Source organism: Durio zibethinus, chromosome 11, assembly GCF_047325235.1.
Source record: "Durio zibethinus cultivar Kanyao isolate XHJ-2024 chromosome 11, ASM4732523v1, whole genome shotgun sequence".
NCBI classification, from domain to species: domain Eukaryota; kingdom Viridiplantae; phylum Streptophyta; class Magnoliopsida; order Malvales; family Malvaceae; genus Durio; species Durio zibethinus.
Genome location: NC_143172.1, coordinates 23463277 through 23525828, shown reverse-complemented (window position 1 = coordinate 23525828; position 62552 = coordinate 23463277). Strand labels below are relative to the sequence as shown.

The 62552-nt window shown below is 30.6% G+C and overlaps 5 protein-coding genes and 1 pseudogene across 6 annotated transcripts; 3 read left to right on the top strand and 3 right to left on the bottom strand.

The window, feature by feature from the left end:
- Positions 1 to 2721: 2721 nt before the first annotated feature.
- On the top strand, positions 2722 to 4869 carry LOC111290269 (protein NRT1/ PTR FAMILY 2.8-like). The gene is made up of 3 exons (XM_022881587.1): positions 2722 to 2815; positions 3027 to 3244; positions 3490 to 4869. The coding sequence occupies exons 1-3, from the start codon at positions 2722 to 2724 to the stop codon at positions 4867 to 4869; spliced, it is 1692 nt and encodes a 563-aa protein (XP_022737322.1).
- Positions 4870 to 11292: 6423 nt separating this feature from the next.
- On the top strand, positions 11293 to 16392 carry LOC111290267 (protein NRT1/ PTR FAMILY 2.9-like; annotated as a pseudogene). Its single transcript, XR_016346657.1, has 5 exons — positions 11293 to 11458; positions 11547 to 11764; positions 11856 to 12327; positions 14683 to 14720; positions 15144 to 16392. The product of XR_016346657.1 is annotated as a protein NRT1/ PTR FAMILY 2.9-like (transcript).
- A 1380-nt stretch (positions 16393 to 17772) lies between these two features.
- On the top strand, positions 17773 to 20312 carry LOC111291469 (protein NRT1/ PTR FAMILY 2.11-like). Its single transcript, XM_022883253.2, has 4 exons — positions 17773 to 18106; positions 18196 to 18413; positions 18716 to 19275; positions 19357 to 20312. The coding sequence occupies exons 1-4, from the start codon at positions 17998 to 18000 to the stop codon at positions 20264 to 20266; spliced, it is 1797 nt and encodes a 598-aa protein (XP_022738988.1). The 5' UTR covers positions 17773 to 17997; the 3' UTR covers positions 20267 to 20312.
- A 1638-nt stretch (positions 20313 to 21950) lies between these two features.
- Positions 21951 to 29475, bottom strand: LOC111291468 (ATPase 11, plasma membrane-type-like). The gene is made up of 22 exons (XM_022883252.2): positions 29352 to 29475; positions 29140 to 29243; positions 28901 to 29020; positions 28696 to 28794; positions 28463 to 28600; positions 28176 to 28310; positions 27905 to 28084; positions 27607 to 27813; positions 27402 to 27521; positions 27183 to 27302; positions 26953 to 27075; positions 26759 to 26863; positions 26484 to 26628; positions 25295 to 25459; positions 24940 to 25178; positions 24724 to 24756; positions 24509 to 24590; positions 24011 to 24171; positions 23284 to 23469; positions 23014 to 23196; positions 22726 to 22904; positions 21951 to 22377 (listed from the first exon to the last, which is right to left on the bottom strand). The coding sequence occupies exons 2-22, from the start codon at positions 29191 to 29193 to the stop codon at positions 22281 to 22283; spliced, it is 2871 nt and encodes a 956-aa protein (XP_022738987.2). The 5' UTR covers positions 29194 to 29243; positions 29352 to 29475; the 3' UTR covers positions 21951 to 22280.
- An 11933-nt stretch (positions 29476 to 41408) lies between these two features.
- Positions 41409 to 45474, bottom strand: LOC111290694 (uncharacterized). The gene is made up of 2 exons (XM_022882116.2): positions 44633 to 45474; positions 41409 to 42259 (listed from the first exon to the last, which is right to left on the bottom strand). Exons 1-2 carry the CDS (start codon positions 45283 to 45285, stop codon positions 41815 to 41817), a joined length of 1098 nt encoding a protein of 365 aa, XP_022737851.2. The 5' UTR covers positions 45286 to 45474; the 3' UTR covers positions 41409 to 41814.
- Positions 45475 to 48423: 2949 nt separating this feature from the next.
- LOC111289526 (calcium-dependent protein kinase 10-like) lies at positions 48424 to 54451 on the bottom strand. The gene is made up of 7 exons (XM_022880641.2): positions 53572 to 54451; positions 52933 to 53076; positions 52671 to 52823; positions 51145 to 51260; positions 50865 to 51032; positions 49376 to 49606; positions 48424 to 49044 (listed from the first exon to the last, which is right to left on the bottom strand). Exons 1-7 carry the CDS (start codon positions 54236 to 54238, stop codon positions 48871 to 48873), a joined length of 1653 nt encoding a protein of 550 aa, XP_022736376.1. The 5' UTR covers positions 54239 to 54451; the 3' UTR covers positions 48424 to 48870.
- Positions 54452 to 62552: the final 8101 nt, after the last annotated feature.

Sequence of the window (62552 nt, the reverse complement as noted above, 5' to 3'; positions counted from 1 at the left end):
ATTAACTTGTTTTCTTACAGTGTTAAGCTTTGAGGTACACTGAGTTATGAAATTAAAATTTCAGTATCAATGTAACAAAAATATAAAGTTAAAGAGCCGATTATGTATTTAACCTAACCAAAAAAAAGTTTGGATAAAGCCGAATCTAAATATCAATTAGGTAAACGTCTTGTAGTAAAAGGAGTAGTTATGAACTTTATAAACCATCTCTACGGGGGTGGTGAAGGGAGGGCTCCATTTGGTAAAAAAAAATCCACAACCCCTTGGAGTTATCTTGCACGTAAAAGAAAAAATAATAAATAAATAAATATAATGATAATTTGATTCTTCATTGAGAAAATTTATTTTCTCCTCTTTGCTAAAAAAATGACATGTTCACTAAATAAAGTTCTTTTGTGGCAAATTATTTATTAAAAAAAATGCTGTGGACAGAGGAGAAAATTGTCTTTCGACTTAAACTGGGAAGACAATTTCCAAGACTCATCGGCTTCGTATTCCCTTTTGAGAATTTAAGACAACAGTCTACAAACCACTGAAGCAATCCACAACAACCACTCTCTTTTTTCCTTCATTCTAACAACATAAAAAAAAAACACCAAAATACTCTGACTGCGAGTTTCTTCTTGCAGTCACAAAGAACACTTCGACTCCGCCAATTGAGTTCAATAACAGAATATAATGAATCTCAAAAAATAACAGAAAATAAATCAATCCTTGTTTTGAAGAATTTTGCTCGATTTGGATTTAAGATCATGATTTGGGTTAAGATTGGAGTTTGGGTTATGACACTGTACTAGTATTAGGGCGGCTTGCTACTTTCAATAAGAAAAGGAAAGCTGAGCAAGGGATAATCTTCATAGTAACGATGAGTAGTGCGATGAAGTAAGATTTTGGTATTTTGCAAGATATTGTTGAATGAGTGAAATCAAGAGGTACAAGAGAAGGTGATGCCGAGAAGAGTATGGAGAAATGAAAGTCCATGGTCGCCAAAGTTTGCAAGATGAAGCTAGAGTTTTCAGATAAAGCGGGATAGGTTGAAAGAGAAAGGAATAAAAAGGTTGTAACAATTAAACAAACACCTAAATTGATTTCTCTAAAATCATCCAAGCACCAAAAAACAATAATAATAATAATAATTTTTTTCTAAAATTATTTTCCGAAAGTTTTTTTTCAGGATACCAATCGAAGCCATAATCTTTGTTGATGTATTCTATTAAAATAAAATTTTAAAATTTATAAGAATATAATTTTTAAAAAAGAAAAAAAATAGATAATAGGACAAAAATACGATATGATAGGAATGAAAACAAAAATAGGACAACAATGGGTTTTAACATCATATAAAATTTTAACACATCATATGATATTAGATTATGCTGAAAGTCTATTCTTGTGCCAATTTTTTTTTTCTCAAAGCAATTGAATAGAAATTTAATTAAACCATAAAAAAGTTAGATATGTTATTATGATTGTGATTAAAAATATTGAAAAATATGAAAAATATAAGAATGCTATTGTTTTTTAAAAAGAAATATATATATATATATATACATTGTAGAATAATAAATTAGGTAGTAAAAGTAGTATTTACATACTTCATTTATGTGATTTTAAAGAAATTTTTTAAAAATATGAAGAGAAAATTTTAATACATGTGTGTTAAAACAAAAAGATAAATTGAGAATAAATTTTTTAATAAAACCAAAATCATAAAAATAACAGTAAAGTTTCGAATTGAACAAAAAACTGTGCACCTCATATAATTTATAGATGTTTAATAGATATGATTATCAAGAAATTTGTGAAGATAAAAGAAAAAAAAAAAAAAACCTTTTTGAGAAAATTTAATTAAAAAGGATTTCTCTAAATAGAAAAATCTGAATAAGAAAATTAAGAATAAAAGATTATAAAGAAATTTGTGAAGATAAGAAAATCTTTTTTGAGAAATTTAAATTAAAAAGGATATCTCTACATAGTAAAATCTAAATCAAATAAAATGAATTTAATTTTTGTAAAAATTAAAAATTATCGTATCACAATTCATATGCACATATGAAACACAAAACATATTTTTGATTTTTGTCAAATTCATATAATTTTTATTAAAATTTTAAATTGTATCACTTTTATATATTTTCATATTAATAGTGTATGATCATGTTGTATTTAAGCTAATTGTTTGATATCTTCGATGAACAGACCTGCTATCAGATTGTAACTTGCAAAGTTTTGGAAATTTTATAATTATTAAAAAAAAAGTAAAAAAAGAGGAAAATGTGAATTAGCTAGAGGAGATAGGATTGATCTATCTAGCTAGCAAGGATCAAGCCCAAAAACTCCTAAAAATCTCATAATATGCTAAAAACATCCCTACAAAAGCGGGTTGAAACTCAGTCGATGCTGGCTTTTTCCATGCAGAATCCGTTTTACCTAAAGCCTCTTGACATCTCAGTTTAATTGGCCGCTTGATGCCTACATAAATCACAAAAGTTATGCCTATAATCTTCACCCAAATCAATCACAACCTTTCATCAGGTATCAAATATAACCTATTTCACCCAATCTATCATCAGCCAAGGTCTGACTCTATACAGCAGCCTATATCGATCTCTCCCCGCATGGAATTTAAGTTGTTTTATGCACTAAGTAAAAGGATATATTCAAAGATATATAAAAGCAAATTTGGACTCAAGCGCAAGGAGAAGTAAGAGAGAGGTATATATGGAGAATTCAAGCCATTCTACTTCCATGGTGGAAGACCCAGCGTCTCCTCCTGCTAGAATGGGAGGATGGAGAGCCATAATGTTCATAATAGGTAATGGACGATGTGATTTGGATTAACGCTTTTGTTTGTGTGTTAAATGTCTTCGTATAGCCAACAACCACTTGATCTCATGGTAAAGTATTTTATTTTTACTTTCAGTGATCAGAAACGTATTCAATCTTTGACAACCTCAAATATAAAAAAATAAATAAATAAAAAGTTGTCTTCATATGACTTCATATTTGATTTTTGTCATTTGAAGGGAACGAATCTTTCGAGAAATTGGCTTCCATGAGTCTGATTGCCAATATTGCAGTGTATCTGAGAACGGAATACAATATGGGAGGTGTCACTGTTGTCAATGTGGTTAATATCTGGTCTGGCTCCTCCAACATTACTGGTATAGCTGGTGCCCTTCTTGCTGATTCTTATCTGGGCAAGTTTCTTACCCTCCTCTTCGGCTCCATGGCATCATTTCTGGTAATGTGTTATGCTGATTACTTGTTCGAACGTATTAGCAGATTAACCTAAAGGTTTTCCCTTTCTGCATATTTACTTGATTTTTGTGAACGTTAGAAATTAAAGATGATAAGTCTATTCAATTTCCTTCTGTTGTCTTGCAAGCTAGCAGCACTGCAGCAGTTATTCATATATAGTGACATTATTTAACCATAGATACCAAAAAATCAATGAAACATTTTGGAATCAACTTTTTTTTTTAACAGGGCATGGTTACAATGACACTGACTGCTGGTGTAGCTCGTTTTAGACCGTCAGCTTGTCAAGGTGAATCCTTTTGCCCTCAACCTCAAGGCTGGCAACTTGCTATCATTTTTGCAGGCCTTGGCATGTTATCAATAGGAGCAGGAGGCATAAGGCCCTGCAACATTTCCTTTGGTGCTGATCAATTCGACACTTCTACAGAGAAAGGAAGACAACAACTAGCGACTTTTTTCAATTGGTGGTACTTATCCTTTACTGTTGCCCTCGTTGTAGCCCTCACTGCAGTTGTCTACATTCAAACCAATGTCAGCTGGGTTATAGGCTTTGCGATCCCAACAGCTTGCCTTGCTTTGTCCATTACTATTTTCTTGATTGGCTACAAAACTTACGTTTTAGTGAAGCCTCAAGGAAGTATATTTGGGGACATACTCAAGGTGATTGTTGCTGCATGTAAGAAGCGTCGCTTTACCATTGCATCAGGTTGTGATTACCCTTTTTATGATCCTCCTCTGACAGGACCAAATCCTTCTGCAATGAAGCTCCCACACACTGATAGGTTCAAGTTCCTTGATAAGGCTTCTATAATCACCGATCCAAGTGAATTGGACAATCATGGTATGGCTAAGAATGCTTGGAGACTATGTAGTTTGCAAACAGTGGAGCAACTGAAATGCTTAGTGGCAATTTTGCCTGTTTGGGCATCAGGAATTGTTTATTCCATAATTATGGACCATTGTACTACATTTGGCATCCTTCAAGCACTTCAGACGAGCAACTCAATTGGTTCACATTTCAAAATTCCGCCAGGCTGGATTAACCTTGTGCCAATGCTTGCACTTGCGGTATGGATCTTGATATACGAGTGTATTTACATCCCTCTGGCACGGAAAATAACCAAAAAGGATAAAAGATTGACAATTAAACAAAGACTTGCAACTGGTTTAGTGATGTCAATTCTATGCATGCTGGTTTCTGGGATAGCAGAGAAAAAAAGGCGAGATTCAGCTTTGAAACATGGTTCATTTGCCTCACCCTATAGTCTTGCATTGCTGTTGCCGCAGTTTGTCATAGCAGGTTTGGCAGAAGCATTTGCTGCTGTGGCTCTATTGGAATTCTTGACCACGCGAATGCCGGAAAGCATGAGGACGGTTGCAGGTGCAATATTCTTCCTCGGCATATCCATAGCAGGCTACCTAAGTTCCCTCCTTGTCACAATTATTCACAGTATAACCGAGAAGACGGGCAAAACACCCTGGTTGGGTGGCCGTGATCTTAACAAAAACAAGCTTGATCTCTATTACTACGTCATAGCTGGTCTGGGAGTTGCAAACTTGTTCTACTTCTTTTTCTTTGCCTCCCATTATGTGATAAATACAGTGTGATAAATAACAGTGGTGACAAGAGAAGGAGAGAGGTGGAATTAGAGAACCCTGATGCTTGTACAGCTGATGAAGAAAAGCCGGTTGAAATTGCATGATAGTAACTGATTACCCATAGTACTCTACAATATATAATCGTCAAGATTTGATTTCCGTCACAGTTATCTCAAAATCTGATAGTGATAGTTGAATTTTCTTTATGAACTCTTTAACTTGTATCAAGTTAGTAATTGCAATGATACCATATTTTTAATTAATCCTCTATAAGTCAAAATAATCCCAAGTAATACTTAGGCAATTGCCTGCAACCTTGAGCATGAGTAAACTCGTATAATGGGGGATTAATAGGGATGGCGATGTTCATTTTGCATTGCTAGGTCTTATTTGGCATGGGAAAGCTTTTACAATTCATGACCAAATTTTGCCTCTTAGTCTGGTGCACTTGTCCAGCACAAGTGTTAATGATAGTATTTATATCTATCTATAATACATATAAAGGACCAATTTCAAAAGTGCAAATAAACATATATATACCCTTGATAATTTATTAAAGTAATTATAATTATTTATCTTTAATTAATATTTTTTATTAAATTAAAATTAAAATACTAATGTCATAAAAAATGTAAAATATTGGCAAATTTTTATTTATTTAAATCTTTATTAAAGTAAACTTTTTTTATTAATAATTTTTTATATTAATTAATTTTTTATTATTTATTTTAAATGATTATTACTCATAATTTCCTTATAAGATTTTTTTTTTTACCTTTTTCTTCCATTTTAGCAAGGAATGAAGGAATCCTTGGATGTATAATTGCGTGCAAAGTACACAAAGCAAAGAGTACTATACCAGATTTGTAATATTTTATGGATCGAGTAATTTTAAATATAGTATAAGATTTCAATTCACTAATTTAACAACACAAGCTTTCGAATCTCTTCATCATTCTTTTGTTCATTTTATACTTTGAAAATTCAAAATTTGTCCAATAGATGAAAACAAAAGGCAAATTTGAGCATGAAAGATGTATTAATTACTTGATTTTTCTTCCAAATTATCATAGTTATATATATGGATATGCCCAATGATCTCCATTAGTTAATAGAATATTCTGTCAAATAATGATATTTTACATTAAGATAATAATATGAGTATTTTTTATTGATGAATGGAGATTAGAAAAAAAAAAGTATAACTTAATGTATATGGTTTTTTAATATTTAAAAAATAGTTAAATGTTAACATCAATCTGATTTATTGATAAAATATTAAATTTTTAATTTCAATTATCAAAATTTAATAACTATGAAACTTTTTTAAAATAATAAAAAATTTTACCAATTTGATCTGATTATGATAACTATGAGTCAAATAGATCAAAAAACCAAATCAAATAATATCACATACCACATTTACTAATTTCTTTTTTCTGGCAGCATGTGTTTTTTCTAGTGTGTGTTTGATAAAGCTGTTTGGGGGCTGGATAGAACATGGTTTAACCATTTGGTGGATATGTTTACATCAGACTGATTTTTGGATGCATTTCCTAATATGGCTCATTCTCAAGGGGTACTTGACTATTATTTCTTCATATTTTGGCTGCTTTGGAGGAACAGAAACCACTGTCAGCATGAGCGGACATGTGTTTCCCAATCTACGATTTGTTTAATGGCAGCAAAGATAGTGGAGGAGTCCCATTGCTTACATGATAAGCAGGGATAAGTTTCTCGCAGCAAAACTTCTACTCAGCGATGGATTTGCCCGCCTGCAGGTTTGTTGAAAAATGAAAATCAATGTGGATGCAAGCTTTCGCGTGATTGTGTCCACGACAGGGTGGCCTCGTTGGGAGTTGTTGAGAAGAATACTGGACTGGTGGAAGTGTATGCTTCTGCGCCGTCACTAGAGTTGCCTCGGAGGAGAGTGCTGTCCATGCTGTGATGATATCCTTGTTAGTTGGCTAGCAACTGGCGAGGGGGAAAGGATTTAACTCGATAAAGCAATTGTCAGTTTGCACTCAATGAAATTTGGAGACAAGGTGGAACTTTTTGAGAGTGCAATACTCGTAAGTTTCTCTATGTTAGAAGATGTGCTAAAGGCTTTGCTTATAATTTAACTATGATTACCAGTGAGGTGGGGATCAGAAGTTATGGTGGAAATCTCTACCAGATTACTTTTGTAACTAATCCCCATATTCTACTTCAGAATGATAATGAAGTTGTTAATATTTCCATTAAAAAAATTAATGTCACTTCCAAGTCTCTTATTAAAAGCAAAAGAATAAAGAGATGCATAACATATTGTTAAAATGGTATTATCCCTTAGCATTGAGTATCTTGTAATTTCATATTTAAGTTGGACGTTTTCATTTATTATCAATTGATTTTAGGTTAAATACTCAACCCATGTTAATGCTTTTTTATTTGTCATTACAAGTATATGGTATTCCTCCGTTTATGATGGAGTATTTAATACTACGTTCAGAAGAATTTCATTCTTTTTTTATCTTAGCATAGCTTCTTATTGGAATTTGATTGGAATTTGATGAAAAGTCCCATGTTTTTCTTTATCCAAATCAAACCACATCATATGACAAAAACAAATTGTAGTAGCAATTCAACCTTATGACAAATTATGTTTCATAAACCAAAAATTTGTTTAAAGCATTGTCAATTTGTGAAGACATGATTCACAAACTTGATCGTTGCATTACTTATATTAACAAGTACACCAATCAAGTTACTTTTAATTATTTCTCAATTATAGATTTTTGTTTATAAAAGATTATTTTTTTCATCTTTGACATTTTTATTGTAGATATCATTGAATCAAGGAAAATATTATATGCAAGGATTGCGTATATGTTTCAAAAAAAAAACATAGACTTTTCAAACGTTGATTAAAATGCTCAACTTACCTGAACATACTTTATAGCACGCAATGATGGATGTAAGAATTTTTTTGTGTCCACTTATTGTAATGGATATCTATGGAATGTTGGATTTTTCTGGTTATGGGTTGTGGCTGATATTGGGTAATGATAGTGAGTGGAGTGATCAAATAATTAAGAAAGATGTATTCGGAGAAAAATTTTAGAAGTGTCCAAATAAAAATTTTGAAAGTGTTGAGATAATTTTTTTTTTTTTCAATTTTTAGGAATGTTCATGAACATCTTAACTAATCATTTACATATATCATGTAAGCAAATAAATTAAATTTGGTTTAATGTTTAATGTAATAATTATTTATAGAATATGTTGCGCTTTATTGACTATAATTTTATATTAAAATAAAATTATAATGTAAAATTTATTAAGTGTTAAATAATTTATGTAAAAAGTATGTCTTGTAAAAAACTAGTTATAATTAAAAAAAGATTAATTATATAAAAATTCAATAAAAATATGCTTTTAATTTTTAAAATATTATTTATTTTAATTCAAAATTTTTATAATTTTATCATATAAAGGATGCATGTATGTGTTTAAGATGAATTAATATTTGAATAGAAACTTATAAATCTTGTACAAATATACTTTCGACAACGACATTCTAACAAACGACAAAAACAGGAATGCCACTTTTCTATGCATAGTGGGAACCTGGCGGTGAAACTTATCGTGTCTAAAGGAAGGCGGGGCCCGACTCTTTCAGGCGTAGAAACAATCACTTACAAACAAAAACGAAATTGAAAATTGATCACACGCAAGTCTCCAACAACAATGCTGCAGTAAGTGAATGAAGTGGATGAGATGGTCTATGATTTAGAAAAAGCTTGGCCCGATGACGATGATGTAAGCAATAAGCTTGACTCTTCACAATTGCAATTTGGATACAAAACGACAAGCTAGGGACCCAGCACACGGTCATTCTGTCAGCCTCACAGTCCATTAGTAAATCCGTCGGTTCAAAAAGCTCATAATGTGTTGATTAGTGTTCTGACGTTGCCCCAAAATTTTGGCCAGGACTTTTCTTCGATAGTAACAACAATCACGATTATATGGTGTTGACTTGAAGAATCAATAAAGGAAAATATGTTCTTTCTCTATCCAAGCCAGGATTCTATCATGTGATTGGAATTCACCACGATGGAAGGTTATATATGGTGTAGCATCCTCCAAGCAGGATCATGTCAGTGCCACATCCAATATTTGCTGGATTCAAGAATTTGAGCTGCTATTTGCAGCCTCCAGAATCAGACAACTTATTGAAGAAGCTGAAATTTCAAAAATGAAATCGAAAGGGTAATTTATCCCCCAACATATAGAGATGTCTGCCCATCCTCTCCATGATTTTTTTGACGAAAAGTAAATGTTTTGCAGTTGAGTATTAAATCCTCATGAAGGCTTAGCTATCCTTAAATTAATATGGTTTTTTACTTGTGAAAAGTTCCAATCCAACAGTATTATTGAACGTACCTCAACTTTGATCTGTCTCTTTAATAAAATGGAAAGAAGTATCTAATTAGATAAAAGCAACATATATAGAAAACATTCAAAGGGTCAAAAAATAATTACTCAAATTTTATAATAAATTTATTTAAAATTAGTTAGATATTATTTTATAGATAAAAAATTTTATAAAAATTTTTTTAAAAAAATTTTAATAAGTAAATTTGACTTTAAAAAATTTAAAAAAATACATATTCTTAATAGATAAATTTATATCCTTATAAATCAGTAAAATTTTTATAAGATTAAATATGAAAAAAATATATAAAAAAATTATAAGATTTTATAATATAGATATCTTTTAAGATTACAGAAGATTAATATTCTTATTAGTGTATATATTTAAGTAGATTAAAAGAGAATGATATAATTTACATAAATATGGTGGTGTGTATGTTTGAGTAGATTAAAAGAAATTGATATGGTTTATGAACGTATGATACATGAGTGTATATGTGTATCTGTTTGTTTGAGTTAAAAATATTTTATAAGATTAAAAAAAATTAAGATGATCTATAAGTATTAATTATTTATATTTAATTTGATTAATTATTTTATTATACTTTTATTAACTTGATTAATTAGATATTTTTTACTTAATAAATAGTATCAAAGTTTTTGTAATTCTCAACACACAAAGTAGGATGAAATTTTCAATTCATAACAACTAAATTAATCAAATTTTTTAAAATAAAAAAAAGGCACTTGAAGATAAAATGAAAATTATGGATTTCAATTTTTTTTTAAGAAATTTATACAAAGAGAAGAAGGTAATTAGCTGAGTGAAAGAGTAATATGTAGACTTTCAAAACAAAAGTACTAGAGATGTGGATGACAGATTTCTCAACTTGATTTAATTTATAGGTGTGAAAATCCTATGTTCAAACTCTTACCAAAAGCAAAGTCTTCGGTTCATAATGTCAGCCATTATCATCATTATCATAATCACCCCTAAACATCTAATCAATGATATAGCAAATTTGTCGTATGCGGTGCTTGGCATTTAACCATTGCGAGCTGGTCAGCATTGACCACTATATTTAGTGGCCATAAAAAATTTTAAATTTTAAATTTATATTTGATAGCGTATTAATATATATAAATATTATATATTATTAATATATCATAAATTATTATATTATTTTTAAAAAAAATATCACATCATTTAATTATTAATTTAGTTAATATTTATGTATTATCAGTATATAAATTTTATAAATTATTAATAAATTAAATAATATTATTTTATTAATAAAATAAATAAATAATATTATCTCATTAATAAATAAATTTTTAAAAAATTAATTTTTTATATATTTATTTTAAAAATTAATATTTATTAATTAATAAGATGATAATATTAATTAATAAAATTTATATACTAATAGTATATCAAATATTTTTATAATTTTTTATTAATTTTAAATATTATACATTATTAGTATACGATAAATTATCACATCATTTAATAACAGATACAAAATTCTTAAAATTTTTTAAAATTATCTTTTAATTTATATTTTTTTATATTAGTTTTTAAGGTATTTAAGTTTTAATTTTACTTATTAATTAAGTGACAACTTATGATCATTAATAGTTTATAACATTTATGCATTGATAGCATATAAAATATAAATAAAAAAATTTAATATATTTAGACAAAAATATATATTAAATTTATATTTAATACATTCTATTATCTCTGAATCACAATAACATCTCATAAAAAATTAAAATCTTAAAAATAAATACACTTAAATCTTAAATATATATTTAAAATTAATTTTTTATAAAATATCATTATATAATTTACTTATAATATATAATATTTATACACCCATAATGCATCAAATATAAATCTAATATATAATTCCGTCGATTGGGACTACACAACTTATAAACGGCAAGCTTACGGGTCGCTTCCTACAAGTAAGGTTGCATACATATTCTACTTGACCCTGAGTAAGGTGACAATATTCCAAGGAACTGAAAAGAGAAAGACAGCGAACTGATTTCTTTGTGGGGAAAAAAAAAAAAAAAAAAAACACATGGAGAAAAAATGAGAAGCAGGGGAATGCTACTACTACCGATGAACCAAAGATTAACTATCGAGGAATTAAAGCCATGCCCTTTGTCATAGGTCTGAGAGCTTCATGTTGCTTTATGGTCTTTTTACTTTTCCTCCTTCATCTCTGATTAAACTTGTATTGATTTGATAAAAACTACAGGGAATGAAACTTTTGAGAAGTTGGGGACTACAGGCACCTCAAACAACCTTTTGGTCTATCTCACTACGGTCTTCAACGTGAAAAGTATCACTGCTACAAATCTTGTTAATGTTTTCAATGGTACATGCAACTTTGCCACCTTGATAGGTGCATTCCTCTCAGATACTTATTTCGGCCGATACAAGACGTTGGGATTTGCTTCCGTATCCTCTTTTCTGGTACTGATCTACTTACTATATTTAGACTTTCATGAACTCATACCAAAGACATCTATTTCTGAAATAATTTTTACTTTTTTCCTTGATGAAGGGAATGGTTCTACTTGCACTAACAGCAGCGGTCTCAAAGTTGCATCCTCCAGCCTGTGACTCCAGTGAAAGCGGAGCATGTCATGGGCCAACACCATGACAAATGGCTTCTCTGTTGAGCGGATTGGGACTTATGGTAGTTGGAGCTGGTGGTATTAGGCCATGTAACCTGGCCTTCGGAGCAGACCAATTCAATCCTGAACCGGAATCTGGAAAGAGGGGAATAAGTAGCTTCTTCAATTGGTACTACTTCACCTTCACCTTTGCCATGATGGTATCTTTGACGGTGATTGTCTACGTGCAATCCGATGTGAGCTGGGCTTGGGGTTTAGCCATTCCTGCGTTTATGATGTTCTTATCATGCTTGACGTTCTTCATTGGTACAAGAATTTATGTGAAAGTGAAGCAGAAGGCAGTCCGGTAACAAGTGTGATTCAAGTCATAGTGGCAGCAATTAGGAAAAGGCAATTGAAGTAGCTAAAGCAACCATGAATCTGCTGGGGAACATCACAGCTCTGATATCATTTATTGGGCTAAAAGTTTCTAATCCAATTACACCATCGAAAGCAAAATCAAACAATAAATCAAACACATAAGAGATAATAATTTAACGTAATTCGGTCCAACTGACCTACATCCATGGATGATAAACAAGATCCACTAGTTGTAGAGAATTACAAACTTACATCAAATCATCAACCTCACTCAACAATCAATACTCATAAGATACTTTCAATCTCCTCTAGTCCTATGAAGTATTCTTAATCCAAACAAACACAAACCCAAACCCTTGTACACCTTTTCAACATAACCAAACAAATATCTTATAAATCATACCTATGTGGACTCTTTCAGTCTCATCTAGTCCACTCACAAATAAACATACACATCCATAAGACGTAGAGCCCCAATACTTCTATGGGTTGTCTATCTCACAAAATCTTACAACTCTCTTACATCTTTTTCTCATATCTAACCATGTAGAGACTTCACCTATTTATAACCATACAAACTTGCCTATTAGGAATCTTTCTCCTCTTAGAATTCTTCTCCTGTAAGTCAAACTTGCCTATTAAGAATCCCTTTCCTTTTAGAATTCTTATCTTGTAAGTCAAACTTACCTATTAAGAATCATCTTTCTCTTAGAATTCTTCTTTTGCAAGTCTTCTTGTCCATCCAGTAATATCTAACAAATCTCAAACAAATCTCTAACAAATCTCAAACAAATCTCTTATGATATTTGAGTCAATATTCCCAACAATCTTCATCTTGACTCAAATTCCATCAAATCATCTGTCTTCATGCTAGACATGTTTGGCTCCACCTGTAATGGAAGTCTCACAATCATCTTTTCTTCTCTTGTGTCTTCACGTTTCATACAAACCGATCATCAATCTTCAAAACTTAAACTCGAACTCTTATCTTAAATCGAGCTATTCTGGACTTGCTTCTTCTCATGTCTCAAACCATGCACTTCTCACATCTTAAACCTTTAGCTCTTCCCACATCTCGAACTTTCAGCTCTTCCACGTCTCGAACCTTCGGCCCTTTCCACATCTTGAATCTTCAACTCTTCTCACGTTTCAAACATTCAGCTTTGATACCACTTGTTAGGGAATACCACAGCTCTGATACCATTTGTTAAGCTAAAAGCTTCCAATCCAATCACACCATCGGAAGCAAAATCAAACAATAAATCAAACACATAAGAGACAATAATTTAACGTGATTCGATCTAACTGACCTACATCTACGGATAAGAAACAAAATCCACTAGTTGTAGAGAATTACAAACTTACATCAAATCATCAACCTCACTCAACAATCAATACTCATAAGACATTTTCAATCTCCTCTAGTCCTATGAAGTATTCTTAACCCAAACAAACACAAACCCAAACCTTTGTGCACCCTTTCAACATAACCAAACACATATCATATACATCATACCTATGTGGACCATCTCAGTCTTCTCTAGTCCACTCATAAACTAACATACACATCATAAGACGTAAAGCCCCAATACTTCTATTGGTTGTCTATCTCACAAAATCTTACAAGTCTCTTACATCTTTTTCTCATACCTAACCATGTAGAGATTTCACCTATTTATAACCATACAAAATTACCTATTAAGAATCTTTCTCCTCTTAGAATTCTTCTCTTGTAAGTCAAACTTGCCTATTAAGAATCTTTTTCCTTTTAGAATTCTTCTCTTGCAAATCAAACTTACCTATTAAGAATTATCTTTCTCTTAGAATTCTTCTTTTGTAAGTTTTCTTGTCCATCCAGTAATATCTAACAAATCTCTAATAAATCTCAAACAAATCTCTTATGATATTTGAGTCAATATTCCCAACAGGATCTCCCTTTTTAACCATATTCCCATAAATTCTATCAACTCCAAGCTTTCTTACTCTGATCAATTCAAGTAATATTTCCCCTTCTTGCACTACCATTCAAATTTTGCAAACCCCATTTTCCTTCATAAAAATCGTGTGACATGTGATATTGCTCGGTCATGCTTTATTAAAATATTGACTCCCTGTCAACGTTAAAAATTGTCCCCTTTCTTCATAGTTTTCATTTAACGATGTTAAACTCAAGGGTCAACAGAATCACATTCACATACTTTGTCATACTAGATACTTTTCACTTCAATATGTTTTATTTGTATATTTTCCTTTCTTTCACATCCCCCATTTTAACCAATGCTCAAATCTTCCACATACAAGTCTTTATTTTGTCTATCTGAACATTATTGGCAGAACCTTCTTGTTTCTTCTTCAACCTATAAAATGATAATGCTCACTACTTTCTGTCACTAGCATGGAAGCAACACAGAACTTTGGCTCTACTGATTTCTGTTCTGTTTTCATATACTTTTCCTACCTGTCAATGAGACTTATCCATGGACGGGCCAGATTCGGATCAAATTTAGACAGAACGCTAATATGCTTTAAATTTGTCTAGACTGTTAAATTGGTTCGGACAAGTAATCAGGCCTTTGAACAGGTCTACTGTCGATATTCGATAAGATGACCGGTCCTCAGCAAAAAAATTGGGGATAACACGTGTACAATCAATTTTAAAACTATTACACAAATTTAGTACTCGGATTAAAATTGAGTCAAGCAACAACCTATGCTACAGCCATCTAACATTGGATTTTGCCATTAGCTGACCAAGAAAGAACCAAAAATTACTTTTGGCATCAAAATGCCGTTCATAATGACAAGTTTCTATTAGTTAACACAGCATATAATATCAGTAAGAGGCAAGATCTAAGTTCTCTGTTTATTTGTTTTTTTTTTTTTTTTTGTGTTAAACAAGTTTCTAAACAAAGCCGCAATATTGACCCCTGAGGATAAAATCAACTTAGATGGATCAGCAACCAATCCATGGAAACTTTGCAGTTTGCAGAAAGTAGAAGAAATAAAGTGCTTGATCAGAGTTGTTCCCATATGGGCAGCAGGAATCATATACAATGTGGCCTTGGTCCAACAGCAAACATATGTAGTCTTCCAAGCCCTTCAATCTAACAGACGTCTTGGCAATACAGGTTTCAACATTCCCGCCGCATCATTCGGTATCTTCAGCATGATTGGCATTACAATCTGGATGCCCATCTACGACCGTATAATAGTTCCATGGCTTCAAAGGTACACCAAAAAGGAAGGAGGAATCACACTTCTACAAAAGATGGGCATTGGCATGTTTCTTGCCATAGTCACCATGCTTATATCCGCCATAGTTGAAGACAGAAGAAGAGCCTTTGGTCTTAGTAACCCAATTGGCATAGACTCAAGGAGAGGAGCAATTTCTTCTCTCTCAACGATGTGGTTAATTCCTCAGCTAACTTTAACAGGATTTTCTGAAGCATTCACAATGATTGCCCTAGTCGAATTCTACTACAAACAGTTTCCTGAAAACATGAGAAGTATAGCCGGGTCTTTCACTTTTATTGGCCTTGCACTCTCTAATTATTTGAGCAGTTTCTTGATATCAGTAGTTCATAAGATCACGGAAATGGCTCCGACAGGGGACTGGCTGCCTGAAGACCTTAACAAGGGGAAGTTGGATTACTTTTATTACTTGGTTGCTGCATTGGAAGTCCTGAATTTAGGATATTTTATAATATGTGCAAATTGGTACAAGTACAAAGAAAGTGGTAGCATTATCAATACCCTTGAAGTTGGTATGGAGAAGTTGCAATCTGATGAAGTCCTGTAGTTTGAAACATCTACCTATTGCTGCACTAAATCCTTTGGAAAGGGAAGATCATTCGACTTTCCATCAGTTTATATCATTTTGGTATGCTAAAGCCTAAAGATGATATCAAAAGCTATATGTTTGTAGTTGATACTTTGATCATTCATATCTTTTCCAAGTCCATGAAAATTAATGAGTGACGTGAAAGGAAGAGAAATCAGTGTTTTCTTTGATGACCAGTCGTAGGCTTCATTCTTCAACAAAGGGACCACTTTTCCTTTAATGTTGAGCCTCATGTTCTAGTATTAAATCTTTTGTAGTTAGAAAACCTACCATCCGGATTTAATTAGTAATGACTCTGAAGTCATCTTCAATTTTTTTTAAAATCATATTCAATTATTATATTTATATATTCGTACGTAGCTAGATTTTTTTTTCTTTAAAAAAAAGGTAGTAAAGGAAGTAACGTTGGGTGTCACTTTCTCTCACGGGATATTTTTTCTGAAGCCTGCCATTGATTAGTTCTTTCAATATTAAGTTGCATGGGATTTGGATTCATGCATTGCAAAGTTATTATTCTTTATCCATGAACAAGGAAAAGGGAGAGAAAGAGTAGTAAAAACTAGCTTAATTGAATTAAAGTCAATGCTTCAATATTTTTCTTTTTTTTTTTTTTTGAAAAAAGAAACTTATTCTTCAAATGTAGCTTTTGTTAGATTGGCATTGACATTAGTTCAATGTTGGTCACTTTAATCACTTGGATGAAAAAAAGACCATGGAACCAAAGAAATTATTCAATTTATAAGAAGTTATCATAATCAAATAGAAAATATAAATAGTTTTGCATAGAGATTAAGAAATTAGATTAAGAGTTTAAGTTATATTATAATCAACTTAAAAAAATGAATTTTATAGATCAAAGACTAGTCATATAAGTTAAAACGTTAATTTAATATTTACGAAATTATTACTTTTTAATTAATTCCAAATCTTAATGTTATTTTTTCTTTCATGTTGAGTTGATTTTTTTAATCAAAATATATGGTTTATATTGGTTGTTAACTATAGTTTAAATAGGTAGTTAACTATAGTTAAACTGTTTATTTATTTGCTTACAGTGTTTTTGTGATTAAGCTACTTCGAAACCAATTTTAGCCCACCGTAATGGAGTAGGTCAACTAATTAGATCATTGAAAACAGAATAATATAGAAATTGCAGGAAAAGTAAACTTAAGTACTGAGTGATGCAACCATGGTGTAAATACTGATTCAGTGTCCGTGAAAAATTATTTAACCTCAACAATGGTGAAATGTCTTCTGGCAGTGGTTCCCCAGGATTCAATGTCAGCCCTGATTACTAGCACTGGCAATTGAAGACAAGTGGCATAAGGGAATTTCTATTTCCTTGTCTAGATAAAATAAAAATCTGTCTGTGTTGACTGATTAATAAATGCATATCAGATAAATGTGAAAACGATTTTAATTTCAAAGGAACTTTGAATATTTGTCCTTCATTCAATTAATTAACTTCGAAAGCATAACCACTGAAGAGAAAAACAATTTTGTTTAAACTTGTTGGTAGAAAAGACAATGGAAAGTATTGACGATGGAAACTGAACAGAGCTGTCTCATTCTGTCCAGGCCATGTGGACAACTGATAGTGGAAACGCTACTAAATTGTGGTCTAAGCTGGCCAAGGGCGATTTGACTAGCATGCCAATTAGAAGCAAGATTTATGTGAACGGAAAAGTTTTGAAGGACGCCACGATTTTTTTGCCTCTCAGGTCTCAATAATTTAGCTGTACCATGTTCACACTTCACTTTTACTGCAAGTAATGTCAGATAAGATTGTAGCCTTTCCCTCGAGGAACCAGAAAATGTAAGGTAATTCATAACTGGTGAGAGAAAAAATAATAAAAGAGGTCAGGGGAATGGAGAAGAATGAAAAAGAAACAATGGAGAAGCATGAGGAAACAGTCACAGCTGATCATGAGCCAGAAATCAACTACAGAGGATGGAAAGCCATGCCATTTATTATTGGTGACTTGGAGAAAACTTCTTGTTTGATTCAAGCTGTTCTATCTTTTTCCTTTATTTTCCTAACTTTTTTTAAGTTGTATTCGTGGCAGGAAATGAAACCTTTGAGAAGCTGGGAGCCATTGGTACCTTGGCCAATTTGTTGATCTACCTCACTACTGTCTTCAACTTGAAAAGCATTACAGCTGCAACCATGATCAATGTCTTCAATGGCACCGCAAACTTTGGAACCCTGGTCGGAGCTTTTCTCTGTGACACTTACTTTGGTCGCTACAAGACTTTGGGATTTGCGACAGTTGCCTCTTTCGTGGTAATAAGATGTCCCATTATTTTTCAATGCTGAGATCTTTATTACCAGTTGAGAACCCCAAGAAGGAAAGTAAAAAAATATATATGGATCCAGCTAAACAAAGAGCTAAACCATAGCAGGCTGTTGATCCAACTAAACTTACCAATTTTGTACTGCAGACTTGATCTGTAGGTTGGATCGATCCAAAAGATCATAACAAAAATAATTTCATAGCCGTACTTAAAATCTTGATTCACCCTGATGCATCTAAATGCATCTAATATTTTGGTTTTTTTTCCCATCCTTTTGTTGTTTGTATGAAGGGATTGCTAGCAATACAACTAACAGCAGCTATCCCAGAGTTGCATCCTCACCGCTGTGCAGCACAAGGAAGCGGTGAATGCAAAGGGCCAGCGGGAGGGCAACTGGCATTTCTGCTTACTGGGTTAGGACTAATGATTGTGGGAGCTGGTGGTATTCGCCCATGTAACTTGGCATTTGGGGTGGATCAATTCAATCCTAAAACAGAAGCTGGAAAGAGAGGAATCGACAGCTTCTTCAATTGGTACTTCTTCACCTTCACTTTTGCGCAGATGATATCCTTAACCCTCATTGTGTACGTTCAATCAAACGTGAGTTGGGCTATTGGGCTTGGAATTCCAGCAATTCTGATGCTTATAGCTTGTGTGGTCTATTTCGTTGGTTCAAAAATATATGTCAAAGTAAAAGCTACTGGTAGTCCAATCGCCAGTGTAGCACAAGTAATAGTTGTAGCAATCGAGAAAAGGAAATTAAAACCGGTGGAGCAACCTTGGCTCTCCCTTTTCAAGTATATTCCTCCCAAGTCCATCAACTCCAAGCTTCCCTATACCGATCAATTCAGGTAAGCAGCATTGACTATCATAAGAAAAATTCATGTTAAGAATTGGATTTTACTCTTAAACTACTAGGTTTTTTTTATCAGATTCCTGGACAAAGCAGCAATTGTCACACCCCAAGACCAAATAAACCCAGACGGATCACCAGCTAATCCATGGAGACTTTGCAGCATGCAGCAAGTAGAAGAAGTGAAATGCCTGTTTAGAGTGCTTCCAATATGGGCATCACAAATCTTCTATGGTGTTACCCTTGTTCAACTACATACCTATGCTGTCTTCCAAGCCATTCAATCTGATAGACGCCTTGGAAATAGCAACTTCAAGATCCCAGCTGCAAGCTATGTTGTATTCATGATGCTTAGTCTAACCTTTTTCATACCTGTTTATGATCGAGTTATTGTCCCATTTCTTCGAAGAATCAGGGGAAAAGAAGGGGGTATTACAATCCTCCAAAGGGTTGGCATTGGGATTTTTCTCTCCATAATCACCATGCTCGTATCGGGGATGGTTGAAGAACATCGAAGAACTACAGCTCTCACGAAACCAACTCTAGGAGTCGCACCGAGGAAAGGCGCCATTTCATCTATGTCAGCGTCATTGTTGATCCCTCAATTTACCCTTGGTGGACTGACAGAAGCAGTTGCGTCCATTGGCCTAGTTGAATTCTACTACAAGCAGTTCCCTGAGAACATGAAAAGCATTGGAGGGTCTCTATTCTACTGTGGCTTGGCAGGTTCAAGTTATTTCAGTAGCTTATTGATCTTAGTAGTTCACAGAACAACAAATGGGGCCGCCACTGGAAATTGGTTACCAGAGGATCTCAACAAGGGAAGATTGGATTACTTCTATTACATGATTGCTGGCTTAGGAGTCCTAAATCTTGCCTACTTTTTGTTATGCTCAAGATGGTATAAGTACAAAGGAAACAGTGACACCCTTGATCTTGAACTTGAAGTCAATGGAGAGAAAAAGCTATCTGATAATCCTTTAGTATGATGTTTAGTCGTCTTCATAAATACAAGATTTCATTCATCATAGCCAATATGAAAACCCTTTTCTGTAGCTTTACATTATACCATCCAGCAAAAATATGCAGTTGTAGGCCTCAGAGTATGATCAGGAAATAAGTTAATTACATTTTGATGTCGTATTTTGCGACAAGTAAAATACGATTTAACTCATGTTTTATTGAGTAGTAACTCCAAAATAAGCAAAAAAAAAATGTGTTAAGAGTTAGAATCCAGAATTAATGAACCTAATCCTAATCATGTTAAGATATTTAATGTGGTTGGAAAATAAAACAAGACAGATTCAAGATTAGACTCCTTTGATTGTTCAAATGAAAAGGAAAATCTATGAAACAAAAGACGAAAACAGCATGGAAGCATCATTAACCTTCATCTTGCCTTTCCATTTTGTTATATAGAAAGGATATTCTATAAAAGCAGATTCCTAAACTAAAAGTTTTAACTTTAAATCTGCTTCAGGAATACGTTTGGCTTACTCCAAACTGAGGCCTTTCTCTGAATGCATAAGGGAAGCATGTTGCATGGAACCATTTCGATTTCTTCACTTCGTTTATCCTTAAAAAAAATTTGGAAAAAGGAAAATGAAAGTTGGTTGGAGAAAGATAAATTTAGTGCTAATAAAATATCCATGCCAAGCATCATAAAGACCATTCAAAACACGATCTTACAAGTTAAAATGAGACGTTGGAGACTTATGAAATGGATTATTATTTTAGATTATACTATAACATAGAGTACAATCTTGAGTGATTAGAAATCTTTTGACCTTTAGGTATTGCATTTACTTTACACGAAAGAGGAAAACCAACTGGTTTGGAACTGGAGTTGTGATGTCAGGAATGACGACCAAATAAGCGAAATCCAACTGAGATTGAAAACCAATTGCCTCAGCACATGACCAGTAGTAGGTCAAGCGAATCAGCGTCAGGATCTTGGGTAGTTGGGCTTGACTGAACCCGATAAAGTGTATGAAAAAGATTCTTCAATAGCTTTTTGGGGCTTACGATGAAACAAATAGTGACATCGAAGTGTTGTGTTTCAATGGTGGGAGTAGAATTATGGATAGCCGAACAGTTTAATCTTTGCTTTGGCAAGACCCACATGTGAGATGTAATGTTGAGAAATGAAAACATAGCTGCAGATGTCATGAGACTCAGTTTGAAAAGGAAAGTGGAAGAAACCAACTCTGTTTTTTGGTTCAAATTGGTAACCAACGTTTCCATGCATTTCAAGGGCTCTACTGTCTCATGCATTATGTCAAGAGTCAGTTGCATTTCATCTATTCGTGTATTTGTGAAACATCCACAATTTCTGACATATTTTACATGAAAAAATTATGTAATAAATATTTTACACAAAAATTACGTATTCATGTGGATACGAAAAATAAAATAAATATTTTTAAACACATAATTTTTATTAAAATTTTAAATCATATTACTTTTATATTTCTCTATATTTTTTATATTTTTTCGTATAATGTCATCATAAATGTTTTAAATTGTCAATTTCATCTGTGAGCAAGAGCAACGTCACTACAACTCATGCTGAACCGTTTAACCCTTAAAGCAAGGTCCAAACTTGGTGAGAATACCGTATTATATCCACATCTCTATCACACACCATTGCATCTTAACAAGACCACTTGCAAATAAGTGCCGAAAAGTTCATTTTGGTTTTTGATTAATACTATCGGAGTTTGTTTTTAATACCACAGAAGAAAACACGAAAAGGCCACAAGGCTTTACTAATATAAACATACAATGCCATAAACAATAAGCTTTCTTATTGCAGGCATAAATTGGTGATTTAAGGGGAAACAGTAAAAAATACATAGATAAGGCTAACTGCAGCACTCTTTATCAGCCCGAAATATGATCTTTACGCCTCACAAGATGGGCAACCAAGAACATGCCGATTTTGCCTCTCAGTGCACGTATATGCTGTCATTACGTATATGAGTATGCCTTTGGATGATTTCCTTAGACTGTATAAGCTTGCTGAATTGTGTCTATGTCGAGATTCTTCAATCTCACCACTGATTCAACATGACCTTTGAGTGTGTGGAGTTCTCTCAGCCTGGAAGACGCAGAAAATTAAAACAAATCCATTTTTATGGTTGAGATAAAGAAGGCAATCGCAACAAGCACATGGAACATCCCAGGTTTGCAAGGCGAGGACATGGAATGTCTCTTAAACTAGTCTAGAAGTAGAATACTTCATGTGCACACATAGGATAGTTACTACATCAAAAGGAATGGAACTCAAGAAACATTTTGCAGCTAAATCTTCAATTTGGAGGAGATAACATAAATAAGGTCCCCAGTCCACTTATATTGTTCCAGAAAGAAAAAATGATGCTAAGAAACTCAATTAATAAACAAAGGAATATTGCAAGAAAAAAAGCTGAGATGAAGAATTGCTTACCTAGCAATTTCAGCTCTCCTTTTGGCTTCCTCGGCCATTTGATTGAGCTCTGTGAAATGGGTCCGCTCAGTAAACATCTTGGTATCAGGTGCCTGCAAACCATGCAATGTTCTCTGCGCGTGTGCCCATTGAAGCTCACGTTGCTCTTTTCCAAAATCTTTTTGCCTTGTGAATGCAATCTGCATCAAAAAGAAATCCATCAGAGGACCCAATATGACGAAGAAGATGATAATGACGATGGAGGGGGTAGAAAATGTCAAATATCCAACAAATCAGTGGCATACATACCCTCTGCTCAATAACAAGATCCCAGGCCCTGCCGCTCAATGCATAGCAAATGAAGAACTTGATGAAATCAAGTGGGATGTAGAAGATTATGTTATAGAGCCAGATCACACCAGCCCAACCCCAACCAATCCCTTCAATTGCAGCAAAACTCCAATTTGCATAGACCGCAATTAGAGTAGCAATCTATTCATAGTCAAAAAGAATGATAAGTTTTCCCTGCTACCTACAAGAAAGACCAGAGAAATTGAAGAACACGGACAATTGACTCACCAACTGAGCTACCACAAAAGCCACCACTAGTAGTAAACCTGGACGCTCAACGTAAGACCAACTTCTAGATCGTGTTACAAATATTAGGGCCTGACTTATTATGCTCACTTGCAAATACACAGCTGAGGCAAGCTTTCTGTAGTCATCATGAGCTGTTTTCTCAAGAGTTGGCACCCCAAATGTACGCTGGCAAGTTAAAACAATCAATCAACTGTGTAATTCATCACAATTTCATGACAACATGCAGTCCCCACTGCTCCCCACCCCAAAAGAATGGCAATATAAATACATATATACACAATAGACAAACACTAGGGAAAAAAATCAAATGATTATCCAAAGCAACAAACATGTTAAAAATGTATTTGCTACGTCTCAATTTCCAGCAAGCCACAAATAGAAAATTAAGAAATGAAAAAATGTCAATATCAGCCATCAAATATTGGCACTCACGTATGAAGTGCTGAACCAAAATGGGAGAATAAACAGCAACAACAACAAAATAAACAGCCAAAAATAAAATCATTACCACCATCACCAGAACTTCTATTATATTTCAGTCAACACCAAATAAACCTCCTATGCTTTGAACCATAGACAGGAACAGTGGGGTTACCAAATTAATAACATTATAGACCAGAGTGAATTTCTGAGATGGTTTTTACAAACAATTAAATGCATAGTTCAAACTATAGAAAATCTTCCAATCCTAAGGCAGGTCTCATACCGGAAAGAAGTCTGTTTTGTATGCAGCCCAAAAGAATATAACTGTCATCACTGCCAAGTAACTACCAAGAACAATTCCAGTGGTAAAAATTTCTGCCAGCTTCCAGCTGTCTGGTAGAGGTGATGGTTTGACCCTGTCCTTGGATATCGTCATAATGGTACCTGAAATTTGATGACAATAGTCAGTTAAGAAGAAGAGCCACAGTAAGCTGATACCAGTATAAAGCAACAAGAAAGAATATCAGCAACAACAATCAACATTAAGGTTTAGGAATGCTTGCAGGAAATATTGCATTTAATAAACCTATAACAACTTAAAAATGGAGCATAAATTAACAGCTGGAGGAATCATAGAACTCACTTTCCCAGGGGAGCTAAGATGAAAACTGATCATTGTTTTGTTAAGTTTTCGACTTGCCAAGGTTTTTGTACACATCCAATAAGACTTAGTAAACAAAAGAGACAAAAAAGAAGTTTTGGTTAGAATGGGAGAACTGACCATCATTGAGGATCGCAATGATAAGCACCATGAATGGTGGAAAGTCAAATTTCCAAATGAGGGCCAGCAGCATGAATCCCAGCTGTGATATAAGGATAGCATGCAGTAAATTTAGACATTTAATAATATCCATCTCAACAACCTTAACCTCAAAGAGAAAAACAAGAGATGGGAGAGACAAAACAATTAGAAAGAAATAAAAAGCTTCTAATTACCACAATACGGATTGTTATAGAAACTGCATAAATCTGCCAAAGAAAAAGACAAAAATAAGCACATTCAGAAGAAGTAACCACATCCTGCCTATAAAGCACTGGCAGACTACATGACAAATTTATGATATCACTGCCAATGCTATCACTAAGAGACAATAGGATTCATGATATCAAACTGAGGAAATTAAACAGACATCAGGGCCAATGAGAACTTACGGTGTAATTTTTCATCCTCTGGAAAATGGCACGACTGGTCAAGACAGCACTGATGATGACACTAAGTCCAGGTTCAGTAAGGACAATGTCAGAAGCACTACACGCTGCATCAGTTGCATCAGCAACAGCTATCCCAATGTCAGCCTTCTTAAGAGCAGGAGCATCGTTAACTCCATCACCAGTCATGCCACAGATGTGTTTCCTGGCTTGCAAGCGTTTTACTATTTCATATTTGTGTTCTGCGCCAACACACAAACTAGGGATATTAAAGAAAGCAAAGAACACTAAGAACAATATTGGGGAACACAGGAAACAATTTATAATGAGCAAACATCAAATCTCAAGCAATCTATACCAGGGAAAACACCAGCAAAGCCATCAGCTTTCTCTATTAGTTCATCAACTGGCAAGGCAGCTATAGATTCATCCTTGTCCTGTCCCAACAAAGCGGATGAAGGATACATGTTGGTTCCCATGCCCAAACGGCGCCCAGTCTCCTTTCCTATTGCCAGTTGATCTCCTGAGAGAAGTCACAAGACTCTATATCAGCAACACTAAGTACTAACAAGTAAGATTCAATATGCCTCAGAATAAGAGTCCTAAAAGCTTAAAACACTAAAGAACTACCATAAAATCCCAAGCAGGGAAGAGAAGAAAGCAGAATAATATACTCAAGTAAACAACAACAGTAAGATAAGTCAAAAAGCAGTACATGAAATCACCAAATAAAGTCTACAAACCCACTTTCATGCATAATTGAAATTAATAGGCTGCTGCTATACTTGACAACTATAAATATAAATATCACCTCCAAGGAATTACCGCTTCATTGCACAAAATCGAAGTCCATCCCAACATTCAGATATATGGCATGCTATATATATCTTTAGAAACTGATTTTTTTTAATTCACTTAGACAATTCCATTGCTTTGTTTCTCCTAAAGTACATATGACATCTTGGCATATATACAACATGTAAACACTAAGCAACCACCAAAATCATTCTGTCATTCCAACATGTACAATTACTTAATTACACCATATCCTATCCCAATTACATCATTAGGGAGGTTTGCCCCAACTCTTGCACCTTATTTGGATTATGTTAATGGGACCAACAGGTGAGCTCCAAGTTTGGACTTTCGACCTCTGCCAGAAAAGTTATGTTGAAACACTTAGGGCCCATTTGGTCTTTTAGAAAATGTTTTCTTTTCCATTTCCAATTATACTTTTAATATGATTAATACAATAAGATTAAAAACTAAATTTGGAAAACTATAAAACACAGGATTCCAATGTAGTTAAAAACTTGGAAAACCATTTTTAGTAGTTTTCAACTTTTATGGTAAATTGGAAAACAAGGCTTTCCAAATTTAGTTATTACCCTTATCCCATTGATCACTTAAACCTATAAATTGAGATAAAAAAAATTGGAAAACATTCTCTAAACAGGCAATTAACTTTTACACAGGCAATGGAAGTTTCAAGTTAATAATCACATTGGAAAGGTCAAGCTTGTGCTACACTGCAAAAAGAAAACCACCTGTAATCATTTTGACGTTTACTCCAAGGTTCAAAGCCCTCCTAATTGTCTCTGCACTGTCATGCCGAGGGGGATCAAAGAGAGGCATGAGACCAATGAACTGCCATGGGCTACCAGAACTCTCTTTCCTTCCATCTGGAACTTCCTGCATTGAATGACAGAACCGCCACATTTCAATTAGCAATAATTCAATTACAAAAGACTGAAAGAGAGACAGCAGTTAGAAGTAGAGACATAATGCTACTGGCATAATGTAAACAGACAACAAAAATTACCTGGCATGCCACTGCAAGAGATCGTAAACCCCGCTCAGCAAACTTATCAATGACAGCATGAACTCTTCGCTCAATATCTGACTTATTGTGTGCAAGATTTAAGATCTAGAAAGCATTTTGTATGAAGAATTAGGATGATATCCTGATAAAAAGAAGGGATAACTACAGGAATAAAGGTGGTAAGGACAAGCTACCTGCTCAGGTGCACCTTTACTGACTCTGTACATTTTACCATCACCGTCAATATAGGTTAGAGCTGTTCTCTTATCTGTAGGATTGAATGGAAGGAAGTGTACTTCCCGAATACCAGCACGTGCCTGTCAGAACAAAAAAGAAGATAAACAGTGCAGGAAAATATATTTCATGGAAAAATTAATAACCCGATGGATGACTGATAAGAACAACACAGGACTTGTCGAATTACCTCCTTTGGATCAGCCAGCATCCCAACTATTGCAGAATCTATTGCATCTTGGTTCTCTGTTCGAGAGGCTCGGGCTGCCATCAGGACTACAGTGTCTGCATCTACTCCTTTGGCAAAGACCTGATACATTAAGTCAGACACAATTACAAACAAGAAATTACCTTCTGCACAAGAAGGAAGCATGCAGTGACCATTAAACAACATCATTAGCCAACAGACCTCAATAAGATTTTTGTCAACTGTAAGTTTGTTCAGTGTCAAAGTTCCAGTCTTATCACTGCAAAGAACATCCATGCCTGCCATTTCCTCAATTGCAGTCATTCTCTTCGTGATAGCCCCCTGTAGCAATTATAAACAAATCTTCAATGGATACAAATACCTTGCACTGAGGTCGATTCAAAACATTCAAACTAATCCAACCAACCTGCAGGGATAGCCTATGAGAACCAATAGCCATAGTAACTGACAAAACTGTAGGCATGGCAATTGGGATTCCACCAATGAGAAGAACAAGAAGATTGTCAATTCCAGGACGGTACTTCCGGTCTTGAATTGGATACATGACAATTATCTCTATTATCATCCCTACAGCAATAGAGCATATGCAGAAGTTTCCTATTGCTGTCAAGACCTAAAAGATATGAAAGGAAAGAATTAAAACCATAGTCAAAAGACCAAAAGTTCCAACATAATACAAAAAAATAATGTATTAATCTACTTACCTTTTGGAAATGACCAACTTGGTTAGTAGTATCAACGAGGTGAGCAGCCTTCCCAAAGAAAGTATGGACACCTGTGGCAATAACCACTGCTTCAATCTCTCCTTGTTTGCAAGTAGAACCGGAGTAAACACCATCACCAGGTCCTTTTGTTACAGGGAGGGACTCTCCAGTTAGTGCAGACTGCAAATACCAAAAAATCACACTCAGTAAAGCAACTAACATTTCAATAAATCAACATGGTAAGCTAAGCAACGGTTTATATTAGACCTACCTGATCAATTTTAAGCGGATCACCCTCAAGTAATCGGGCATCAGCAGGAATAATATCACCTAGTTTGATACTTATTATGTCTCCAGGAACCAAAATATCAGCATCTTGCTCGCTCCACCTTCCATCTCGAAGAACCTTTAATTAAGATTTCATTAGTGATTAACACCAAAGAAGAAATTCTCAAAGAAATCATATGAAAACAGCAGTATATAGCATATAACACAGATACAAAGCTCATCTATAAGAACTTTAAATTACAAACTCCTAACAAGGAACCCAAACAATACCTTTGCTTTAGGAGCAAGACGAGCCATTAGAGCAGCTGCCGCATTACCAGCATTGTTTTCCTCAATAAAACTGATGGTGGAGTTGATGAGAAGCAGTGTAATGATACCAACAAAGTCTTGCCAATCTGGTGGCTTCCCCTGCAAGAGATAGAAGATAAAATTCATTAAAAAGCCTAGAAAGAAAAAGATCTTCTAATGAATTCGATATATAACCCATTAAAAGAAGCACTCACTCCTCCATTTGCAAGAGCAATGGCCATCATAGCAGCAGCTTCCATAACCCATGAGAGAGGATTCCACATAAAGCCCAAGAATTTCAAGAATTTGCTCTCCTGGATAAAACAATCAAGTGGATAAATTGTTAGACAGTAAAGAGGCCTAACTCAGAATTTAGAAAACAAGAGGAAAAAAAAAGAATTATAAAGATAAATAGAGTACTTTTTTCTCTTCAAGCTTGTTGTGTCCAAAAATGGTCAGCCTTCCCTCAGCAGCCTCAGTAGTAAGACCTTCTCTGCTACATCTCAGATTCTCAAAAACTTCCTCAATAGGTATATTTTCCTGCTCATAACAGATAATAGCTCAAAAAAAGGGACCAAAAATAAATCAAACCCAAGTAAACATGAAACATATCGTAGTTTACAAACAAAATGCTTCGAAGTTTGCTCAGATCTATTTACCAAATCCACAGTTTCCTTCAGAACAGCCTCCAAGACTTCATTTTTGTCCCCCATCTTTTCTTCCTCTAAAACTCAAAACTCCCAGAAAGAAAAAGTTTACGTTGCTGCAAAAAATCAAAACAGAAAAAAAGAAAAACACATTACACAAACGCCAAGAAAATAACTACCAAAACTGGAAGCAACCTCAAACAAACAAATGAAACAAGTGATACCCAGTTTCAAAGACTTCTTCTTGAACTTGGATTGTTGTTCAGGAACCAAAATGAGAACAACCCAACAACTTCAAAACTAAAACAAACAACAACAACAAAAAAATGACAGAGAAGAAGAACCGCTAAAAGAGTAGTGGCAGTTTTGTCGTTGATATATAATGTCCAGTAACAGTCAATTTTCTTGCTTTTCGTTTTTTTTTTTTTTAAGTAAAAATCCAAAGCCAACCTCCCATGCTTCCACATGTTGTACCCTGTAGGTTTTTCTGCATTTTTAAGCTTTTTCCAGGGATCGATTGGGAATTTCAGGGAATCCGCTTTTATAAGTTTTTAAGTTTTATTTTTTTTTATATAATTTTTTTCTGGCCGACGGGAAGATGATAATCAATACCAACCACAATGCTCATAAATAATAAATGCACATGCATGATGCACCTTAGGCCTACCCTTTTTTTTTTTAAGGAATAAAAATCAAATATATATTACTTTCTACAATTTCCTTTGCAGGTTGTTTTTTCATGTAAAGTAGTAAATTACCCTCACTATGTTTCGGGAAGTAAGAGAAAAGTAATTTTTTTTATTTTTATTTATTTTTAATTAATAAAAATTTAATTATTAAATTATTTAAAATTATCTAGTGAATAAATGCACCTCATTTTAAGATTTGAGTTCAAATTTTTAATAAAAATTAAATTGGTTTACAAAGTATTTATATTATCTAAAATTATTTTAATTATTTGAAATCTTACTTTTTTTTATAAAATTTATTATTATGTTTTGTAATTATTAAAAATTTGAAAAGGTCAAGAAAATTTGACAAGTTAAATTTTACTAAGATCTATTAGAGCATGACCGCTTGTTAATTAAAAATTCAGACCATAACTACAGATTTCATGATTATTGGTTATATATTAATAATTTAAGCGTAATAATGAATAAATTCATATATTATATCAGTTCATTTTGGATAAAATAATTGTGATTGACAAAATACATAGAATTTAAGTCAAAGATTAATAAAATGTTAAACATCTAACTTAAAATTAATTGATAGTAAATATAAGAACTCAATTTAAATATAAAATCATATAAAATTATATATTTGTTAAATATGAGATAATATTATTTTAATAACTTTTTATTTAATTTAAAATTAATTAATAATAAATATAAAGGTCTAATTTACTTAAAATTAATTAATAATAAGTGAAAAAATCTAATTTAAATATAAAATTTAAAAAAAAAATTAGATATTTTTAAGATATGTCATAATATCATTTTAACAATTCCTCATTAAAATAGTCATTATCACATGTAAGCGGATATGAAAGCTTTAATAAGTCCCCACTTCATGTAAGTGGGGTGACAAAAATTAACAATAAGTCCAATTTGAATATAAAATTAATTTAAATATAATATTATAAAAATTATATTTAGATATTTATTAAATTTAAAATAATATTATTTTAATAGACTCTCATTATATTTGAGATAACACTATTTTAACAAACTCTTATCATATATAAACGGAGATAAAAGAAATTGGTAAAAAATGAATGGGTCAAACTTCAGACTCCCAATCACATTAGGAGATAAAAAAAATTAATAATAAATAAAGATATCTAACTTAAATATACGATTATAAAAAATTATATATTTATTAGATATAAAATAATATTATTTTAATATGCCCCAATCACGTATAAGTAGATATAAAAAAAAACGATTGCATGATAGGTTTGGAAAAGATAATAAAAAAAATCTTAACTCTAATACCATATTAATTATCAAACTTAAAATTGACAATAAATGAAGAGTTTAATTTAAATATAAGGTTATAAAAATTAAATATTTATTAAATATAAAATAATAATATTTTAATTATCAATTTTAGAGATTTATACTTTATAGTGCTCTTCCAATACAGTGGATAAAAAATAAAAATATTTTTAAGAGGTCAAATGGTAACAGTAAAATCCATCAACCATGTATATTCTTATATGTAATATTTCATTTTTAAACGTGATTTTTTTGTAAAATATTTTAAATTTATCCATCCTATCGATCATCATTAAAAATTAACAAAATATATCTCATGAATATTGTATGGATGCTCAACAATCATTTAATCTATTAATAATGTATTAAAATTTTAATTATAATAATCAAGATTTAATCTTAAATAATTTTAACTATCCAAAAAAAAAAAAAAATTGTAGCCTCATGGTCACAAATTCCATTCCAAATGTCAAATGGGCCATTATTTTTTACTTGCGGATATCCACCTTACTTTGTCACATAAACACGTGGCATTAACGTGATAAATTTTGTCAACTTTTAAAAATTATTGATAAATTTAAAATATTTTAAAAAAATCATGAAACCAAAAATTAAATATTAAAATTTGTAAAACGAAAATAAAATGTTATTCAAAGAACAAGGATGGCTGGTGTAATTTAGTCAAATAATTAAATCTAAAATTTTATGCTTTTATTTTTCTAAGTTTTCTTGTGCAAAAAGCTTGAACTGGATATAGAAATCTTTTTATTGCATGGTATTACTCGAAAAGAATATTCGAATTTCAAATGAATTTTTTTTTATTATATATAATAAAGATTTAAAATCGAAATTCATTTCCAATAGCGTGCGATCTGGTAATAAACAGATGGATTCTTAATTTCAACAAAATTTGATAACTTTAATTATAAAAAAAAATTAAATTTCATTTTTGTTAATAAAATATCCAATAATATCGAAGTAAATAAATTGTTCAGTTTTTAGATCAAGATAAAATATATCGTACTTGATAATTTAAGACAGATGATTGTAAATCGTGCATTCAATATGATTTCAATAAATGATCACCGACAAAACTCAAACTCAATATATTTTCATCGAAAAAAATAACTTTAAACCAATAATTTATTAATATATCTAATAATATTTAGTATATATTATGGACCTCATGATGAAAAATGATCAACAAGCAGAACAATCTAAATGGGAGTATTTTAGTATAATTTTTTTTATTACAATTTCATAATCATTTAATTACATACAAAATTACGTAAAAAATTTTCAAAATTTAAATAAAATTTTGATAAATACTATACAATTTTAAATTATAATTAATTAATTATAATGCAATACTTGTAAAAGTATTTGCTCTTGGTCTAGACATCAATTAAGATTAAAGGTAAATTATACGTTTAGTCATTCAATTTTAAGTGATTTTGAATTTTGATCACTGAATTATTAAAAGTTACAATTTGATCACTAATATTTATAAAAAAAAAAAATTTCATCTAACCATTAAAAATTAATGACATTTTTCACGTCATATATTAAAAATTATGTGACATTACCACACATAAAACAAATGAAGCTTTAGTGATCAAATCATAATTTTTTAAAAATTTAATGATCAAAATAAATAAAAAAACACCAAAATGTGTATAGCTAATCATGAAATTTACCTGTTAAAATTTTTTTTATGAGGATCTATTTTAATACTTTGTAGTTTGTAGCTTGATGATAAAGTTAAGAATATTGCTACCACGTCCAATTAATCTATTTTTATTTTGATTTTGTAAACCTTAAAAGCTTTTTGCCTCGTGAATTTCGAAAGGGCAAACAGAAACATGCCTTGATGTAGTGGAAAGCCATGTTTTAAGGCACTCCCTTTAATTATACAACAAAAGAAAGAAAATGAGAAAAATAAAAAGGTCGTGCTTAGCAATTATTCATTCTTTTCCGCGTCAACGTCATTATCATTCATCATCTTCGTCTTATTATTATAAATTAAAAAATATATAATTATTTATTGTCAATGATATTTATATATTTTATAAATAAAATTAATAAAATTATATCTCTTAAAATATATTTAAAATAAAAAATAATTAAAAATTAAAATACATGTCAATTTTTTAATATGATTTATAAAATTAAAAATTTTCATCAATAATATATTTAAAAAAAAAAAAAACTCAAACTAAACATATTATTTAACCCATGAACTTGTTGCTAATGTTCTATTAAGGATGATACATGATAAATAAAGAATGAAGATTTTGTTTGATTTCCTCACTTATATAATGAAACACTCAATATCTCATTTGGACGAAAATTTTTTTTTCTTTTTGAGGAAAATCTTTGTCAATAGAAATAAAAGATGATTTCCATTTCCTTCTCCTTCTGCTCTGCATGTTCCTTAATTTGCTATCTTGAAAAGGAAAAGCTGCTTGACCAATCAAACATTGATCTACCACTTATGCTATCTCACATGACATGAGCTTCTTCCATTTCCCTTTTTGCTAGGTTTTATTTTTGGAATTTGTAGCACAATAACATTAAGCAATTCTTATTAGTATTATTGTTGTTAAAATGAATTGTATAATAAAATATATATTAATTAGATTATAATGGTTTTTTTTTTTTATAAAAGAGAATCTAATTTTAGAATTTGCTCTTTCCTTTTTGTTCTCAATTATAAAAATTTGTTGGTCTTTGGTAAAAAAAAAAAAAAGTTATCATATTTTTATTCTTTTACTGTTTAAGATAACAATAAATTTTTTTCTTTAATTTTTACTTAAAAAATCAGATGTTAATTTTACTTGGACATTGAGTGTGCATAACGTAAGTCTATACTATATGTAAAGTACCTAATTAAATTAATGTCACGAATATAATGATGCCTAACTTTATTAAATAAGTGACATTAAAACTTATATATTAAAGATAATAGATATAAAATTAAGGATATAATACTCTTTTTGTCTTTTTTTTTTTGTTCGTCTTTTCTTTTTGGATGTTTCAAAATTATATCATATTTTTTTCAAATATTTAAAATTATATTTTATGATTTTTTATTTTTTGAAATTAAAAAATATAAAACTTTAATTTTAATATAAAAAATTAAAATTAAAATTTTTTCTTAAATTTCATAAAAATCAATAAATGATAAATATTTTAAAATAAAAAATAATATTAAAAAAATTTTTTTTGACACCAAAGCAATGTTCATCATCTAAGATACTGTTAGACAAAAGTCTCCCAATTGGAATCAATTCTTACTTTAATAACGTTGGTCTAACAAAAACAAACCTCCTTCCAATCTCTGTTTTTTGTGATAAAATCTTGTCACAATTATTGGCTTTTTTCTAAAGGTGGATTCAAGTGGCAATTTGTCATGGATGTGACCTAACGATTGGCCCACATCCCATGTGTCACATGTATTATTGGTTGGACGTTACTGCTCTGTTTGGCTGCACTCCACCCAAAAACAAAAACTCATTTTCTTTTTGACGCAACCCAAAGGGCAAAGGCGCAAAGCCAGCTATTTTCGACGAAACAATCCAAATCTGTAAAGCGACAATGGACCTTAGATATTTGTCCCTCTTTTTTTTTTTTATTTAGCAAAGGTACAAACCCGTACGGCGACCGTAACACCTCACCCAATTACTTTTTTTCGTCAAAAGGCCAAAGATGAAAAAAAAAAAAAAAAACAATTGTGGAGGAAGATAATTACGAAGTAGTCAAAATATATTTTTTTTCATGATTGGATAATCGATTAATTGTAAATAAAAAGATTTAATTTGAATATAAATTTATAAATAATTTAATATTTAATAAATATGAGATATGATCACTTAAAAAATCTGGTCGCATAGAAATCAAAGATTAAAAAAAAATTTATTACATGTTAAATTTTAAAAAAGAAAACATACAAAAAAAAAACTTGATTTTTGATAATTTAAAATCAAAGAAAAATTAGTGAAGAAATTTAATTTGAATATATGACTAAAAATAATCTAAGATTTAATAGATGAGGAATAATATTATTTAAAAATTAAAATTTCAGATCTCAATTTAAAAATCTGAAATTCATATTTTGAGAGGAATAAAATAAAATTTATGAAAATTAAAAGGTTTATCTTCCTTTGAATCTAGAATCGTAGCTATCAAGAAAGAAATTTTGGCTTTTTTTCTTATCTTAGCTTAAAGAAACAAGAAGTTATGGAGCTTTATGACTAAGAACAGAAAGAAGAGGAAAAATGCGCTGAGTTTGACTGGTGGAATTAATGAAGCTTTAGAAAATTTGTGGCGTTGGATTGGTCATTGGTGTCGTTTACTATAAAAAGTAAGATCATGTTGACGTAGGAATTTAATATGGAGTTGGACCAATCCACCAACTTTGAAATGCTTTCTTTCTTTTCTTCTTTTGTTTGTTTCAATTTTCCACTTTCAGAGTCCATTTGCGAATCTTTTTTCTTGGAAATTAAAGTAACCGGTGACATTTGATCTATGTTTTTAATATTTATATGAATGAATTTTATTTTATTTTTTAATTATTTTTAAAAAATTACAAATAATAAATTTAAAATTTATTTTTCAGTACATATAACTCTTTCTCTTACCCTTAAATTATAACATTTTAAAAAAAATTACATGCCAAGAGAATATGCCTTCAATTTTTTAAACTTTGAATCAGAATCAATGTCAAATTTGTCATTGTACCATAAATTTTTTAAGTGTATTTTAATTTTATTGAATTTTGTCAATATATTTTTAAGTTTCACCATATGAACAACAAAATTAATTGCGGTAACATTAAAAATAATAATAATAATTATTACAATTGCAATTGAAATAAAAATTATTACAATTACGATTAAAAAAAATTTATTGAAAAATTTATACTGATTTGATCTCATTAGAGTTAACATTTGAATTCAACTGATAGTGCGATAAGCTTTCGATGTGATGAAATTTAAATAGAAACTTAGTTTTGTTGATTTTTTGACACATTATAATGGAATTGATAAAAATTGACTAAAATAATTTTAAAAATTCTTGAATTTTATCACTTTACTTAAATAAATTTTTATATTTTTATTATACTTAAATAAGATCTTAATTTTTAATTTGCATTCAAATAAAATTTTAACATTTAATTTGTATGCAAATAAATTCTTAATCTTTAATTTATACAAAATAAGCTCTTAACATAAATCAATCTTTTATTTGAAATAAAGATTTATTTAAATACAATTCAAATAATACGGATTTATTTTGGTACAATAAAAATATAAAAATTTATTTAAAAAAGTAAAATAGTTCATGGATTTTTTTAATATTTTAGCCATAAAAAATTGTTATTTGCATTAACATAATGTTTTATAAAATATTTAAATTTTGTTATTTTTGTTCAAAAATAAATGAAGTTAGAGTACAATAATAAAATTTTTCTTTTGCATCAATAGGATAATTTATGAAAATTTTTAACCTTGGTTTTTTTTGTCCAATAAATAATAAAATAAAAAATAAAATGGTAAAATTAAGTAAATTTGTAATACAATGATAAAATTCAATAAACTTATCAAATTTTATAATATAGTAGCAAAATTTATCTTAATCTTGAATATGTATTTTAAATTAGACATTAAGATCAAATTTCTACTGTACTTTGAGTTAATATTGAAAATTGTCATTATACTTTAATTTTATTGAGTTTTATTATTGTATTTTTATTTTTTTATTTTGGATATAAAATAATGAAATTGATTATATTAACATAATATTTTGTGAAATATTTCAAATCCATTTTTTATTATCCACAAATAAAAGAAATTAAAAATAAAGTAGCAATATTTGCCATTTAAATTAGCAGATTTTTTAAAATATTTTAATTCGTTATTGTTCATAAAAAATTCAATAAAATTGAAAATACAATAAAAAAAATTCAATAAAATTGAAGTACAATGAAAGAATTTAATATTGAGCTAGACATGTCCATATGTCAAGCACTAAACATAAATTTTTAAGTTCCTCATGAACATATTTTATTTAATTTTAATTTTAATATATATATATATATATGAAAATATCAATTATTAATATAAATTTTTTAAATAGTTTCAAGCCGGGCTAAAACTAGGCCTGGCTTGACTTACGGAAATCTTATATTGAGCTATAGTAAAGCGACAAATTACATCACCTCAATCCTTCTTAAATTACAACAAAGATTTTCATACAATAATAGATCTTCTTACAAAGTTTTGTGGCAGAAAAAAAAATCTCACCATGTTCTAAGATATCATATTTTGATTTTTTTTTTTTAATGTATGGTCGGGGGTCCAAAAATTTTGTTTGGGCCTAATCTTTTTCTATGTAATTTTAAGAGCAAAAATGACATTCAATTAATAATTAATTAGTGGCTAACTCTTTTGGTCACTTTTAATACTGGATAAAGCCACTTTGGTTGTTATCATTGGTAATGGCATTGGTTGGTGAGCTTTGAATGAGAATCTAAATAAATGACAATTTACAAGGAAAGTTCCATTGCATACATAAGAAATTACAGGCGGAGGATAGTTTGTATTTAACTTTTTTCATAAAAGGGAATCACTTACTGAAAAATTTTATCGTAGGATTCAATCATTACCAGAAGTATACCAAAATTGTAGTAATTAGGGTTAATGTTACGAATATTGTCCCTTGCGAAATGGTTTCAACTTGTCCCTTGAGAAGTCCATGTCCTAAACTTAGCCAGAATGGAAAAAAAAAAAAAAAGACATCCTGGATTGAAGCATGGAATTAAATGCTAGCCCAGACACCCACATGTAATGCTTGGGTTCCACTATGGATAGAATATTGTAACACGTGCTTTTGCAGATCACAAATTTCACAACTTCATGCAAACTTGATAATGGGAAACATCTTTCAATAAATTTAAATAGAAGCTTGTGTTTGTGGCTGTGCCAATAATGGAAAGTCGACCAAAAAATGATATGCGAAGGTAATCAGTTGAAGTGATTGAGATCAGATCGAAAGTAATCGTACGTTTGATCAAGTTTGATGTATTGAAAAATTGGAAAAGGGCCAGGGATGCTTACATTTAATTATTTATAAGTATTAATTTTAAACCATGATTGATTCTACAAAACAAATATTGAAAAAGTTAACGTTAACAATTTTGTAAACGAAACTACAAATTTGATCTTACTCGAGTCGAGATTTGGATAAAAATAAGGATTGAGCCGATGGCATGGTTTTGTAGAGGGATGGAATTGCTGCCGGTGGAAGAATAAGACCTTTCCCTGCTATTATTTCCCTTATCCTAACTTTTTCAACTGCTTTGGTCGATAATTGCTTTCACCCAAATCTCGTCCAGAAAACAAGGCCTAATAATTGGATACGGATCTGAGTGTTGTGCTAGAAATCCTCAATTATGAATCTTAGCGTTTAAGGGAGTGAACATACATAATTGAAGGAGAGCCACCATCTTGTTAAAAATAATTGTCCAATTCACTTTGTCTCGTTGATATGATCGATTTGAATTGAGTTATTTAGATTCGAAAAAATTTAAATTATTTTAAATTTGAATTATTTCGAGTTTATTTTTTAAGTTTGAAATATTTTGAATATAAATGATTGAATTTCAAAATTAAATCAATCTAATTTTTTTTATTTTTAATTAATCATTTATTTCATTTAAATTTTATGTTGTTTCAAGTTTGAGTTAGATAAGTGATTTGTTTATTTTTCAGATCAAATCAAATTAAATAAATTTTGGATTCAAATGGATATGATCGATTTTTTTTTTTAATTTGAATAAGAAATTTTTTTTGCTTTAAGTAGAATGCAATTTGGATAGAAACTCTAGAGTTGTCTCTCACCTTCTATGCATAATGGGGCAATTAAAAAGAAAAAAAAAAACAATAGGGACATAGATGTTTTTTATACACATTATATTATAATGTTTGAGACAATTTGGAGATAGATTTAATAATTCAAGCGTAATTTAATACCAAAAAAAAAAAAAAAGATTCAAGTTTGAGAAAAATACACATTCTAAGCTCTTTTATTGATTTAATCAGAAATTCCCTTATTCTATTCCTTTGCTGAACGAACAGCATATCAAAAAAAAATCTTAAATTTTTTTTTCAAAGAAACTTGATTTTTTAATGAAAATTTCCCCAAAACAGTTAATTTCCTTCCTCATATTGATTTTAAGCATTGTTGACACCACTGCCTTAAAATGAATCCAAAATATTGCTCATACTCAGCAATCAGTTGAGCATCACATTTTCTTTCAAAGTTGAAAATGAAGTCCCAGAAATTGCGTTTGTTTTTATGTCACCTAATAAATTTGTCTCTAATACTGACATTGAAATGATCAAGGAAGGAATAAGCGGTTCCGAAAAGAAAAGTACAAGCTTAAAGACAAAAAAAAAGCAGCTTTCCCTAAGAATTCCTTAATTAGCAGCGGTCAATGAAGCAACACTTTCCCACATCAAGGAATCTTGATATCCACTATTATGGTTTGTGTCATTCAGGTAGCCGTTTGGAATTGACTACGTATATAATATATATAAAGCTGGAATCCAATTACATAAATGGAAGTATTACATTCATTTTTTATCATTGAATTTGAATAAAAATAAATAAAAAATATAATATTTATTATAATGCAAGTAAAGCCCTCTCTCATTTACTTGTGTGCACGTATACAGAACAAATATATATCTATCCTGAGAATGATGGGCTTCTGATTGGCAGGCTTGGTAGTTCTCTTTTTGGTTTGTATTTGATTTGCTCGAATTGTTTAATTCCTGATTTTAAACAATATATGAAAATACTTCCGGATTTATTGCAAAAGCTGGAAATAAATGACTGTAGTCCTAAATTAACATCAAAGGTGCATCGATGGAATTCATACCTTCCTTCCTTAAGGAAACAATAAATAAAAAAAAGAGTTGGATATAAAACTAGTGTGGCTAATGTTCGGGAAATAGTGTTGAACCGGTTAAACCGGAGCACAACCCCACACCGTGTAGGAACAAAAATGCAGATGGCAAGAGCCAGGAGCCCAGGAGAAACCTACTTCCAACCAAAAAAGAGGCTCCAAGTAATGATATTTGGGCCGCACTGAGTACAAAAAAATAAATGAAAAGTCTGTTGGAAAGTAAATGCTAATCAATAAGACAAGACTGAAGAGTAGTAGCTTCCGCCCTCCACCTACAATTTCTTACCTAACCAAGAAAGAAACTTTTACTAGGTTCAGGTGACGAATTTTTCCATTGTACTTCGGAGCTAAGCGGCCTATTAGATGCATCATAGACTAGACGATGCTAACTTAAACCCAAGTGCAGAACTCAAATAAGTACTATATTTCATATGACAGCCACCGGGCGGACCTGTTCAAGGACCGATTTTTCATTCGAATTCGAAAATTTATTCGAAATTTTAAAGAATTTAAACATAAATATTAAATCTATTTAAAGGATTTAGATAAATAAGTGAAACTTCAGAAAAAAAAAAAAAAAGACTAAATTTGAATTTCATCATTTAAGGTTTGGATCTAATCCGATCCAAAAATTTTAAAAATATTTTTATTATAATGAGATAAAATCCATTAATTTCATTTTTTATAAAGAATAAGACTCATTTGTTTTATTAGTTATAATAGGATAAAATTAAATTTTTTTTATGTAAAACATTAAAATAATGATTTAACTTTAAATTACATTTAACAAAATTAAATTAAATCAAAACTTAAATGACTCGTAAATTTAATTAAAATTAATTAAATTACTAATTTATAAAAAAAATTATTTTTTTCAATTTTAAATACTAGTGTTTTTTACAGACTTCGATTTTATTATTAAATATAAAAATAGACTTAAACAGAAAATGAAGCACGAAAAATCAAGCCGAGCCAAACCTAAGCTTGCTTAAAATACTGAAAAATCATGCATAAACCCGGCCTGTCCCAGCCACTGAACAGCTCTACCACCGGGGAAGGACTTCAATTTTCTACCCTGCATTTCTAGCGCTAGACTAGCAGCAGTTGAAGCTTAAGATGCAACACATTTATCTCAATGTTTATTGATGTGTCCTCCAGTTTGGTCAGGAGACTGTTTGACAAGCAACAAGATTGTAATGGTTCTAATCTAGACAAGATTACATTTTCCAAACAGTATTTGATGATTCTATTGATCATAGCATACTTCATTTCCAAAGGACAATAATCAATAGAAGAAGCAATTTTAAGTTTAACACGCAATGAATCAATACACCAAATTTATTGTTTTCTTGAAATAACGCAAAATTGCTTTGCCAGAGTTCAAAATCCAAAGGCATATGACATTTCTATGTGGCATTTAGTTTGTAAGTGAAAACCCAAACAGAAAAAGGATATACGTACATATATATATATAAATAAAAGATCAGGGCTAATTACCTGTTTAGCCCAAAAAATAGGGGGAAAACCCAACTGCTTCCAGTTAGAATGAAACCTATTCCCATCAGATTTCCAAATGGTTGATTGTAATGGCTAGCCAATTCTCAGCTCCTCCAAGGCAAAATGGAAAACCCAAAAACTTCCAAGCCTTCACATTCTACAACTATATACACTATTTACATGCAACGAAAAGTTCAAGACCTACTACTATTAAAAGCACTATGAAACACTGCCCAAAACTCTCCTTAGCTCAGATTTCTGTTCTGTGGTTAGCCTGGATGGGTATTTGACATCTAACTTGACCCTCAAATTACCCTTCCTCCCAGTTTCTTTCGAGATAGGCATTCCTTCGTTTTGAACCACAACCTCAGTACCAGGCTTGATGATATCAGTTAGTGGGATCATGAGGTTCCTCCCATCTAGGGTAATCAGGTCGAGAGTCTTACCAGTGAGGGCCTCCAGCAATGTAATCTCCTGATTGACGACCAAATCATTACCATCCCTCTTATAAAGAGCATGTGGCTTCTCCTCTATCACAAAAATAACATCAGCAGGAATTATACCAGGCTCCTCGTTACCCTTCTCAGGGAATGTGATCTTGGTGCCCCTCTTCCAACCAGGTTTTATTTCAATAGTCAATATCTCCTCCACAGTCCTAAACTTACTGCAAGAAAGAAGCTCAGCTGTCAGGCCAAAGTAACAGAGGGAAGCATTCGTGCAAATAACACCACAAAGACAATTAAGGAAAATGAATAGAAACAGACTAATGCAATGCCAGACTTAGTGCCATGAACTGAAAGCCTTAGTTCATCCCTCTTTTTCTTCAAAATTGAGAATGCTACAAGAATTCATGATTACTTAATCAGTTTTCTACTTCACTAGATGATCTTAAAAAACTGATAGGTAGCCACAGATAACCAACATGTTCTAATGGCATAGACTAGAAAAGGAGCTGTTGCTTCCATGCATATATTGGTGTTGTAGGCCATGAAAGAAAATCAAGTAGATGAATATCACTAAGGTTGGTAGTGAAAAAGAGGGAAACATAGACACTGGAAATTTTTTAATATGCACGATCCCCGAACCCACCTCATGAAGACAAGTAAAACTAAACACAGTTAACTAACATGCAAAGCTATTGCTCATCTTAAATTTTTATGTTGATCTTCTGCAAACATTCCTGGGATTGTTATTTTCTTTTCCATCATTTCTGCTTGTTTCCCTTTGCTGTTTAATAAAAGTACAACTTAAGCTGTAATATACTATACAAAAGATCATCTAAGTCTACAATATATTATAAGAGAATAACTACTAATTAGTGACAAATAACGTGTTTTAGTAATGCAAAGATATAGTACTGATCCTAATCAACTTCTTCTATGCGTGGAAGGCCTTTAGTTAAAATGGCTAAATAATAACTCATTGAAATGGGATATTGATGTCCTAGTTGGGAGAATGTGTTGGTGCTCTAATGCCCAAGATTTCAGAAGGGTATACACAAGAGACTATAAACTGTTGGCAGCATGACCAAAGACTGTCCCAATGTAAGTAGATAATCACATTTTTGTGGGGGTTAGGGTTACTAGTACTTCATCCATAACTCAAAAGAGCAAAGAGTACCTTAGCTTCATTTGGCACTTTAGAAAATTAAATTTGCAGTAGCATTTACTCCTCACATTACTTCAGGAGCAAACAAGGTCACCTTTGGTTTGGTAATCCTGTTTTAAAACCTACCCATCTAAAACAAATGAAATGATCCCACCTCAAACCATCCACAAAAGCCAAGAAAGAAACCATTATCTATGCCAACCCAAAAGGACAATGAGACATGTTATCATAATCCACAAACAGAAAGAGGTGGGTGAATGGATGTGTTTTTTTCATTTTTTTTTTTTTTCAGAAAGGAGGGCAGTGTTGATGGTTTTAAGATGGAATGGTACAATGTACATGTAATGGTTGTTTACCTCATCAAAACCATTCTTATCCCTGAATATTTTCTAGCTGAAAATAAAACACAATTATTCAACTCCTAGAACCTTTGCTTTAGAGACCAAAATCTCCTTGCTACAGCATCTTAAGATCTAGAAGAGATAAGTACCTTACAGAATTTAAAAGGTGAGTTTATTGGGGAGATTCGGGTGACTCAAATCACTAGTTTCACTAGTAAACCTTCTTCTCTATTCCCAAACAGGCATCCTCAATAAAAATGTATATCTGTCAAGGCCATTATGGCAAAAAAGCGGAGCAGTAAGCTGTGAAGTTCTAATATTTGATGACCCTTAACAGGAATTCACTTATCATGCACATAGGAGGGAAGCAATGCTTGAACTTAAGATCTCTAACGACCCCGCAATACCTGAAGTGACAATGGCTAACAAATTCAATAACCTCTGCATGCCAAGTGCTAATCTTACATCTAACAAAACATTGTTTAGACTTCTTATAGTCACCAAGAAAACAGAAGAAAACCTTTCATTCCTCGAGTCAAGTCAACCATGTAAGGCCATGACTCCCGACAGCATTGATTTAAGTAAGAAGTGAAATAGCTTCAGTTGACCAGAATGCAGAGTGAACACCTCAAAATATTTTCTAAGAAGATTATTTGACCATAAATAAAACCATCATATAGAACAAGAAATTTAATTACAGAACAAATTGTCCTCTTCAAATTTACAAAATATTAATTCAAGGGAAAGTATCTTAATAACTCACACCCCTAGCATTGGATGCCAAATAGAATATAGTTAAACTCTAATAGAAATATATTATTTGCAGCTTTACAAGAAGCAACTAAAGATATAGTATTGCCTGCCATTGACCAACAAAGGGGTCGTTTCTACTTCCTACTCTAACAAACATTTCACTATCAAACAAACAAAAATCTCATCTTTTCAATAACATAAATCCCAATCAAACAATAAAAAGGAAAAAAAATCATACTATAAGTATCAATACTCTAATCTGATTTTAGTTTAGCCATAATTTATAAAATTAAAAGCATTAAATTTTTTTTTATAAAAAAAGGAACTGAGCTTACCCTGAGGTGAAAGGGTCAAAAACAGTCCTGGAAATCCTCATTTTCTTCTTGGCACCTTTATATAGCTCTTCCAGGCTACAAGGCAACACATTTTCCACAGCAGCCGCTTTCCTCATTTCTCCATTACTAGTACTGCTACTACTCCCGTAACCATTACTATTCCTAAAATACCCTTCACTAAACCCTCTATTTCCCCTTCCACCCCCTCCTCCCCCATTCGCTTCCGCCCCAAACAGCTCTTCGTATATATCATCCGCGTCCCTCAGATTAAACCGGAAAGACCCCGTATTAGGTTGCTGCTGCCTCTGATTATTATTATTATTATTATTATTATTATTATAGTAATGGCCAGCTCGGCGCGGATACGACGACGAGGTGGAAGCGTAAGATTTGTTAGGCGAAGAAGAAGGCGGGAATTGTCCGGATTTAAGAGCCTCCTCGCCGTAAAGATCGTAGATCTGTCGTTTCTGCTGATCAGATAAAACATCGTAAGCTTCGGAAATAAGCTTGAATTTGGCTTCGGCTTCAGGTCGTTTGTAAGAAGGGTTCTTGTCGGGGTGCCAAATCATGGCCAGCCTTTTGTAAGCCTTTTTGAGATCGTCGTCGGTGGCGTGGCGGTTCACTTTAAGAATATTGTAATAATCGACGCCCATGCTTTTTTGTTATATCTTGGCTGGTAATCGAGGGAAGGTGGTGGCGGACGGTTACGGAAACGGGAGGGAGAAAGAAGAACGTTAAATATAGAAAACTAGCGAAGATCGGACGGTTAGAAAAAGGACAGTTTTGGGAAGGGAAAGAAATCATAGAATATGAATAATATAGTGTGATGATATCAATTGGTGGGGCCTATCCGAATAACGTGCTGCTAACGACTTGGGATTTTGGAGATACCGTATGAAATTGATATTTTTGGCCCTACCACTTTAGCAATATTTATTTTTATATATTTAGTATGCTATCAATTTTTTTTAATTATAATAAAATTTTAAATAATTTTAATATGATGTTTTAATTATAAATTTATTAATTAATATAATAATTATTTTTAATATTGTTAATTTTAAATGATAACATGTGATTGATAAATACTTTTCAAATATTATATTAATTAATAAATTTATAATTTATATATAATATTAAAAAATTTTAAAAATTAAATATTATATTTAACATTTTATTATAATTCAAAAAATATTTGAGATGTTATCCCTTCTCCATTTGATCTTAAAATAGCATTGAAAATGCTCTTTTAAAATTTTTATGATTTTTTATTGTATTTATTGAGTTCTTAAAGTATATATTGTTTTAATTAAATTTTTATTTCGGAAGTTTGTAAAATAGATGTTTTCATAAAAATGATGTTTGTAAAGGAAAATAAATGTTAAGCAAAAATAAGAAAAGGGCATACATTTATTTGGAAAAAAAAAAGTAAGGGAAAGAAAAAAAATCGGTTGATCACCGTCTTTCCTTGGTTAAACGGTGAAAAGAAAAAAATATAAATCATATTACATTCCTCTAATTATATTTATTTAAATAAAATATTTTATTAACCATTCAAATAATTTTGAGATTAATTATTTTAAATAATTTTGATAGTTAATAAAAAAGCATTTCAATTAAAGAAAGTGTTATTAATAATTAATCCATAAAAGAATGTATGTTTGAAATTATTTTCATATAAAAATATTTTTAAAAAATTAATCGATTAATGAGGAAATTCAAGAACTTAAATATTTATTATTAAGAGAAAATTAACCATAAACTTATTTAAATATTAATATTTTCTTACAACTGTATAAGTTTTGTCACGTTTTTCTTCTAATTTTTTTACAATTTATGAAATGATAATAAAATAAAATGATAAAAAAAAATCCAAGCATAAATTGAAAAAATTGTAGAAATTAAAATTATTGACAATAAAAATTTGACGAATGAGTAGCAGAAAATGTGAAGGTTGCATCAACGGGTAAGTTTAGAGATGGCAACGAGTCGGGTCAATATGAATTTTTGTTCGTTTCGAATTCGATCCGATTTTATATTAACAATACTTAAAATTGACCTAATTGATATTTTAAATTATTTTATATTCGAATCTAATTCTATTCGATATTATATAAAATCATATCCGATCAAATCTAAAATTAATAAATATTATTTTTTTAATATAAATATAAAAATATATATAATTAAATAATTAATTAAAAATAATTTTTTATAAATATATATTGGGTTAGAATAAATTTGTCTAAAACTGGATTTCGATTGGATCTCAAAATTTTTTTTTTAATTATTTGATTTGATCTAATCTAAAATCCGATTTAAAAAAAATTGATCCTAAACAATTAAGCCAAGTCAAAATCTATCATATTACAGATAGATTTACCATCTCTAAGTAAGTTTAGATATTATAATGGAGTTCTTTGAAAAATTATAAATGAAAATGACACAAAAATCATTTTACATTTAAAAAATTTTACTTCTTTCATCTTTGCTTATTGGGTAATTAAAAAAATTAAAGTTTTTGAGAAGAAGTCAGAAGAGAGAAGCATTGAACCTTCTTATTTATTTTATTTTAATTTAAATGATAGCAAGAACAAAAATTTTCTTATTTCACCTACTTTTCTTTTCTTTTCCTCACATTCTCTTATCCAAAAATCAGCCCTAAATTTTATTATCAAGACTGATGATTCATGTTTAACCTAGTGAAAGAGTGAAAAAAAAGGCAGTGCTGTGCTTCTTTAACAAGTTCAAGGCACATTCATGAGCACTTTCCTGATAAACAATCATAAACTAGATTTTGTAAAAGATTTCAATCTTGATTTGTTTGTTTAGTTTGACTTTAAAGAATAGCTATGAGTTCTACCATTTTATATTCACCAAAATTTGAATAGAAAAAAAATGTTGGACTTTGCTTTCAAGATTCACTTATCAGATTCCTTCATCCATGGGCATGTTCCCTTTCAGGGAATGTTTAACCATAATGACAAGACAATTTTTTATATCAAATTTCGTTCTTAAGGTTTTGAAATTTTTATTTTTTTGAGATCCACTCATCAAAATAATGTTGATAAACACAATGATTTTTACAGTTCATTCAAGAAATTTTCAAGAAAAACCTAACACAATTGCAATGATATTGATCCTGGACTTGTGTCCTAGCTCCTAACATTAATAGTAACGTTGATTATATATATTTTTTATAAAAGATATCGTAATTTAAAAATAAAAAAAAATTTAAATGTTAAGATTTTAATTCAAATTTATTCTATATTATCTTTTAATGATTTTTATATTAACTAATTAAATTAAACTTTATATTTTGATGATATATTTCATTAATGCCAGCTTAAATATTTTTTTGTACTAACCAAAAGTTGTGGACGAGAGTAGTTTATGAAGGATAAGAAAGCAGGCATTTTTCAAAACAATTAATTGGGTTGTTGGTTAGATGCTGCCGACATTTCAGTGATAAATATGCTTCGATTCATGGATGCCCTTGAAGAAGTTTTGGTAAGCCAAGTCTCTGTAGATAAATTCGTGAACAGTTTTTTATATTATAAGTAGATATTTAAAAAAAAAAAAAATCCGTCACTGCATGACGGTGGTAACATAAATTTTGAAGAATTGACAAATTTTCAATTATCCAAAAAAAAAAAAAAATCATAATCAGAACATCAATAAGTAAAATCCCTTTCTTCCATCATTCCGTTTTCCTTTTCCTTATAAAGTAGTACTGCATAAGAAAAACAAACATCAAGAGCTTGAGAAAATTTAATAATCAGAAGATCCGGTTAATCCATCAGAAGCCGAGTTTTCTTTTAAATAGATGAGAAAACAAACACTGGAAATATTTTCAAAATATCACACTGCTCATAAACAACCTTCGACTAGATTCTGCACAAAATAGAAATAAAATAATACCAAGTACATCATCAAACAACATGACATGACATGAAAAAATATACATGGACATGCCCTTCACAATCTACCAACAGCTAACAACTCTAGCCGATTAATGCACACTTCATGCAGCAACCAATGAAAAAAACCAAATCCAGCCGTGTAAACATGTTATCGAAGAATATTTCGTCTGCCTGCAAGAACTCACTGTTAAACCTAAATGCCACCGTGTGAAGGCACCCGTCGCTACTTTTCAGATATAGAATCGTTTATCGACAACAATGGGTGAGAGAAAAATCCAGCAGGCGCAAGCATAACAAAGTCATCGATCCCACAGCTCAAACAGCGATAGATTGTCCGGTAACCGCATCATGGAGATGCAAAGAACCATCTTTCATCAAGTTAAGGCTCAAGCTCTTGAACCTTTCTCTTGAATACTGCCTCGATGCCTTTCTCCAATCGGTGCCAGCTTTCATCATGGCTACAAATTCATCATAACTGATTCGGCCATCCTGAATAAAAGGTTGACAAGAAAAGAATATGGGGTAACTGTCAAAACATGCTGAAAATGCAAACTTATAGAAGAAAATACATGAAAGAGAGGGGACTAGTCATTTTAGTGAAATCTAACAATCCTCATCTCCTCCCAAGTGCATTGAAATTTTAACCTTCTTGAGCAGAAACTATTTTGACAATTTCTGAAGCAATAATTACTCAGATATGGTAATTTTTGTTACAATAAGCACCATGAAAATGATATTTATAAAAAAGAAATTGGAGGCAAGATAGAAGTCTCCCTAAACATAGGAAATGATTACAGTTGGTATGGCTTGGAAGTCAAACCTTGTCAGTATCAACTTCACGCATGATGTCGTTCAGCGCATCAATATCAGCTTCACCTGATTCATCAGCCAACGCTTCCCGTAACTCATCCAGTTCGATATATCCACTCCCATCTTTGTCAAAGAACATAAATGCTCTGCGGAAATGCTCATCATTCTCCATCTTCTGCAAGTGAATTGTCACTGCTACAAATTCTCCATAGTCTAAGACTCCATTTCCATCAACATCAGCCTAATACAAAATAAATTTTGGATCAACACAAAGAAAATATATGTTGACATGCAAATTCTTGGCAGACATATCAGATTATGGAAATACATATAATCAAATTTAATAATTTATGGCGTAAGTTGTGACCTTTCAGTTAATTAAGCACATGAAACTCTGTAAACAGAATTAAATTTATCCAGTTTAGTGATTAATATTAAAAGATAAGTAGACATAAGAACAAGAAAACCTCTAAATTCTACTTCACTGCTGCATGTTCTCTTGATCACATATGACATGGATAAACTTTGTGATAAGATTTTCTATTAATACATTTCCAATAGATCAATTAGGAGTTCATGTGATCACATTCATAATCTATCTTCTTTTTCACCAAATGTATAAAGCTTACTCTTTGAGCTTGGCTCTCCAAACATAAAATTGAAGAAAAAAGAAGTTTAAGTCTATTGATAGTCCAACACTGGCTTTATAAAAAGTTTCCAACCATGAAACAAGAAGAAAGCAAACAAGAACATATGTGAAACTTTCTTGAAAAATATGCAAGAAAATAAATTCTTCAAATCACCATAGATAAGCTATACATTCGTAAAATGCTACCTGTAGTCCCATTTCCTTAGCGTCTGAGAAAAAAACCAGTTCATGAATTTGTAAACAGATGTCAACATCAATGGCCAACAGGAAATACAAAATTTTCGGATTCAGTGGTACTGCTAGTATAAAATTTTAAAAAATAGAATTGTGAAATATGCTAAATCAGCAATAGATGATTTAAAGAATGGTTCTTCATAATAAAAAAAAAAAAGGAGAGGAGGGGGCCAAGCTGATTTTGCGGTTTATGCTAGATGTGAAACTTCTGCCTCAAAAAGGACCCAAGGACCATTGACAGTATAATTTTCCTAATAATTTCACCAGTTAATGATTGAAATATACAATCAATAGTGCATTACAGGGCATCTCGTAGGTAAAAACAACTTAATAATAAGTAAATAAATTGATAAAAAGTAAATACCTCGTTAAGCATGCTAAAATGATTAATTTGAAAACTCTGTATTTAAGCCAGAGAAAGAATATTTATTTAGTAGAGGATGTCCACTGCACATTGCAGCATGCTACTTAAAGGAAGCATGTAGCAGAACAGCAAACTTGAAAGTATCCTAAATGGGTTCAAACAAGATAGAAGTAAGATGCATACAAAACTAGTGCACTTAACTCAGTTAAAAATGAAACTTCAGCTTCAATATAAGTAAAAATTGGACCATACCACTTCCATTAACATCTTGATCTCTGGTTCACCCAATTTGGAACCAACCTTATGAAGCCCAGCCTTCAACTCTTCATATGAAACTTTCCCATCATTGTCCGTATCCATCAATGTGAACATATCTCGGATTACTTCGACCTCTTCTACAGATAAGTGCTCTGCAATTACCTGTAGCATTTAGAAAACTGAGTCACCTGCCGATACTCGAGAATTGCATGATGGTGCAATGACTTTTGGATCTTGAACTGAGAATTTCACATTATCCACCTAAAACACTTACCCGCAAGGCCTTCTTTTTGAATCTATTCATCACAGAAAACTGCTTGAGCCTTGTTCTCACGATATCTCCTAATGGAACATTTGGAGCTTTCTTTGCATTTTGCAACCAGGGATGTTCTGTGCACAAAAGAAAGGATAAAGAAGGAAGAGATTAAAATAAAAATTGAAAATTAACAAAACTATTAAAGAAAAAGTCAAAAACAGGATTCTGCAAGGACTGCAAATTGCTAGCAATGATAATATATTACCAACTATAAATAAATGGTTTCTTCTGATAGCAAATCGGCAATATTAACAGGTGGAACATTTCTATGCAGGTAAGCATCTAAAGAACTTTATTTCAAAGGTTGAACTTCCTTCCTCAGCAACAATAACAAACTAAACCTTTACCCACTAAGTAACTCATTCAGATGGATAATATTGCCCAGCTAGCTCACTTCAAGATAAATTTCCTTTATCAATTGAAATAAAATTTATTAAACTGCAGACTAGATAAATGCATACATATGCCAACATTTGACAAACAGCATTTGACTATGTCAGCATTTGACCACACAAACAACATATGATTCACTATCAGACGCCAAATACTGTGTCAACTGTTCTGCAGCATAAAGTAAGCATGCTGCTCGAAGTAATTATGGAAAGGATTTGTTATGTCAAGATTACACATGCTTTGAAAATTAAGCAGGTTTCTAAGGAACATCCAGCAAAACTAAACTTTAACTTGGAGACAACTACAACCAGAACTCTCCATAATGGTCCAAACTTGGAAAGGGGAAAATTCTAGAAGGACATAAAAAAAAAAAAACCTAAAAAAATGAAGAAATAGCAGCGAAGCAAATGTCCAAAATTTAGCACTTCTCAGACAGGTATTGGAAAGAAAAGAGGCAAAAAAGTTTCCATATTTTTTCTTGAAGCATGTATTTGGCTTTAATCTGCTGGTGATTACTAGCCAAGCAAGAACCCTTAACCAAGAGGTCCTTCATATCACAACATAAACTTAGGATAACCAAAGACTTATAGAAGATTAGAGATTGATCAAAACAAATAGCCTGAAAGAAAGCATCAGACAGACAGTTTGACTCAAGAATTTTGTCAGTTCAAAAAGACAGCAATATCAAAGAAATCAAGCACAACTATTTTAACAGTCTAGACTCTGGTAATCTTCAACCATGTCAGTATCAGAACGGATGACAAAAATAATGTTAGATGCATGTTTGCTAAAATCCAATAAACTCAACTGCGAATTATTATAATTAGAAATTTGTCAGTTCCTCTTGATTAAAGGGTTTTTTTTTTTTTTAATATGAAACGGTGACAAACAATGGATTTTTCTTGTTATTCATATTGAATCCCTGAAGTTACCCTAACCTCAATCTTCAAAACAATAATTCATAATATTTAGGCAGCAAGACCTCTGGATCCTTAAAGTTCTATCAGAACACTGTTAGCTAAATATGCAAATAGTGTTGTCCTGGATACAAACTGAAAATTCAGCATCACAAGAAATACTGGAGAACTTACCAAGGACCTGTTGAGCAGTCAACCGCTTCTTAGGATCCATTTCTAACATCTGCCTAACAAGGCTCTTTGCACTCTCCGAAACTTGAGGCCAAGGTTCCCTCTTAAAATCAATGACACCTCTCAAAATTGCAAGAGCAACACCCTGTTCAGTCTCTGAAAAAAGTAACAGAAATCAGGGAAAAAAAAGATTAAATTGCAAGAGATCATGAGGGTTTCTGAAACTGCACAACCATGAAAAAGCACACAGTAAGAAATGGAATACCTGCCCAAAAAGGAGGAACCCCACATAACAAAATGTAAACGATCACTCCAGCACTCCACACATCAACCTCTGGTCCATAATTTCGTTTCAAAACTTCAGGAGCCATATAGTATGGACTCCCCACGATCTCTGAAAACCTCTCCCCTATAAAATAAATCCAAAATTCAAAATATCAGTCCTGCAATCCAGATAAAACCCATAAATAAAGCCCTTCAGGATTCAAGGGCTAACAAATAACCAAACAATCTCACAGGAATATACAAAATACCTCATAGCACTCAGCTCTTGTTTCAAAATTTCCAAATATAAAGCAAAATATTTTAACAAACCACAAGCTCAAAATCCGTAATTTGATTTTATAACAGAAACAAGCAAAAACCCACATAAATATTATTTTTAATCCATGAACTCAAAGTTAAAAACTAATCAAAACCCCAAAATGAATTCAAAAACCCTCTTCAACCATCCGAATCAGGAAGGTAGAAAAATAAAAATGAAATGAAATTTTTTAAAGAAAAAGACTCTAAAAACCCAAACTTTAAAAATCCAAAATTTATCAGACAAAGTCCCAAGCCATAAAAATTAAAAAAAAAAAAAACCCACATAAAACCTCAAAAAAAAAAAAATCACCCGACATACCAGTCTTAAAAAACACAGACAAACCAAAATCAATCACTTTAAGCGGCGCGTGTTCTTTCTTATTCGCAAACAAAAAATTCTCAGGCTTCAAATCTCTATGCATAACCCCATTCTCGTGACACATCCTAACCACTTCGGCTATCGTCTTCGCCACGCTCGCCGCCGCGCGTTCCGTGTAATGACCTCTCGCTACTATCCTATCGAACAATTCTCCTCCTTCACAAAGCTCCATAACCAAATGAACGTTCTCATTATCCTCGTACGTCGCTTTCAACTTCACAATATTTGGATGTTCCGGCAACGTTGACATTATGGCAACCTCGCGTCGGACGTCTTCGATGTCGACGGCTGTTCGTAGCTTCCGTTTGGAGATTGACTTGCACGCGAGGCCTTCGCGCGTTTCCCTGTCCGTGCAGAGGTAAGTGATTCCGAACTCGCCTCGGCCGAGTTCGCGTCCGAGTATATACTTGTCGCCTATTCGAGTTCGGTGACTCAGTGGAATCACGTCTTTTAGAACTCGGATCGGAGCCAGCGAGGGGACTTTCTCGGAGTAAGGGTTCGATTTCCTTTCCCGGGTTTTTTTCTTTCCTCTTTGGCTCTGGTCCGACCGGTTTGGTTTACTTTCCGGACTTTCGTCCGGTCTAACGCATGCGTTACAGTTTCCCATAACAGAAATAATTAAGAAAAAAAGAACCGGAAACTAAAACGGCAACGTTCAGGGTTGGTGGAGGTTGGCGACGGTGAAGGGAGGAGGAGGAAGAAAACGCGGGGTCAGCTGAGAAAAGCTGGGGGTTTAAATTATTTTTTTAATTTCTAATTTATTAGCTTGAAATGTTCTTTTCTTTTTCTTTTTTTTTTCTAACGTATGATTTTGAATATTATTTTCTTAGTACGTCTTTAGAAAAGGATTATTTAATTGTTAATGCAATTATTTATTCTTAACGTAATTTATAGGTTAATCGGTGAGGAAATTGGAGGGAATGATTTGTGGTGACGTGGGCCTAAAGAATCAATTTTCTTTTTTGAAACTTTTAATTTATCCTTAAATTTTTTATTTTATCATTTACTTAGTTAAATAATAAAAAAATCAAACTATTAATGAGTTATTTGAGTAATTTTAAAAAATTTGAGCTGGATTTTTTTTATCGTGAAGCAGAACGAATTAACGAGTAAAGTTAAATTTAAGTAATTTAATATTTATTTAAAAATTTAAAAGTTAAATAGAATTTTTTTAAAAATATATTTATTGTATAGATAAATAAATGACAAAAATATTATATTTAATATTAATATTTATAATTTTCTTAAATTTAATTAAATCTACTAAATTAAATATGACTAATTTAAATATAAAAATTAAAATTTTTCGAATTTTAAACTTTTAAGTTAAATCAAGTTTTAGTATATTGATATAATAATTTAATTTGACTCGATTACATCCCGTGTAAATGAAGAAAAAAAAATCAGTGAGATAAGTTTACTAAACTAACCTTGAAATTCCTAAGTTCAGTTGAAACTAGGAGGATTTATGAGGGGCTTGGGATCCACCCAGCTTGGTTGTGAACCGTGAAGTTTTTTTTTTTTTTTTTCAAAGATATACATAAATTGCTACTAATATTTTAATTTAAGCAAAGGGATCTTCCAAATCAGTTACAATAATTTATGTAGACAAATGTTTTCGTATGTGGGGGGATTGTTTTCTAATGATTTTTGGACCCACAAAGTTATAAGACAACAGTATTGATTTAATCACAGCCGTCCATTTTTTTAATTTTTTATTGAAAAAAAAAATAGGTTGGTGAAAGTTGTTTACCTGTTCAAAAGGTAGGCAATAATTCATCTAGAAGCTAAGCAAGGAATTTCATTATTATTTGGGTCTAATTGATGCCGGCCTCTTCCATTTTCTTACAGATTCTTACATTGACGTTAGACAAAGTTCCTAATTCTGGAAGAACATAATATTCATAATTTAGTAATTAAAAAATAATGTATATAATAAATTTTTATACAATCAAAATTTATCAAGAGAGTATTTGATGTATAATATTATAAAAAAAATTAAATTAAATAATATTATTTTATCATATATTTTATATATGTAATAATTAAAATAAAATTATTTTTTTTAAAATTTGTATAATTTAAAACATTAATATAATTTTTAAAAATATAATAAAACATATAAATTTAATTTTATGAATTAAAAATAATATTTTTTATTTTAAGAGAATTAAATCATCTTAAATCAAGAGCATAATTAATTTTTTATATTAAAAAATAATTAATTTTTTTATATTATATTTTTTAAAAAACAAATAAAAATAATATAAAATAAATATTATTTTATCATATTTATCATTTTATGCATCAAATATTATTTAAATATTTTATTTTATTTTATTTTTTAGTTATAGATGCATATATCCTAACCCCGAATAAGTAAATTAGGCTATTTGGTTTGGTTGCAACTTGCAATTGGTTCGATGAATTGGTCAAACTATTAGATTTTGACCCCTTCAATTATTGTTTTTTTCTTTCATGCTGAAGAGACTCAGTTTAAATATAAAAGTATAAAAAAATTAAAGATTTAACAAATATAAAATAATATCTATTTCACATAGCTTAACTTAAAAGGGTAAACATACTTACACACGACAAACTTATATAATAAAAATATAAAATATAAAATATAAAAATTTAATATTATTTTAAATATTTAATTTAAAATTAATTAATAATAAATAAAAAGATGCATATGTAAGATCACAAAAATTTCATAACTAAACAAAGGTGAGATAACATCATTAAAAACTCAACAACTTCTCTTTAATAATCATGAACTTTGGTTGAAGCTTGGCCCAAAGGCTCCAAACGCGAGCTGTCATCCCTTGAATTTGCTTGGAAATGATTAACAGTAATCATCACATAATTTAAATTGTTTCTTTGACAAATTTCAAAGAATCATGCTCGTAGAAAAAAAAAAGGGAGAAAAAAAAAAAAGAAACAGGAATTTCCTTAGAAATTGCCAGGAGCGCCGGCCATTGGGAGGTGGAGACGTGGTCAGAAAAATAAGCTCACCCAAGTCCTGAAAGTAGCTATCCTATCCTATAGCCAAAGAAGAGCGAGTAAATTCAAGATTCCAAAGATCAAAGTCAACCCAAATTATTAAACCATTTTGCCAAAAAGTTGTAAAAGATAAAAGAAATAAATGGGTCTGCAGCTGGGCCTTAGCCTTATTTCTTCCCCTAATGCCCCTCCCCTTTTACATGTGACTTTGGATGCCCATTGCCTTGATGACTCGTCAAATACTATCAACCAAAAGTCATACAACGCCCTTAGCCTCACACGCTCGTACGGAGGCAGAGGTTCGATTTCTCCACATTAAATTTTTGGACAACTAAAATTATTTTTAATTAAACAATAAACGTTATTTACAACAAATCTTTCGTATTAAATATATATATAATATAAAAATTATTATATCATAATCTGTATTAATATATTTCACATAAAATATATATTTTTATTTTTATAAAATTTATATACATTTAAAATTATATTATTTTTATATTTTTTATCATTTTTGTATAAAATTATTATATCATATTTAAAATTATCATAATTTATATTTCTTCTGTGTTGGAAAAAATGAACTAAAACTTTAATTGGGTCCCGGCAAGAAAAAAAAAAAAGTTCCGTTGGTTCGAGTGGATGCAATCAACAAAACTTATGAATTTGCCAAAGTATATAGAAAAGGGCCACCTTACCTTACCTTACCTTGAAAAGGCAAAGGTGAATTGTTATCTGTATCCTATGAAAAAATGATTAGACCCAAAAAGAAAGTTAGAAACTAACCTAACTATATTATTTTAAAAAAATGAAGGTGAATAAGCAGAAAAGGCCAACAATCAAATGTGAAAACATTTGAGAAATAGCTAAAATCACCTACCAAGGCAATGATGAGCTTCCTCCTTTAATGCAGGCAAACTTTATGGTCTGTCATGGATAGTTAGAAACCATAAAAGAAAGAAAAAGGGCCACGTTGTGACATACATGACCTCCATGATTATGTTGGATGGTGGGTTGCAACTTGCAAAGAAGCTTTTTCACTCCCCAGCTGACCCTTCGGGCCTAGGAATAAAAGCTTAAAAGCAGGATTACAAGCTTTTTGAGCTTCTCTTGTTAATTTGAAAAGGGCATAATAAGTCCTACATCCGCTTTTGGGGAGTGCATAGCCCTAACTAAACCTTTACACTATCGGGTCGCTTAAGTTGATCTTTTAAAAAGTTTGTTCAAATCTCAATCCGTAGGCTGTAGAACCCTAAATTTTTTAAAAAATATATTTTAAACTTAAAATTAAAAAATAACTTTTGTTAATGAAATAAAACGTTGGATCAAGCTAAGAAAGATTAGGGCTTCAAAACTTATGTCAAAATCACAATTCATGGAAAGATCTGATCATAGCTCCTAACATTTTATTAATTCATACCCTTAAATTTTCATCTTAAAATTTCCTTCCTCAAAGTAAATTAAAATTGATACGTTGAATCCAAATTTTTTATGATCATTTGTTGGATTGAATTAGGCAAATCTATACATTATTATTGACGATATTTTAAGGAGTCTTAGGCTCTTGGCTGGAAGGATGTCTTGGCTGGAACTGGTGAAAGGTTGAAGGTGAAATAGTTTGAACCTACAACTAAAAAGTACGATCAAGATGTGCCAGAGTTAATTCTCCGAGACGCTATCCATCGTTTAAATCAGTTAGGTATTTAGGGTTTGAGGAAGAAAGAGGAAGTGATATGTGTGTAGAAAGCTTTAATGAAATAAATACTTGAGTGTTAAGTTGTTACATGTTATATTATCCTTTTTATTTTGTATATGAGATAAAAGATAATGATTTGATTAAAATAATTGATAATTAATAATAAATTTATGTGAAGATTGATAAGAATTTATGTTAATGATTATGAATTGTATTTAATGATTTCAAACAAACATTAATTGTATTTAATAATCTCGAATAAATTAAAAGATAAATGTTTAATTTTAAAATAATACATTGTAAGACCTCACTAGAGATGATAGGGCAAGGCAATTTCTTAAAAGAAACAACGTGACAATAACAATTAATTTTGGCGATATAGTCATTCTTTACATCTTATTGGCAATAAAAAAAAGGTCTAGAATTTATATACATACATAAGATAAAAGGAGAATCCTGAAAATTACTCTACGACATTGTTGTTTTTAAGTGACGTATATTCAATTGAAGCAAAATTTAATTTGCAATTGCTTGTCATTTGCCAAAATTTAAGGGACTTTATTGTGATTTAAATTTTTTGTTCAACCTGACTTAATTGAAAGCTTCAAGTTAAACAAAAAAAAAAAAAAAAAAAGCTAGCTCCAAAACCATTATTGTTAATTTTGTTTTAGTACTGATCATATTAGTTGTTATTCTTCGATTATGTTAAAGTATTATATATTTAAGGGTAATTTTTCGCACCAAATTTGATTTCAAGTAATATCAATTAATTTTATTGATTTCGATTAGTTTCAATAAATTTCGATAGAATAATTTGTTTCAGTCAGTATATAAATGTAAAACATGTTTTATAATTTTTAACTTATCTTTTTGTAGTTTGGCTAATTTAACCTAAGAAAAATAAAACTAATGAACAAAATAATCTTTGAAAATTGGATTTCTCTATTTTTTACTACTACTTATTTTATTTTATATTTTATTTTTTTGAATCAAAATTCATAATTATTTCAATATCTTGCAAGAAAGCGGTTGTATTACCTTTTTAAAGTTTACTAAAATTAATTTCTTTTTCATCTTTTTGTTTTTATTTTAATATATTTTTGCATGAAAAATTTAATTATTTAAATATAATACATAAAATTAAATGTTTAAAAGTATCATGATAAATTGATGATATTATTTGTTGTACTTTTAAACTTATTTATTTGGTTTTATAAGATATTGTATATTTATTTTACATAATATTAGTAATATTATATATTTATCAAGATTGTTGATATCACACTAGATAGCGTTATCATGTGAAATTTTAACATAGAGATTTTATAAGTTTTAAATTATAATCATGTGAAATTAATAAAATGAAATTAACATTTTAGTTTTTTCTAACAGGACTTTAAATCTCCAACCAAATATTAAACATGTATGTGTTTTTCCTATTCTTTTTTTAACTTTGCTATAATTTCTTCTTTTGAAATAATATTTTCACTTTTAATTTTACTCTATATCTTTATCTCATTTTATAATCTTAAAAGAAAAAAACTTTTTGGAAAGCACTTTATAAAATGTTTAAAAAGATTGTAACTTTTAATCTCAAGGTTTCAATTTTATTATTTTAAAAATATATTTATTTTCTTGCTTTAATAAAAAAAATGATACTTACCGATTGATTTGTTTATATTTTTTATTCCAAGTTTAAATTACTAAAAGAATAAAGAATAGAAAAAAATAAAAAAAAATCTTATGTTCTTGCAAGTCTTATTTTGTTTAAAAGTTTAATATTATCACAGTAATATTTTTATTTTATAAACAAATTATTTTACACTCTTTTTATGATTTCATGAAAGATTAATATTTTTACAAATTAACTGTTATATTTAACAATTGATTCATATATATCATGCATATAAAATTTCGAGGCAATATAATATCTTATAATTTTTATTTATATATGTATATAAAATAAAATTTTAAGTGTAAATTTTATAAAAAATAAAATATATATTAAGTAATCATTTCAAAGTCAAATGTCAAGATCCACGTCTGCTCATCTTAATTATGTTCATTTTCTTCTCCTATTGTTTCTTAACCGTCCAATACTTTTTTTTTTATTTTCTCATTTAATTTTCCTTTAATTTTTAGTAAATAAATACTTTCATGAAAAAATAAAAAATTAAAATACATAAAATTAAAATATATAAATGATTAATTAAAAATTATAATTGACTATAATTTTTTCTTTTTTGTTTTTACAAAAAATTTATAATATATGATAAATTAATCAAATAATAAAAAACACTGAAAAGTCAACAAATAAAAAAAAGTCATAACATATTAATATTAATTTTTTAAATTTAAATATTTTATAATGTTTTCTGTCTATTAAATTTTTATTATTGTATATTAAAATAATAATAAATATAATAATAAATATATTAAAAAAACAAGAATGACAAAAAAGATAAACCGGCGTAGCGGGTGACAAATTCTAGTAAGTAATTAAAAGAAGATTTTTATAGAAAAAAAAAAAAAAGAAAATTGACAAAAGGCAAGCAATTCTTATTTTTCTAAGCTCATTTTAACTTTCAGATCCATAACGCAAACAATATTTCACACATGCAAATCTAGAAGGCCCATTTGGTCCATTAAAGCCCATATTTTACTTCTTTCCTTTTTTTTTTTATAACGCATCTCAGTTTAAAAATTAAAAAAGTTACTAAGTGTTAAAATTTAAATTCAGATTAATTAAATATTATATTTTAAAAATAATTATATAAATTAATTGAATTAATTTTTATATTCACTTTTATCTTTCTTTTGGATTTTGTATGAGAAGAAAAAAAATACAAAGGGTTAACTCTAACGGTAGACTTTTTCACATTAATAATAGTAATTCTTTATATATATATAATTAAAAAACTAAAAATATTATATTTGAAATTTTTTAATAAATTACAAAAAAATTAACAGCAATCAATCATATAAAAAACTCCAATATAATATTTTCAAACTCTTTTTTTAATCTAAAAATTTTTAAAACTAAAAAAGATAAAATTTTTTAAATTATTTTTTATAAAACTAAGTTAAATAATAAATCAAGTCCAATTCTGTGAGGACTCTTCTTGTCAAAACACGTGCCTAATGTAAGTAGCGAGTACAGAGCGCGTAAGATATACTACTCGTTTTCCAGGGCTCAGCATCAGTAAACAGAATTAACAAAAGTATCTTCGTATCCCTCGTCCATCTTGATTCACGGGATTTACTACAAATACTCGCTTCCGTCGACAACCCAAATCCCCACCGACAAGAGAAACATTCCACGATTGAGGTGTTCTTTCTTTCCACGTAGACAAAATTAAAAGTGTAGTGTTCCAATGCTTTTCGTCCACGCTTCTTCTATTATAACCTCAGGATCAATACCGTTGGATTTCCAAAATCTTTTGCCCTTGGGAATCTTCGCTCTTTGACTTTGTAACAGATACGGAATAAATTACACCAAAATCATTAAACATTAATTTGTTCCAATAAAAAAATTATATGACAGTCAAATAATTTGACACATCGCCCCAAAATCATTAAGTTAAATGGGAAGTGGTGAAAGTTCAAAGACTTGAGCTTCAAGTAAATAAAAAGCAAATTTTTTTTGTTATATATAGCGGTCGGTTAGTATGATAATTTAAGATACCGTGTAAAAATATATTAAAATAATATAAAAATATAAAAAAAATTTTAATAAAAATTCTATAAGCTTTAATAAAAATAAAAATATATTTTATATTTAATATAAATATAAATTATGACATATAATTTTATATAAAATATGACATAAATTATCAATATTTTACAAAATATAAATACATAAATTATTAAATATATATGTGAGAATTTGCTCGATTAAAACTACAAAAAAAAAAAACTTAATATAATATTTGATATCATCTTTTAAATTATTATAGTAATTTAATTAATAAAGTGATTTTATTATTAAAATAATATTATCATTTATGAACTGAAATAACTTCATTTGGTTAATAATTATTCTTTTTTTAATATTATTAAAAATCAAATCTTATTTTATTTAAAAGTATTAAAACAACATATGTTATAATAGTTACGTAAATTAATGATTTCAATAATATTTAAATATAATAATTTGTAAAATATTAATAATATTTTTTACTTATTAATAAATATATAATTAAATTATTAAATTAAA

Excerpts from the sequence above, each read along its gene's own strand:
- LOC111291468 (XM_022883252.2), bottom strand. The coding sequence starts at position 29,193 with ATGGGGGACAAAAATGAAGTCTTGGAGGCTGTTCTGAAGGAAACTGTG. Across the intron at positions 28,085-28,175 it reads ATCCGCTTAAAATTGATCAG|TCTGCACTAACTGGAGAGTC; the intron begins GTAGGTCTAATA and ends TGGTATTTGCAG. Across the intron at positions 24,757-24,939 it reads AGAGGATGAAAAATTACACC|ATTTATGCAGTTTCTATAAC; the intron begins GTAAGTTCTCAT and ends TTTCTTTGGCAG.
- LOC111290269 (XM_022881587.1), top strand. The coding sequence starts at position 2,722 with ATGGAGAATTCAAGCCATTCTACTTCCATGGTGGAAGACCCAGCGTCT. Across the intron at positions 2,816-3,026 it reads AGCCATAATGTTCATAATAG|GGAACGAATCTTTCGAGAAA; the intron begins GTAATGGACGAT and ends TGTCATTTGAAG. Across the intron at positions 3,245-3,489 it reads GCTCCATGGCATCATTTCTG|GGCATGGTTACAATGACACT; the intron begins GTAATGTGTTAT and ends TTTTTTTAACAG.
- LOC111290694 (XM_022882116.2), bottom strand. The coding sequence starts at position 45,285 with ATGGGCGTCGATTATTACAATATTCTTAAAGTGAACCGCCACGCCACC. Across the intron at positions 42,260-44,632 it reads TTTGACCCTTTCACCTCAGG|TAAGTTTAGGACTGTGGAGG; the intron begins GTAAGCTCAGTT and ends TCTTTCTTGCAG.
- LOC111291469 (XM_022883253.2), top strand. The coding sequence starts at position 17,998 with ATGGAGAAGAATGAAAAAGAAACAATGGAGAAGCATGAGGAAACAGTC. Across the intron at positions 18,107-18,195 it reads AGCCATGCCATTTATTATTG|GAAATGAAACCTTTGAGAAG; the intron begins GTGACTTGGAGA and ends TATTCGTGGCAG. Across the intron at positions 18,414-18,715 it reads CGACAGTTGCCTCTTTCGTG|GGATTGCTAGCAATACAACT; the intron begins GTAATAAGATGT and ends GTTTGTATGAAG.
- LOC111289526 (XM_022880641.2), bottom strand. The coding sequence starts at position 54,238 with ATGGGAAACTGTAACGCATGCGTTAGACCGGACGAAAGTCCGGAAAGT. Across the intron at positions 51,261-52,670 it reads GACTGCTCAACAGGTCCTTG|AACATCCCTGGTTGCAAAAT; the intron begins GTAAGTTCTCCA and ends TTTTGTGCACAG. Across the intron at positions 51,033-51,144 it reads TCAAAAAGAAGGCCTTGCGG|GTAATTGCAGAGCACTTATC; the intron begins GTAAGTGTTTTA and ends TAAATGCTACAG.